The following is a 60,948-nucleotide window of genomic DNA, read 5'->3' on the forward strand; positions in this document are numbered from 1 at the left end:
CTCCTCTGCTCCCGGAAGCTAGCTAGCTTTTTGCATTGTACTGTACAAACCATGATGGGCTATGCCTGGCAACTTGGCATACTTGTTTATTTATTTCTGTTTCTCTTGTTTGGCAAGCTGCTCAATGTTCTCATTATTTGATCTGCTTACTCCACAACTTGGATGATCATAGTGCCTGGCACTGGCAGCCTGTGTTTTGCATTAGGTTTTAGGCCTCATTTGATTCAAAGAAAATTCATAGGTTTTTTAAGGATTCTATTTATATAGGAATTTTCTTATAAAATCCTTTGAATCAAAGAAATAAACCCTATGAAATCCTATAAAATTCCTGTGGAATGCCTTTTCCCCTATAAGTTTTGGAGGAAATTTAACAAGACGTAGAATCTCATAGAAAAAATCATGTGAGTCTTTATCTCTCTTCAAATTCATGTGTTTTTCCTGTGGTCCAATCAAACGGTTATTTTTTTCGTTTTTCATGTGTTTTGTAATTTTTTGTTTTACACTTACATTTCATTTCTGACCGAATACTGTGTTTTTTCTATTTGCCTGATTTTTTTATTTTCATGATTTAAAGGACCCTTACTTCGTTTAGAAAAAAAGATGAGCTCATCTGCGGAGATAAAATAAACAGAGAGGAAGAGAAAGATCATCTAGGATTGTGACTCGTGAGATACGATACGGGCCAGGTATGCCTGAACATGCTGTGCTTGTTCATGCGTGACGTCCTAAAGCGAAGTCATCAGTATTAAAAGATTGGGTCGGAAAGGGAGATGAGTTGCCGAGTTGTCATATAAAATTTGGGCTTTTGCTAATTTCTTCGAGCCTTACCACGCTTTAAGTGGGCCTGTTTTAGCGGCCCAGGAACTGCGTTAAAGAGAAAAAGGCTTCAGCTCAAGACTTTTTTGAAAGATGACAGATGATTGATTTTATTTTTTATATTTATTTAATAGTATAAATGATAAAATTAATTGCTGTAAAATTAAAAATATGCTTTAAAATAAGACAATAACCTTTTATATAAAATTTTTTTAATAAAAATATACCATTTAGCACCTTCCATTTGGCATTTGCGACTATGACGTGACGTGCGAAGAACAAATGGGCGAGTTTGTAATTTTTCTCCTCTCAAGACGAAACGCCCTCCGAGACACTGCTCTTTGTTGAGTTGTTCCCTTTGCTTTCGTGGGTTTGTGCATTCGTGCAATTTACGGCTCTAATTTGTATGGGAGCTGCACTCGATGCCTCGATTAAACAACGTTACAAACGTAAGTATAAAGAAACCATACTCTACTACTAGCATAGTACACACAACAGTATATATTAGTACTTCCCTTTTGAAATATAGCGCGTGATTGTTTCCAATAAAAATTTGATGAACAAATACTCTGTTAAAATCTAATTCTTATGATATAATATTTATATTCAAAAGTACTTTGTTTATGTGATATATTGTCAGTTGTTAGAATTGATCATTACTATTTCAATTTTAATCATTAATAAATTTCAAATGATTAGCCGAAGCTGCATGCTTAGTATTTATACATTACGTGTCACTAATATAACGTGTTTTTAGACATACATAATAATTTTTTAAGAACGAGTTGTCAAAGTTAGATAATTACCTATGCCATTTATTTGAAACTAGAGAAAGTATTAATAGAGTAATTTTGATCAAATTGTAATCATTATAAAATATAATATAATTTACATTTTAAAACTAAGTATTTTAAAATGGCGAGAGTACAGCGGGCACACGTAATCCCCGAAAATGAGATTAAATGTGTAAACAAAATGCGCTTTCAAGATCGAGAGAAGACAAGGAGCGGAGTTTGGTGGACGCGCACTTGCCACAACGTCTTTCGTTCCACCACTTGACTCTTTGCTAGCCCCACCCACTCCATGTCTCCTCATGTATTTTCTCCTTTTTTTTGAGAAAAAAATCCACCTGTAAAATATATAAGCGGCGCGCTCCCCTCCGCTCCCGAGTCCCAACGGTCGAATCTGACCTGGCTCTTAAACCCTCTTCCTCTCCCCCCTCCACGCATCATCCATCATCCCCTTCCCACAAATTTCAAAAGTTTCACTAATCGCGTGAGGGGGAGAAGGAATCCACTCGAATCGACCGATCGATTGATCGATCCAGGTGCGCGCGCGCGCGCGTCGATTTGCTCTGATCTCTGCGATTCGATTTGTTTGTTTGTTTGTTCATCGATTGTGTTTGCGATTGGTATCTGATCTCTGCGGCTGTCGCCGTCGTTGTTGTTGGTGTTGCAGGAGGAGGCGAAGGGGTTCGCCGGCGGCGACGATGGAGGAGGACCCGCTCATCCCGCTGGTCCACGTCTGGAACAACGCCGCCTTCGATGACTCCGTGTCTTCCAGATCGGCTTGGCTCCCCCAGAGCCCCGCCGTGGCGGTTGTGCGCAAGGGTGATAAGGAGAATCACCGCCCGGGGGTTGATGACGCCGCCGGCTGTGATGTAGAGGCTGAGATTGACCACATCGAGGCGGAGATCCTGCGGCTCTCGTCCCGGCTCCACCATCTCCGCTGCTCAAATCAGCCGGAGCCGAACCGCGACGCTGCTCCGATGAGGGAGATGGTCGCGAAGGTGCGGCCGCGGCCGAGGGGCCTCAGCCTCGGGCCCCTGGATGTCATCTCCATCTTCAACCGTGAGAAGCAGCCGCTGCGCTCCGGGCAGAGTTTGAAGCCCATCAGGCAGCCTTCGGCGACGACGCGCGGCAGGGGGCTCAGCGTCGGCCCCCTCGAGATCGCCGCCGCGAACCCTAGGGTGCCCGCCGCCGCGCAGCATCAGCAACAGAAACGCGCGGGCACCGCGCGGATCCTGAAGCCGATCAAGGAGCCTCCAGCGCAGCGTCGCAGGGGCGTCAGCCTCGGACCCCTGGAGATCCACCACGGCGTCGGCAGCAAGCCTGCTTCGGCGCGGGCCAAGCCGTTCCCCACAAAGCTCAATGCCATCCGAGAAGAAAGCCGACCCTCCAAGCAATTCGCGGTCCCCGCCAAGCCATGGCCGTCGAGCAATACCAAGCAGACGCTGGACTCCAAGCAAGGAGCAGCAGCAAGTAGAGCAAAGGCGAGGAGCACGAGCCCCAGGCCCAGGAGGCAATCCATTGGCAAGGCTACTGACACAAGGGGAGCCAACAAGGTGGTGGACGAGCTCAAGCCCAAAGGTGCGTCCAGTCAGAGCGGCAGTGCCACCGCCGCCGCTTCCACCGCCACTGCCAAGAGGCCGGCGGGGAGCTCCAAGATGAGGGTCGTCCCGAGCCGCTACAGCCTCACCCCTGGCGCGTCCCTGGGAGGAAGTGGAGCACAGGAGAGGCGACGCAAGCAGTCTCTGCCAGATTCATCGGGGGACGCAACCCAGAATGAGGAGATCAGAGCGAAAGTCATCGAGGCATCCAATGATCCACTCTCTCCTCAAACAATCGCCAAGGTCGCCGAGATGCTCCCAAGGATCAGGACCATGCCGCCTCCTGACGAGAGCCCTCGCGACTCCGGGTGCGCCAAGAGGGTCGCTGAATTGGTCGGGAAGCGTTCTTTCTTCACGGCCGCAGCCGAGGACGGCAACGCCATCCCGTCCTACAACGCGCGGGTGCTCGACGTCGAAGCACCCGAGGCAGCAGCAGAAGCTTGAGGAGAACCACCTCCACCTTCTTCTTGGCGAAAATTCCAAAGTGCCTGCTTAACTTGAGATAGCATTCGGTTGAGGTTCTTTTTTTGCAGGGGCGTGTTGCATAAATGGTCCGGCTACTGTTACAGTGTTACATTCATATGCCATGCTCTGTTTCCTCTTCTTCTTGTTTTATTTGTTTTTGTTTCTTTCTCAAGGCCTTGCTAGTCAATGTGTGCAAAGAGATAGTGTTGAGTCCTTCCTATGGTTTCTTGTTTTGGAATTTTAAGTGTGCTCTTTGGATTGAGATTTTGAGCAAGTACAGGATCATGGTGTGGTTAAAAATGGTATCCTTGCATTTTGAGTAAGTACAGTTGCTTTCTTTGTGCGTTGAGATTTCAAGAAAGTATCCAGTGAAAAACTGACCTCTAATTTTTCTCTCATAAATTTGTTAGGCTCTCCATAAATTAAGTTCAAGATTTACCTGCTTAAGGGATGATAAGAGCAATAAAAATTCATGAACCAGAACACAAATATGGGACCATGAGTCCAAATCACTACAGTTTCAGTTTGGGGCCCATGTAAACTGTCACAAATCAGATTGGTTCAGGCTGTGGATAAAATTACAGACCCAAAATTCAAGCCAACCTGGTGAATTTTGGCCCCTACAGAACATAAGCCTGGATCAGTCGTTGCTGGAGATTCACGTGCTTATCTTTAAGAGTATCACGGGATGAATGCCGGAATCGAAAGATAGGAGAAAGAAACAAGCTACAACCTGTTCTTTGTCTCACTAAATGCTGATCATTGCTTGGTATGAAAGATATATATCAGTGTTATAAATGTTACTCATGTTTGGCTTCAGATTGGCATTGGCTGCGTTTACTTGTCAGTTGCCTGTTCCATTTCTCTGTTTTTTTCCTACCAGTAAAGTAATAAGAATGGGTTAATCTGTTAGTTTGGCTGCTTGCTAACACATACTTGGTCAGATGCCAAAGCTGTATTTGGACTATCTACCGTGTACTTTCTCTGTCAAAAAAAAAAAATTCTCTGGTTTCCGTGTCTAACGTTTGACCATCCGTTTTATTTGAAAAATTTTTAGAAAATTAGAAAAAAATTAGTCACACATAAAGTACTATTAATAATTTATCATCTAATAAAAACAAAAATATCAATCGTAAAATTTTTCTGAATAAGACGAAAAGTCAAAAATTAAAGATAAAAAGTAGAAAATTGGTTTATTTTGGGACGGAGAGAGCAGTACAGAATATTTGCTGGACTTGTCCAGCTGACGTTCAGCATGCATGGTATGGAAAAGAAGTATATTTCTGTTCTCAAGTACGTACTTTACAAAAGGAATAAGAATGATAATTGGACTGATGAGATGAGACTAGATTGTTCTTTCATCAGAAGCCAAACAGTTTGATGAACCTTATTAGGCATGGCCGCATGGGTCATGTTCATACTTGGTGTTTTTTTTAATCTTAAGTTCCTTTTTTTCCCAAAGATTTTGCACTTTTTTACGATAGCTTTTTAGGTATAAATGACTGAATTAACAACTAATAAGTTCAAAATCTTCTTTACAAAGATCAGATAAGGAACATTTATACTGATTTTTTTTGCATGGAATGCATGAGCAGCTTGGGAAGCGTGTCTAAAAAAATCCAAAATCTACTAGAGGAACAAGGCCTTTGTGCTGCTAGTCTATATTCAGAAAGAAACATTTGGAATGCATGCCACAAGGCCCACAACTGCAAAAGATTAGCTCTATACTGTTCCAAGATTTTGATCACCACAGAGGTCACAAGGCATGGTGTTGAAACCTGAATTTCACTGAAGTGGAAATGTACAACATAAAGAAATCATAATTATGAATATATATATTACAACACAAGCAAGAAATATAAGCATCAATCAAATAAACTAATGCTAAATCAAGGGTGTATTTAGTAACGGAACATAAGAAAAAAAATAAAAGTGTCAGAAAAATAACTTAGGCACTCCATATCTTGCTGAAAATTGTTTGGAATCTGTTAGTGGCTAGCTTCTTGACAACCTTTTTCGCATCAAAGTCCCCAGTATCTGCCAGTTCTTTCAGGCTGCTGAAATGCTCTGATGATATGATCTTCTTCCTTCCAGTGTTGGTCTCTGCCAAGGACAAGATCGCAGAGAGGATCAAGTCCTTCGCCACCAGCTTGCCCTCAGCTGGATCAAGCAGCTGCAGCAACCTGTCCAAACTGTCGCCGTCTTGGATGAAAATCACGCGATTCGGGTGAAGCAACAGCAAGCTGGAGAGCACCTGAGCTGCCATCTCACGAACTCGGCATGATTTCGCTCCAAGCAAGCTCGACAGTGCACCGAGGTAGCCTGCTCTGGCCATCATCCTGCTGTACTCCTCGGAAACCTCGGACAAATGCCTCAGGATTTTGAGTGTGCACTCGAGGAGGGCGTAGTCGCCATTGTTGAGGTAGAAGAGGAGCCAGCCAAGAACATCTGAGCTGACGAGATCATCAATGGAGTTGGCGGAGGAGAAGCAGAAGAACCAGATGGCTGCGAGGGCGACTTCCCTGGCCTTGTAGGAGTATGGCAGGTCGGGGTATATGAGCTGGAGGAGTGACTGGATCACGCCCATGGTGACGGCTTCTTCCCGGACGTCGGCGTCGTCGAGCGCCATGGCGTGGAGCAGCTCGACGGCGCCGAGCTTGCGGGACTCCTCCTTCTTCTGGGACAGCTTCACCAGCTCGGTGACCACGCCCTGCTCCACCATGAACGTCTTCACCTCCTCCACCCGGCTCAGGTTGCGCAGCACGGCGAACGACGAGGCGACCAGCTTGCCGCCGCTGCCGGCGTCGGCGCAGGCGTGGAGGAGGGTGGTGAGACCGCCGTGCGCGCACACGGCCCACACGTTGTCGGAGTTCTCCGTCAGCTCGCGCAGCGCCTGCGCCGCCCTCTCCTTGGCGACCGCGGTGGCGGCGGCGGCGGCGTCATCCAGCAGCTGGACGAGCGGCGCGATGACGCCTGCCTTGACCAGCATCCCTCTGAAGGAGTCGAAGCTGGCGACCATGGCCACGGCGCCGGCGGCCTCCTCCTGGAGGCGCGCGTCTCTAGACTCGAGGAAGCCGGTGAGCAAGGCGACGCCGTCGTCGATGTCGACCGCGGCGATCTTGACGCAGACCTCGTCCTCCGACAGGAGCTCTCTAATGGTGGCCAGCGCCTGGCTTCTCTGGACAGAGCCGCCAATCCTGACCCTGGAGAAGAGATCCCTCAAGTAGAACATCTTCTCGCCGGCGCCGGCATCGACGCTGGGCCTCATCGCGACGATGGCGTGCGACGGCGACTGCATCCCGGAGGACGCCATCTCCTTGAGCTGCTTCATGTGGGCGTCAAGCTTGGAGCTCAGGTTGTCCAGGTCGCTCCTCAGCCGAAGCCTCCCACCCTTGTACGTGCCATCGCTGCACTGCGACGCCATAGCCTGGATGCTCCTCACCGTCGCCGAAGCCGACCCCAGAAGCTGAGCCAGCGCAGGGTGCTGCCCCTCATCGTCGTCGCCATCGTCGGAGCAGTCGACGCCGAAGCCGACGCTGCTGCACAGAGAATTCAGGCCGGAGCAGAGCGCCTGCAGCTTGTCCTTGATACACTGCCATTTCGCCGGGAACTGTGGGATAGTGGTGCAGGTCAGCGAGGAGGACGCCATGGACCTGAGCACCTTGAGAGCTTCAGCTTCACAATGGCAGCTTCCATCTACCGCTTCTGCTTCTGCAGCTTCTCCCATCTCTGCTGCACTCTGTCACCAACACCAGCAATGCAATGCACACACACACAACACAAAAAAAAAAACTGCCTCCTACTGATGCAGTGCAGTAGCAGCATGCATCTTCTTGGAGCTGGGAGTTCAGAGCTGCAACTGATAAAAATGCTGGGGCTTCAAGGAGAGTTGGGACTTTGGGAAGTTATTAATTAATGATGGAGTTGATGATGCAACTATGTGACAAAATGCTTGTTTTGTTTTGTACATGTACTATGTATGGCACTGTGACTCTGTGAAGGTAGATGTGCAGCAATGGTTGGTGATGATGCATGTTGATGTTGCCATCTCCTTTGATCTGTCCTCTAGTTACCCCTGCCTTGCTGCCTTCTTGTGGTTCCTTCCTCCACTGGAATCTTGCAGCCAATTTGCATGCAGATTCAGATTGTTTTCTTGTGCAATCCCAATCAACAATTTACTACTGCCACCTAGTATTGGCACAGTTGATTCAGTGAGAGATTGGAAGTTGTGGTTGAGTGAAATGATGGATTGGATCAGTGGGTTGGGTGAGTGAGTGAGCAAAAGAACAACAATGTTGGGATCGGAGAATTGAGAAATGTTGCCTGCATTGCTAATCATCTCCCTGGGATGAGACCATGAGCTACAGTTAAGAGCTTGATGATTATGCAGCGCTCATCATGAACTGTTCAGACATAATCAAGTGTACCTTCCCTTTACCTGACTAAAATAACAGCAAAAGCTTTACGTTTCTCTTTAGCTGTTGCTGTGCAACATGAATCGTCCTGGCAATTTGGAAGAGAAGAGAGAGAGAAACTGAACTGAATTTTCTGCTGTTGGGCACCAAACCAAAACCGTATCTCCGTATGATACTTCAAGGTAAAGCCACAGTACAGCAACAGCTAGCTCACTCTATGCTGCTAATGAGTTCATCTATTGCATTATCTCTCTCTCTCAACATTTTTTCTAAAGATATATTTTTTAAAGAACTTTTTTGTGTGTTGTGAGTGCAAGATCTGGGCCAGGACATGCTGCAAGAGAAAGGCACTCGATCAATGGCCTATGGAGGCAAAGAAAAATGTGTTCTCGATTGCGTGTGTGCGTATCTAGTAAGGTGTCTTAAGAACCCTTGAAGTTTAAGCTTGTGAGATGTGATGAGATATTATTATGGGGATGGATGGATTAGCCAGGAGACAGGCATTCATTTCCAACGTGTAATGGCACTTATAGTGTACGGCAACTACCATCAAACATAGAGGAATTGAAGGAAACGTTGTTAATGATGGTACATAGTCAGTACTACTGACATATTCACTGTATGTTTACGATTGTTATGGTTGGATTGGAAAACAACGGTTATAATCTGTCCGAAGTACGTAAGACAGCATAGCAGAATATTTGACATTATAAATCACCAAACAGAAAAATGACTCTGAAGCTGTGGATATATATTCACACCGTTCTCAACACAATACTCTTATACACCAGAGTTGCATAATGGTAGCGTAAAGTTATTTTAGAAAATTTAGCATTACTCTCTACAATGGAAAATATAAGCATTTCTAGCTACTAGTCAAATGCCCTTCTTTGATACGGATTTTATGATGTGTTATCTAATTTTCTTATATGAAATAGTCACCTTAATTTAAATTTATACATATATATCAATCTATATTTAACTGGTTTTTAATATCAAGAAATTTGAGGGCTAAATTATAAAACTGTAGTAAAGGTAGATGGTGATGACAGATTCACTGCCACCCCCACTACCAAATGAAACCGAAAGATATATTTTACACTCCCTTCGTCTCTAAATTATGGCCCTCTTCAAACCAGAAGATACATGTTGTAGTTTAATCTATACTTTAAATAATAAAAAAAAACTTAAACTTAAATTTTAGCTTAACAGTATAAGGGTGGCTTATGGTTTTAAAAAAGCCCAACAAAAAAACTGCTTATTTGATCTTTTGTCTTATAAGCTAACTCATATGTCTAAACAAAGAAGGTGTGAACTTGAGACTTAAAAGCTATAGGCTTTATAAAGCCAAAAAGTCGGCTTAAACGTATAAGCCAATAAACTTAAGCTTAAACAAAGAGGAATCATAGCTATTTCTAGAATTCAATGTCTTAAAAATGTAATACTTCTCGGCCTACCTCCAACCATAACCCATTTAATTTTTAGACACTTTTTTCTCTTAACCAATCGCTCTAAAATTAAGAGAGCGTATATTTTGAGACAGGGGAAGTACCCGATTAATGGATTTGCAAGGGGAATTAAGCCATGCAGAAAGAGGATGTGGTGTACATCATGTGATGGAGCCGGCAGGTGAGGGTAACAAAGATGGACCACTCGCTCAGTGCAGTACAAAGAGAGGGTACACTACCACATCTACTCGTATTCCATCTGCAAACTGCAAGAGCATGCGTACCAATGTGGTATACGGCTAGTCCAGCCCTACCATGTGATCGGTGTACGTTTTCATGGCTAGGCAGACAGACACGCTGTTATTGCGGCTGCTTTCAGCCTGTTACTACTGAGTACTGTATTTTTTTCACTGTTTTCAATTTTTCATTGGCCATCCAAGGCAATACACATGAGTGTGGTCGCGGTTGACAAGTAGAGTCTATGCTATGATGAAAATGGGACAGGTATTTCCCGTCCACCCGCTCAACCCGAGGCTTATAAGAAAAATATGGGAAAGAAAATTAATATATGATATTATCCGAGTTTGAACCTGAATAAAAAAATATAGGTTAGGATATGAGAAGAGAAATATCCATCCGCACGTCCGATATTATTAAATATGTAATACAATGTATTATGAGTCCACATGTTTATAAAAATTAAGTTAATCACTATTTTATAAGCTCACAAGTAGTATTATATATTTTTCCTTAAAATATCATTCCTAAACTCTAATCACCTTTCTAGATTTACTAGAGAGAGATTAGAGGTAAAAAATACTCGTTTTTTAATCTGATTCTGGGAAAAATATGGATATATATTAACTGGCACTCCCTGTACCAGATTTCGAATTCAAAAGAAAATATGAGCTAAGATATAAGAATGTTGTCCGACCGTACAACTCCCAGCCTTTGCTTGGGGCTGAAAGGAACGGAGAGTTGGATTACTACCTCTGTTTTTGTTTTCTCTTGGATTTGTTTACCTTTAAATATGTATTTGTTCATTCATCTTATTTAAAAAATTTACATAATTATTAATTATTGTTGTGACTTATTTTATCCCTAAAGGTATTTTATCATGATTTATAAATTTACTTATTTGTAAAAAAATATAATATTACTTGTAAAAAAATAATTTTACTTACTTGAAAAAATATATAATTACTTATTTGTAATAAACAAGATGAATGATAATAAAAAGTTAACAATGTTAAATAAAAAAATGGAGAGAGTATTTATGTCACATTTTACTAATGAAGATATGGATTATTTGTGCCATATTTTTAAAAGCACGATTTCTAAGCTATTTGTGAGCTGCATATAATATTTTATTCATGCATATGAGTAATTTTCCTCTGTTCATACTCTATCCAATGATCCCGATGGAAGTGTCTTTCATTGTTCCAGGAACTTTCGCAATCTCAACCAAAGGTTGAGAGCCATGTGGCAGCAGGAGCAAATAACACTGGAGTGCAGACTTCGATTGGCAGGGCAAGAAAGGGACAAGAAACAGCTTTGCTTGCCCAAAGTTCAGCACATCAATTATTCAACAGTTGTACGTACAGACAGAAAAATGGTTCAGCTATGTCATCTGTACAGAAGTGCTGCTGCATTTGGCAGCGCTAAATTCGGCTTGAGTCCCTCCCAAATATGAACCTGCGAGTCCAGTCAGACACCACCAGCATCCGTGTACGCCAACTCACTTGTTTGCTGTACAAAGTATGGATACAAATACAATTAGGACAGAAGTTGCAGCTAAACGAATTGTAAGCTCAGGGAGGCAGATTCATGATGCAAGAGATAATAAGGCTGTGAATGGGCTAGAGAGTAATAGCAGAATGAGATGTCATGGTTGTTGATTTGTTCGGAGTTCAGAGTTCAGAGTTCAGACAGATGGTAGATGATGGCCTTGCTTCTGAGAGCAGGTTCTTTACCTTGCATATACAGAGTACCAGAGCCACTGAGTGCTATGGCCCATGGAAACCCAGTCGCCCGGGAGCTCTGCAGCAGCTTGCTCTCCACCCAATGGCACGAATTGCCCAAGATGTTTGTATCTTGAATACCAGGTCATGGAAATATTAGCTAGTATAAGTATAGGAGCAAAGGGCTAGTGTTACCAAAAAAAAAGGAAAAAATCTTGGGTCAATTGACATACATTTCCACAACATACTTGCAAAATAAACGTTGCGAGCATATCTACTTCAAATTGGCTAGGTGCATTCCCAAAATAATACTTAGTAGGTATAACGATAAACGTAAGTACCGGAATGGGCGGAAATTATGTCGTCCTGATCCTGACATGCGCAATGGACCTTCAGGCTCTTCTTTGCACTGGTCCATCTTGTTAAAACATTCAGCAAGATAGTGCCCTTGTTGCGCGGCAACCTGGCAAATTTTCAAGAAATGCAGAATATTTTCACATGCATTTTTTTTTCAAAAATCACAACCTATCTATGAGAAACAAATATAATGGAAGATGAAATGCGTATGGAAATAGAAGCAACCTGAGCTGTTGCTGGAACACTTTTAACCTGGGAATCCACTTTACATAGAGCTTTTTTGAACTCCTCTATGTCAACCACCATTGCTTCCTTGTGGGAATCACCTATGGCATCTTTTATCAAATCCCTAGTGTCAAGCATGTGCATACTTTTCATATACAGTTCTACTTGTGGGTATCTTATACAAATATCTTCAAGAACATCATTTATTTCTTTGAGTGTTAGAGTGCCAGAGTTGTCCTTATCAGCCATTTTAAATATTGTTGAAATGTCCTCCTGAATGAAAAGGAATAATTAAGTCAGGGAACTGATGAAATATGAATCAAGCTGATGCTAAACCATATATTTATCATGCTTGTTTATTTGGCTAAATATAAACTTTTGAGTGCTGAAATGCACGCTATGGCCTACAGAAAAAAAATTCAATGCCTTCGACATTATCTTGCAATGAATCTATATATCCACAAGGTACTGTATACTTGTCAGCTTCCCAATGCAGAAATGTGACTAGCACGATCAATTCAAGGTATGGAATTGGAAGGCAAGAACAATTGGCCCTGTCAAGTAATATGTAAGAAATACTTTACACATACCATTATTTTCCTTTGAGTTATTGAAGCACAGTCACCAATTGCATAGATACCATCACACTCATGAACTCTTAACCATTCATTAGTTGCCAAGACTCGCCGATTGGTCTGTTATAGGAGGGAACATTCGAACACTTCAACTAAATGTTTGAAATAAAATATGATCGGGGCAAAATGGAGAAGTGCCAATACCACCAGCATACCAAACAGCTTTATTTAAATTTAACAACCTGACCGATCTGATGCATGAAGTCCATAACAACAGGACGAGTACCAATACCCGCAGACCAGACAGCCATTCCATATGGTACCGATACTTCACCAAGTGATTTGCTCTTCATTGTAATCAAATCATCAGAGACTTTTATCACTCTGTATCCTGTATTCACCTCAATACCGTCTCTCTGGAACTTCGTTTCAGCAAATGTGGCTATCCTTTGGTCAAACCTGAAATAACACATATTAATCACAGAGGAAGGTAATCTGCTGATGCTACACCAGATGGTACCAATGTACAAAAATACGAAACTTTTGTTTTCATAAAGTTTGGAATGCTTGCTAGAAAACAAATCATCACTGCCTAAAATCTAGTCAAAATATTTAGCAGAAAACAGAAACAACTACAATCAATTTTCTACTTCAGAGGGCTAAACTGTTTTCTTAAAATAGCAAGGGCTCAAAATTTTAATGTATCCCCAGGGAAACTTAGTGCATGTGTGTCCAAAAGGTTAACAGTGATCTTCAATGAGTGGTGTCAGAGCATGCCCAAGAAGCCCCGGTATGTTAGTTCCCCCTGTTCCCTGGAGGATTTTTGTTCGTTACAAAAAGAAAATCACTATGTCCAGTTCTTTATATGAACCATGCAACTACATATATTACTGATTATCACAACAGCAATATCTGATATGCTAGTAATGTCTTACATAGTCTTACATATTCAATATATGTTCACCGGACTGAATAATTGTTATCTTCACAAAATCTTCAATTGCAGGATATATCTTCACCAGATCCTCGACAAGAAAATCATGCAGCTCAGCAGCAAATTCAACCCCAGTGGGCCCGCCACCAATAATCACGAAGTGAAGAATCCTCCTTTTCTCCTCTTCACTAATGTTAGGAAGTGAAGCTTTCTCAAAGCAGTCTATCACATTCCTCCGGATCTTTTGAGCGTCCTCTACCTCCTGACTTTCACAATGCCAACTGTAAGTGAAGAATATAGGAAGTAGTTCCATGAATATTATCAAAACATATCGAACAATTATTGTGCATTGAGTAAACATACTCAACATGTATCCTGTGCTAAGAAGGGCTAACTTATGTGACAGAAGCAAATGGTTCAGAAGATGCAATGCAATTGGCGCCTCCTCCAGGGGATATTAACCTATGACCTATCTATATTACACTGGTACATCGCACACAAACACAGGGTATACATCTACTTCCATTGGACAACTAGAGCAATGAAACTGTTCTCAGTTCAGCAACTCAGATGTGAAACAAACATGTTTTGATGGGTGACCAAACATCATTTGCAAAGGTGTGAAAGAACATTGTTTTTTTGCTTGAAAAACGTGAGAAAGAAACCAAAAGCAACCGTGCAGTCCAAATGTATGTGCAGCACATTATGCCAAATACTTATCAGACCAAAGCATTGCATCCTGTGATAATGTGATAACAGCCAGACAGATTGTTATGCAATGAAACATGTACTATCACCATCCTCCAGACTGAACTAACCAACATCAAGCATAAAAAGGAAAAAGAGGGAGTAGGCTGCTCCAAGGTGATTAGGACCAGACAGGGAAAAAAAAAGTGGCTCCAACAAGAGTAAGGTAAATTCACATACTCCGAAACAGGTTGCAGACTTGCAGTGTGTTAGTCAGATTATATCATGAGATAAAATTTGGGCTTGGTACAATATTATGCCTTAATCTGTAGATCTCAACATGTTTATGAAATTTTAACATAGTTTTTTTAGCTGGGAGTTCCTTAGGAGGAAATAGTTTTTTTCAAGGAGGAGGACAAGCAACAAATTCAAGCCTAAGAGCATTGGACTTAGGAGCCATCGGTGTACACCCACACATGGCTCAGTTCTTAGAAGAGATGGCTTAGGATTGAAACATGAAACATCACAGAACATGAAAGGCTACTGAATGTCGTATAGGGATCTTACCTTTAAAAAGTAGCAATGCTCCATCACACCAGGAGTGCCAAATGTATTTACTGTAGCCCCAAGAGCAACTACTAGGTAATCATAATCAACCATAAAATCGCCATTCCCATCAAAATTAGTTCCAACAGCAGAACGGCAATGGACAGCTTTCTTTGACGCATCGATCTTGAAACACTCAGCTTCATAGAATGTAACATCTTTCCTTTTCTACAGAACAAGAGGGCATCAGCCGCACAACGGGGTGTGTCAGTCCACAGCTTCGCACTCCAGCAACCACATCCAAAATAAGAGAGACAACTAAATGAACAATACTGAGTGCCCAGTGTTACCAGGTGACACACTAAATCAACATGGCTCTAGAACTTATTGATGGCCAAAAGAGGTACCTTTTCAAGCATTTTTCGTATCGGCTCAACAATGCTGCGTGCTTCTACAGTCCCACATGTCACACTTGGAAGCAAAGGTGTAAATGCAAAGTAATTTCGGGGTGATATGACTTTCACTTCATACTTGGAGCAGTCAAGATCTTTGAGGAAAGAAGTCCCAGCCCAGCCAGTCCCAAGAACCACAACTTTCTTCTTCTTGGGAGCCTCCTGAGATTGCTCTGATGCATTCTCTGCAGCAGAATCAGCATACGCCACAAGGCCTCCACCACTGTTAGAGCCAATAAACAAATCACAGAATTAGCAAATGCAGACAAAGAAGTGCATACAGATAAATTTTGAAATCTTAGGACCAATCTTATGGATAACTACTTATACAGTACAGTACAGTGGATGGATGATTGGTTGTCCATGTCTCCAGGACCAAAACCTCGAAGTCTACTGTTCTATAACATCAGATAGAGTTGTAGACCAAGCAAGAAAGAAACCATAAAAACTGAAAAGAGGGGGAAAAGGTGCAAAAATAGACAAAAAGAATACCCCAGAAAAAGGCAAAATTTTTAGAAGATTCCTCAGTGGAAAGAGATTCAAGGCTGCACCTTGCTGCCGCAAGAAGAAGTGCAGCGGTGGAGACGCCCGGGTGGCTGATCCTGGCCTCGCCCAAGAACCGAGCCGCAGCACGGGAGGCGAAGAAGAACCCCATCCTCCCTCCCTCCCCCCTCTCTCTCTCTCTCTTCTCTCTCTCTCTCTCTCTCTCTCTCTCTCCAGACCTCCTCAGCTCATCCTAAATAAAATCTCGATTTCTAAAGGATCAGCAGCGACAGGTAGAAATGCAGAAAGCGATGGGGAGAAAGGGAGAAGAAACTGAAATCTGAAAGGCACCCTACTGCTACGACTCACAGCTCACTTGGCCCCTGCTGCCTGCCTGCCTTCCCTGGGCCATGGGGCAGCTCTTGGCTAATACTACTAATCAATGATTTAACCCCGGCCATCTTATTGGGAAGAAGGGTACGGCTAGCAGTTTTTCTATTGGACATCGCTGCAGGTCAGAATGGAACGTGGCACGAATTCGGGATCTGATGCAGCGTACAGCGGATGCCACGTTTCTTCTCTTGTTTCTTTGCACGACCAGATCTGTGAGGCACCAATTGGTGAATAGTAACTGAATATTGCATCTGTCCGATAATAATCTCACTTTTCGATTTCTGTGTCTAAAGTTTAACCATTTGTCTTATTTAAAAAAATTATACAAAGCTTTTAAAAAATTAGTCACGTATAAAATAATATTAATGTTTTATCATCTAGTAACCATAAAAACAATACTCGCAAAATAAATTTAAATAAAACGAAGATTCAAAGCATTGTATTAAAAAACAGAAAAATAAATTTATTTGCAGCACGTAATCAATCAAGATTATCATCCCCATTGTTTGTTATTCCTACGGCTCATTCGTCATTAAAATATAACTTAAATAAAACTTTTATAAATACGATAAAATAAAATATGATTTAAAATACAAAAAAATTAAAAAAAATTAAAATCTAAATTTTTGCTCATTAGTAAAAACGATGGAAGAGCTCAATTCTAACCAAAACTAACACATAACACCCATGTTCTTTATCAAAAATAAAAATAAACACTCCAATGACTTTAAACTTTGTCCTAAACTATGCCATTTTTATACTCGTACGGTCGTACCTATTCTCGACTTGCAAATCGAAAAAAATATATCTATTTAGTATCCTTATCTACCAACCTAACAATATCATTTAGTATTGATAAGAGATAATCATCTCAGCATTTAAATATTATCTCAAAATGTAATCATTTCTAATATGTTTATAGCCATGTGTCATATTAATCATTTTTTATTTAAAATTCTTTGTATTTTACCCCACCTAGCCTCTCATCCCCTTCTATTATTATTATTAATTCATACTAAGTAATATAGAAATATTACTATTTTGAGATGGATGCAGCCGATTTATCTTTTCTTTAATTCCACCCTGAATGTTAGTACTTGTTTTTTTTTTACCCTCTAGGACCGATGGAGTATCTTTCACGCTGACACGCTGTTGCCCCGGGAAAATCAACTCCTAATACACAACAAAGCATGGTTTATCATGTGCATATGGATTAGAATAGAAGAAAGAAAGAAGTCAGGTGGGCATTTTTATAGTTATGGCCGTCACTATCTCAAGCGTAGAGAATATTTGCAGTATTATATTACTAAATATTAAGGATCCCTCCTACTTTTTTTAGCCCATGTCACATCGAATATTTAGACAATAATTAGAAGTAGTAAATATAGACTAATAATAAAACTTACCTCTTGACTATTTTACGAGACTAATTAGTTCATGATTAGCGAATGTGATGCTACAGTAAATATTTACTAATAGTAGATTAATTAGGCTTAAAAAATTTATCTAATGAAATAGTCTTTATTTATACAATTAGTTTTGTTATCTGTTATCGGTATATATTTAATACTCATAATTAACATCAAACATCCGATGGGATAAGTGACTTAAAAAAAAGTTACTGGATACACGTTCAGCTGGCGCCATCAGAGTACAGTTTGCAGGCTTCATGAATCATGCCGGTTCAGCTGCATACCGCTTAAGACTTAAGTCATGTGATGTTGATGAAGAGACAAGCGGGGTAAAACACCAAAAAGCCCCTGTCGTAAAATCTAAATAGTGAACTATTCCTATCGTAAAATCTAAATAGTGAACTATTTGGACATGCGAGAATTTGTTTGGGTGAGTTACTCGTGGCTGGACTTTGTAGATATGATCAGCGATGTAGAACCTTGTTTTGCTCATTGACTTGTGGCTGGATTGGTCAAGGTATACTAAACTTGTTTATTTAACTGGTATAAGTCATCCTGAATTTATGTATATGTGATTGGGATCATATTATATAACTTATATTGGATGTTGGGTCTTGCTATGTTGTATATTGGCTTGTGCTATATATTGGATCTTAACTGGGCCTATATAAGCTCTGGGATATATGGTTGTTATTGGGTATAAAGTTTGGACCTATATGAGCTTTTGAAAATTGACTTCGGCCATTTGTCATTTGATAAAAATATGGATAAAATATAATTAAGACAAATATAGAGAATGAAATACTATGTCTTACATGGGTCAGGCCTAAAATCTAATTGGGCTTAGGCCATAAACATGGGCCTGCTACATGGGCTTTGATAAGCTACAAGAGATTTTATAGAAAAATTTTCTAGACAACGACCAGTGTCCCGTTTAGTTCTCAAAAATTTTCACCCAAAAATATCATATCAAATCTTTAAACACCTAAATAGAGTATTAAACATAGATAAATCGAAAAACTAATTACACAGTTATGTGAGAAATTATGAGACAAATCTTTTGAGCCTAATTAATCCATCATTAGCACATGGGCTCAAAAGATTCGTCTCGCGGTTTCTATACCAGCCGTGGAATTCGTTTTTTCATTCTCGTCAAAAACCTCTTTCGACATCCGGTCAAACGTTCGATGTGACACGCAAAAAATTTTATTTCACCAACTAAACACCCAAAAAAATAAGCGTCATAAAGTTAACGAAAGGATCATCACTGTATCAATGATAAAAAAAATATTTTTGTCACAAAGCATGATTACATACGTATGATAGGTGACAGAAAAATTTGTCACGCAAACGTCATATATTTCGGAACGTGGCATGATTCTTTGTTTTTGTTTTCATGACGTAAATGAAACATCACCATTCTTTGTTTTCATGACGTAAATGAAACATCACCCCTCTTGTAGTATCGGTCGGCCTCGTGCTTCTGAGCTGCGTCGTGCTACTCTCGGATTAAGCAATGTAAGCAGGGTGTTTTCGATGAACCAAGCGGTATTCTGCTCGTAAAACACATTGCTTATCGGATGGATATAATCTTGCATTTGCATCACGTACATAACATTGTTGCCTAAGGGGGGATTGTTTGGTATTTTTTAATAGAAAAAGCTAAACAGCGTATTTGTAAAAAAATAATTTATGAATAAAACTTTTATATATATATTTTTACTGATATAAAAGCTAAGACTAAAAAATAAACTAGGGTGAAAAAAATCTAAAATTCAATTTAAGATTAAAAATTTAAATTTTGACTTATAAACATAAACAAAAGTAAAAATATAGGTGTTAATGTTTGCAGCAGCTGTTCCTATCACCTGTCTCAGTGTCTCTACGGATCGCATAATCCTGAGGGTTTGTTCATCAGGACACATGTGGCTCAGGAGGAGAAACAGTGGTATGCAGTAAGCTGATTAATGGATCAAACTAGGGGCAGCAGTTGAACAATGATGATACTGACGACATCGTGGTCTCTTACGCGAGTTCTTTTAAACAAGCTTAATTTCCAGTAATAATAATATAAATGTTCTTAGTGACCTAAAAATATGGCTAAATATAAATACAATAAAAAACTCTAAAATCTACTACAAATTCAAAGTCAAAATTTAAATTAAGTTATAAGGCTAAGTGGAAGCGAAATAATGAGGCTGTCAGTGAACTACTTTTGACTTCTGAGTTTGACAAATTATATGAGGATGGATCAATAGGAAACAATCCTGCGGATCGTTTTATAAATAAATTCTGAAACGCAAGATAACAAACAGGAGAAGAAGATTAACATCACATAATGACTAGTTCAGAATTACACTACAAACACATGATTAGAATTCAGTATTTGGCATAGTCAAATTCTGCCTAATCTTTTCGCTTCTCCTTATACTTATAAACCAGAATTTTATTTTTCGGCCTTAAACTTTTAAATCGCTAAAAACACGTATAACAAAATTTTATTTATATAATGTTTTTTATTTACAAATATATCATTTGACTTTTTGCTGAATAAGTCAAACAATCACCTCCATTGCCTTTGAAAGATGAATTGGAGCTGTTTTCAATTTCATAGAGATACCATTTCAGATATAAGAGAATTATATGATGCGAACGGCAACACAAAAACAAAGCAATCAGGCATAATGCATTGGATACTATGCATTTCAATTTCTCTGGTGACAGTAGAACTGGAGAAAACTAAGCTAAGGGTGCGATTTCTGTACTGTTGATTGACATGTCCAGTTTCTCTGGCGTTACAAGTTACAGGGCCATTGCTCTGACTGCTGACTGATTAACTAAAAGTCGAACAAGACCTCTGAATGGCACGGCCGGGTTGAAAGATCGCCAGACTCGCTAGATTTTAGATCGAAGATGGGATCAGGGCCAAGCACACCCAACGGCCTCTTATTGTTATTGGGACAAACAAGTTGCAGTTTACTGATGTTTCTAGCTTTCCCCAACAAAAAACTCACAAACTGCGTATCAATGGAGGTCAAGTTAAAGTTCATGATTCTTACCACCCTAAGATTATCCAAGCCATCCTCCGGCATCTCTTCGTTCACCAATCCAAGGGAAGCTTGTTGATCTGAATCCCTGATTCTTGGGAGCTGCAATTCAAGCACAGACCGTAATCGTGTTCAGAAGGGATCGTGATGAAATGAGAGCACATGCAGATTCATCAGACGCAGTAAATGGGAAAACGACAGTGCAAAATCCAGATTCCAGAAAATGCTTCTGAGGTGCAATATATTAACCTGCAGAAAGAACTTGCGGAGATTTGGGCAGGGGACGTGCTGGAGGAACGCGAAAATGTTAGCAAGGTTCGAGGCCGTCATTTCTAACACGAGCAACTGCAACTCTGTCAAATGCTGAAAACTGCCAAGCCACGCTAACTTGGAAGTTTGTCCAGCTTTACACAAGCTCGACACAATCTGAAAGATATGAAATCATCATCCATGAGTCCAGTAAACGATATCAAATCAAAGTGAAAACAGAAGGAAATGATACTTATCCAACGGAACGGAGCATACCTGGAGGGAATTGTTGCAGATGGTGAGGTTGGAGAGGTTGGATAGCTTCGGAAGGGCTTTTTGAGACCATTTGTCGAACACCTGGGAAACTATCGAGCCATAGTAGCAGATGTAAAGGTCAGTGAACAAGGCGTCGATCGTGCGCGGCAGGTAGAAGGACGAGAGGAAGTGCCCGCTGTAGAAGACGGAGCGGAGGCTGCTTACACCAACGGAGTCTTTTACCCTATGTCATTAAAAAAGTTAATGCCTATTGGTGTGCCACAAAAAATTTTATAGACATCTCTATATCACGAGACAAACTTTTTTTTTTACCTACGTACATTTCATCCCTTTCCGTTAGAAACTAACCTCTTACATGCGAAACCCACCTAGGGAAATTACTAACGCTGCCCAGCCTCTCCTCCTCCTCCTCCCGTAGTACTCCCTCCCGTGCGCACCTCCCAGTAAACCCTAGCCACCCGGAACGGCCAGATCCGGCGGACCCCGCCTCGCCGGACCGTCGCCGCCCCCGGACCGCCGCGGAATCCTCCTCCTCCCTCCCGTGCGCCACCCGACGGGCCGGTGCGCTCGTGCGGCCAGCCGGCGGCCAGGGCAGCGCGCGCGTGCGGCCACCCGGCGCACCGGCCGGCGAGCTCACCGCCTTCCTCCGCCGCCTCTACGACGCCTCCACCGTCGCGTCCTCCCCGAAGCACGCGCCGTCGCTCGCCGCCCTCGTCGGCCCCGGCCCAGGCGTCGCACGACCTCCTTGTCCGCGCGCTCTGGGAGCTCCACCGTGACCCTGACGCGGTGACGCTCGCGCTCCGGTGGGGGGGAGGAGTGCGCCGGCTCCTCCGGGGAGTGCGCGGGGCCCCTGCGGCCGGCCGAGGCGTGGCACCTGGCCATATGGGCCACGGGGAAGGCCCGGCGGTTCGACCTGGCGTGGGCGGTCGTGCGCCGCGGGGTGCTCACCAGCCGCGCCATGGTCATCGTGACGGAGAGGTGGGATGGAAACTGCAAGCAGAAAAATCGGAACCGGTCTCCATTTTTCTGTTCTCTGTATAGCTTTCATTGTTGTGAGACTGGAAACTGCTTTGTGTTAGTGCCGTGCAACAATTTGTTTGCTTTACAAGTTCAGCTATGTCGAGTTGCTCGTCAGAATTATGTGTTATTAGTTGTCTGTGCTTATGTATTCCTTCGTTTTGAATGGTTTACTTTGGTCATTGAATTGGTATTGCTAGGGTATGTGCGCCTGTCGAACTTGATACATGGTATTGATTTCGTTAAAAAAAACAGTTATCTGCTTGCAGAAACGTATTAGCAATTTTCCTTTATTTTTTACAATTTTCCGGATTTATTAGCCAATTTTCCTGGTTTTTTTGAGTTTCTGTACATTTTCTAATTTAATTACGAATTTTCTTACTTATTTCTTGATTTAAAATTAATTCTGCCATTTCCTTTTTTACTGATTTTTCATATTTACTTACTGTTTTAAATTTATGTTTATCATTTATTTACAAGCAAAGGCAAAATAGTCTATTTACACCTTCATTTGACACCGTTAAGACTCCATCCATCCAAAATGATGTGCAGGTAAAAAAATGTTTATCTCATGACGTTTACAATGTTTTTTTGGTATAATGTAAACATTAACTTTTTTAATGGCATAGGAGTAAAAGACTCACACTAACGACGTCCACCCTCTCGAGTTTGTGGCACCTCAGGTTCGTCGCAACTCCTGGCAGGATGGCGATGACGTCGAGCAAACGGCAACGGCGAAGGTCCAGAGCGCGGAGGCTGGGGCAGCGCGCGATCGCTTTTCTGAAAGTATCACTCGCGATGGTGACGGAGTGGAAGGAGATTTCCGCGAGCTGGCCGAACGGCTCGGCATCCTTGAAGCGCATCCTGGAGATGACGATGTTGCAGAGCGAGAGGCGCTCGAGCACGCGGCTCAAAATCGCAAATGGAACCTGGCTTTTCCTGCAATTGTCGGGTTGTGCAGCTCGATGTGGAGGTCGTTGACGCCGAACTTGTTGGCTAGTGTCACGAGCTTCTCCAGGTGAGAACACTTCATCACGGTGCGGACGACGACGGAGAGGCGCTCGAGGCGGCGCTCCGCCGCCGCATCAGCGTCCAGGATCTCGAGGAGGTTCTGCATGTTTGGCGCGACGCGGGGACGGATATCGTAGCGCCTGGTTCTCTGCTTCCACCCCCACCCCCCATCCCAGAGCATTCGCCACTCCTTCGAGAGCACCGTCGTGCGGATGGCGTCCTTGAACGGGAGGCAGCCGATGATGCGCTGTTGAATTTCTTCGGGAAGCTCACGGAGGCGGTCCACCGCGACGTCCTCCGCCGCCGCTTTACCTTCGCCCTCCCCCGCCGCTTTACCTTCGCCCTCCCCCGCCGCTTTACCTTCGCCCTCCCCCTCCGCCTCTCCGCCTCCGCCCTCCTCCGCCGCCGCTTCGCCTTCGCCCTCCCCCTCCGCCTCTCCGCCTCCGCCCTCCTCCGCCGCCGCTTCGCCTTCGCCCTCCCCCTCCCCCTCCGCCTCTCCGCCTCCGCCCTCCTCCTCCTCAGCCGCCGCTCCGCCTCCGCCGTATTCACCGTCCTCCACCCTCCGCCTCTTCGCGCCGACGACGGTGGCGGCGGAATCGAGCGTCATCGCCGCGCGCGCGCGCTCCCCGCTTCCCCCTTCTTCCGCTCCCTCTCCCTCTCCCATTTGGCCATTTGCGCCTTCTCCTCTCCGGCAAGCTAATCGCGTTTGGACTCTGGATTCCAAATTGGAAGCCGCAGCAAGCCAGCAACCGCCGCACTTGACCGTTATATAGGCCAGCTGGAGCTGCCATCTACCGGGCCGTATCAACTGGTGGCCCGATAGGCCCATGAAAGCCAACCCGACAGGAAAACATGAAAAAACAAAACGTGTAACATTTGCAAATAGAATAGTGAAACATGAAAAAAAAATACTGAAACATTAAAAAGTAGATCGATTATAATAAAAACTTAAACTGTGAAATGGTGCAACGGAGTTGAACTTCAATAGAAACATTCAACTCTCACAAGAAACATGTATTTTCATGATGGGATAAAATATAATCATATAATTTTTTTGTAAGATTTAATTACAACATACATTTTTATCATTCATCACATAAGCCACAGAAAAAAAATGTTTTGGAAGATGTTTGATTGAGGATTAGTGCGTGCGTGCGTGCAAGAAGGCAGTGCATGCGCTCGTGCACGAGGGAAGCGACGAGCCGACGATGAGACTTGAGAGAGGCGGGTAAGTGCATATTTTTCGCTTTTTCCACGAAATATTTGTAAACAAAAAAATTATAAATAATTTTTTATATATACTTTTGTTAGTGATCTAAAAGCTAAAAATAAAAAATAAAATAGGATAAAAAAACTGTAAAAAACAAAATTTGGTTATTAAGCAGAAGCCTAAGCCGAAGAGAGAAGGTGCGTATACCCGGCTGACACGGGGGGACGCTCCCGTGCCAACGTCACCGTGTCCAAATCCGGTCATCTTTGACACGGTCCTCCGGCGAGCAACGCGAAACTAGCGACGACAGCCACCCCCCGCAAACCATCGAGGCAACGCGACACGACGCGGGCACGAGAAACATCCTCCTCGGTTTTAGCGAGCTGCCACAAACTCTGCGTGCCTAATTATACCCTTCTTCCTCCTTCCTCCTCCCGTTGGAACGCCTTTGTTGCGTTCCCACCCCTACTCGTCGCGCCATTTCCCTTCCATCGGTCGAGCAAGCAGCGCGGCTCGATCGATCGGCGCCAATTCGAGAAAAGTGAGAGGAGAACGGTGGTGCCAATGCCGCTTCGGCGGCGGTGGACAGCGCTTTGCTTGGTCGTCGTCGTCGTCGTTCTTGCCGTTGTCGCCGGGGTGGTGCGTGCGCAGGACTACAGCAATGGCGGCGGCGGCGAGGAGGAGGACGAGGAGGACAAGCCGCAGTTCAAGGCGCAGGAGGCGTGCAACGGCGCGTTCCTGACGTACACGTTCACGGAGCGCGCCAAGGAGTACCCGCGGACGAAGAACGCGACGGCGCAGGCGTACGCGTTCAAGGCGGAGGCGACGGTGCTCAACACCATGGCCGAGGACCTCAAGGCGTGGCAGATGTTCGTCGGGTTCCAGCACAAGGAAATCCTCGTGACCGTCGGCGGCGCCGTGCTCCTCGACGGCAGCGACCTCCCCGCGAACGTCTCCGGCGGCGCCACCTTCGCCGGGTACCCCATGGCCGACCTCCTCAACTCCATCGAGACCGCCGGCGACATGACGCAGATCCAGGCCAAGATCGACATCACCGGCACCCAGTTCGGCGTCAAGTCCCCCGCCGCGCCCATGCCCAAGACCATCAAGCTCGCCAACCCGGCCGGCTTCCGCTGCCCGGCGCCCACCCGCAAGGGCAGCGTCATGTACGTGTGCTGCGTCAAGGACCCAAAGTTCAAGGCCAAGAAGACGAACACCACCCGGTTCCAGGCGCGGCAGAAGGCCGACCTGACCATCGCCTACGACGTGCTCCAAGCCTTCGGCAACAACTACATGGCGCAGGTGACCATCGACAACTGGAGCCCCATCAGCCGCCTCGACAACTGGAACCTCACCTGGGAGTGGAAGCGCGGCGAGTTCATCTTCAACATGCGCGGCGCCTACACGCTCACCAAGGAGGGACCCGCCTGCGTGTACAGCCCCGCCGCCGGCTACTACAAGGACTTCGACTTCACGCCGGTGTACAGCTGCGAGAAGAAGCCCATCGTCGTCGACCTCCCGCCGGAGAGGGAGAAGGACGCGGCCGTCGGGAACGTCCCCTTCTGCTGCAAGAACGGGACGCTGCTGCCGCCCACCATGGACGAGTCCAAGTCGCGGGCCGTGTTCCAGATGCAGGTGTACAAGGTGCCGCCGGACCTCAACCGGACGGCGCTGTACCCGCCGCAGAACTGGCGGATCACCGGCAAGCTCAACCCGCAGTACGTGTGCCGGCAGCCGGTCCGGGTGAGCCCCATGGTGTTCCCCGACGAGACGGGGCTCATGTCGTCGACGCCCGCGGTGGCGTCGTGGCAGGTGGCGTGCAACATCACCCGCCCCAAGAAGCGCGCCGCCAAGTGCTGCGTCTCCTTCTCCGCCTTCTACAACGACTCCGTCGTGCCGTGCAACACCTGCGCCTGCGGCTGCGGCAACGACACGGCGACGTGCGACCCGGACGCCCACCCGGTGCTGCTGCCGCCGGAGGCGCTGCTCGTCCCGTTCGACAACCGCACGGCCAAGGCCCGCGCCTGGGCGAAGATCAAGCACCGGCGGGTCGCCAACCCGATGCCGTGCGCCGACAACTGCGGCCTCAGCATCAACTGGCACGTCGTCAACAACTACAAGTCCGGCTGGGCGGCGCGCATCACCATCTTCAACTGGCAGGACTACACCTTCAAGGACTGGTTCGCCGCCGTCACCATGGGCGACCACTACAGCGGCTACGAGAACGTCTACTCCTTCAACGGCACGAGGATGGGGGCGCCGTTCAACAACACCATCTTCATGCAGGGGTTGCCGGGGCTCGCCTACCTGGAGCCGATCACCGACGGGAGGACGCCGGACGACCCGAGGGTGCCCGGGAAGCAGCAGTCCGTCATCTCGTTCAAGAGGAAGGACGCGCCGAACATCAACATTGCCAAAGGGGAGGGCTTCCCCAAGAGGCTCTACTTCGATGGCGAGGAGTGCGCGCTCCCGGAGACGATACCGAAGGCGTCGGGCGCGCACCGGCGAGCGGTGGCGGCGAGCCTTGGGCAGATTGTCATGGCAGCAGTGCTTGTGATGGTTGTGGCGGCTGTGGACTCTTTGTGCTTATGATGACTGAAAATTTCAGGGGATTATATATAGCCATTGTTTTAGCCTTTTAGAGTGCTACATTGCTGAACATTTCATCATCCATTGTGGGGGTATTTTGACTAGAATTCAGATGTTACAGTGATCCCCTAATGCAGGAACTGCAAGTCTGCACTTTCATAGAGCATAGTCACACAAGCACAGAAGTGCTAAACAAAAACAAAGACACAAACCCTTTCCACAACTAAGTAGCATAAGTACAATTTGGGTTTTCAAACATTCAAGCCTTTAATGAAAGAGTGTATTCTTATAGGGTCACACAAACTCACAACAAACTAATCTCAAGACCATAAGTATAGAAATTAGAATTCACTTATGCACTTATTTTTGTCCATTTTGATATTTGCAACCATCAATCAATAACAATAAAGTTACATATTAAAATACTAATGATGTTCATGAAAGTACAATCAGTCTGTCTTCATGAAACTCCAATGCATTTTGAAAGACGTCATATGGAGTATATGATAATACTACCTCCGTTTGAAATTATAAGTTACTTTAGATTTATTCTAAGTCAAACATCTTTAACCAAGCTTACAGAGAAATATACTAACATCTACACCATCAAATTAGTTTATATCCATTAATGAATACTCCATCCCTTCTAAAATATAAATTTTAGGATTTAAATTTTATATCACAATATAAACATTTCTGCACTGATTCTTATGGTTTCAATCATTCCAATGATTTCGGAGCCAATCAGATGCTTAGAAAGGGAATCTAATTAAATCAAAATTCAAAAATTGATTACTGAAGTGACTAAAATATAATTTTTTGACATCTCCTTAATCTATGCTAAACAATCTAGAAATATTTATATTTTGAAATGGATGTATTTTTATAGTATATTTATTTTGAGTTGAAAATGTTGTTATATTTTTCTATAAGTTTGATCAATCTTGAAGATGTTTAACTTAAGACACCCATAGCAAATATGTGCTGAAATATATTCTGATTTCTAATACTAAATGGAAAGAGCAAACAGAAAACCTGCAATATTTAGAACACACCGAAGTATTACGATGCATGAGAATCGCATCGAACATGTTATAATTTGTAGTTATCAGTAATGTAACCTTTTTCGGCACAAGTTGATATCAACAAATTTCACCAGAAACTTACATATAGCTACGTTGGTAGAATGTTGTAATAGGCAACAACATATATACAATCTATAATGCACTTCTGTCACATTGTTCAGTTACTTCAGTTACACCGAAGTTAATTGTTTCTGCACATGTTATCTGTTAGCACGTTCTAGACCTCAATTTTGAAACCTACAGCCACAGCTCGACTGCTGACTGAACAATACTACCGGGCAGACAGAATGAAATGGCTTAAGTCTAGAATCATGATAACCACAAAGAGTTACCCGCGCACTTGCAGAAGCTTTTTCGGGATGCAGCAGACCGGCTTACTGTCCTGGGTGCACCCAATTGGGATTGGGAGCAACTAGTATCAATCTCTGAAGAAAGTTGGCTTTCCTGAACAGAAAGTGCACCAGCTCAATCTCATTGCAGTGACATGACACTTGAAGCTCGTCAACTTTACCACTGCAAGTTCTTGAAAGCTCTTCCCCGGTTGCTGCTCCAGTGCTCCTCCACCTATTTTGAGAGCGTCCTGGTATGAATCACGACCCTCTGCTGGGAGCTAAAAGCACAAGGGCAATAATTCAAAATCATCAGAAGGAACATGGTGATTACCTGCAGAAAGAGCATCTCCAGTCGAGAACACCGTCAGGCGTTGATAAATCCATAAACGTCATGTCATTGAGGTTGGTCGTTTTCATGCCAAACATGCACAGTTGCAGCTCTCTCAAACTCCTCAAGTCGCTCAATTTCACATCGTTTCCGGCATCACGCATGATAGACAAAGACTGACCTGAAGAGCAAACAGCAGAGCAATGTTTGAGTAAAGTGAAAACAATTCCAGATGAAAAATTTTTTTGGAAGGAAACATAAGGATCAACGAACCCGGAGAAAAACGCTGCATAGGGTGAGATCTGGGAGAGAGCCTTGAACCATTTGTTGTACAGCGGAGAGCAGATGCAGAGGTCGGTGAGCGAGTCATTGTCCAGAAGGCAGAGAGAGGTCAGGAAGCCACCGGTGTAAAGCAAGGACCGGAGATCGCGGGGCTTGCCGGCTCTCAGGTCGATGACTTGGGGGCACTCGCGACGGTGAGGCTCGTCAGTTGCGGCTGCGTTCTAGCGCAGTAGAAGTGGAAGTCGATGTCGATGATGGAGGAGCAGCGTCGCAGGTCGAGGACGCGGAGGTTGGGACACCCTGACCCGGCGATAATACAGAGGAGGTTGTTGCCGGTGAGTTTGATGGAGTGGATTCGGATTTCCTCGATCGTGGGGAAGTGGTCACCGGCGCAGCTTAATCTCCTCGACGCCGATCAGCGACTGCTCGAATCGGAAGGAGAGTATCGCTGCGATCTTCCGTTTCTGGATGAGGATCTCCTCGGCGCCTCGGTGGAGCATTCAGCGCGCCGTACCCGTACTCGATGGTGAAGGACAGAAGGAGAAGCTGAGGAGTCGGGTGTGAGCGCCCGCCGAACCTCCTGCGGCGGCGCCGAGATGCAATCCAACTTCGGCCGCTCCCCGCCATGGTAGCGCCTAGCCATACCTTGGGAACGGAGACGGCGCCGGAGATGCCGCCGGATTGGTATTTGGTACGGCGTCGCGTCTGCCTTCTCCGAGAAGCCACCCGGCCCGATTCGAATTTCAAATGAGGACGACGAGAAAGTTCTCTCGCAAGCCTAGGCCCAACCGTTATATCCTAGATGGGCCGGGCCCAATGGCCCACGAAGCTTCCGAAGATTTCGTACGCGACAAGTAACTGGGCTTCTTCTTCTTTGCGTCCGTAGCCCACGCCCGGTGCAACCCCATCGCCACGGCGGCGAGGCTGGGTGAGGCCGGAAGCGTGACGATTTCGCGGCGGATTTTCCCACGGCGGCGCGCGAGTCGCGACTCATATAAGCTAAGCCACCCACTCCGCTGTCTACCCGCATCCGGTTCTCCGCTACCTCCCAAATAAACAAAGCTTGGCGCGTTGCTGGCTCCCGCCTCGCTCGACGTCTCCGAGGAGCAGCGCGCAGCGCAGCGGCTCGCCGCCCATTTCTTTATCCGCGCGTGGCGCCAGCCGGCCGGTCACCAATCCACCCATCGCCGCGACGTGGTTTCCCATGCGGTTGCCGCCTCGGGCGCCGCTGCATTCGCGGGAGAGGGGATGGGGCTCGTCGGTGGCCTCCTCGGCTTCGGCGTCGGCCTCCCCATCGGCGTCGCCGTCGCCTACCTCGTCTACCTCCGCTTCTTCGCACCTCGCCGCCTCCAGGTCAGTCCATCGGATCGCCTCTCTTCCTTTTCGATCCTTCCGTGCTGCAATACACTAATTCAAACCAACTAATCAAAATCCTCCGTTCTAATCGGTCTTGCCATTCAGTTAGTCGAACGCATTCATCGGTAGCAATTCGTTTTCCGTGTACCATCGCTTGGTGATTTGATTTGTGTGCGGTCATATCAAAGTTACACATGATTGAACAGCAGCAGCAGCAGCAGTGCAAAGTGCAGACCAACAACCCAAGAAATTAAGGCACTGTTTAGTCGCCAAAATTTTTCTACCAGAAACAGAAACATCGTATCTTTGGATATTTAAATAGAGCATTAAACGTAGATAAAACGAAAAACTAATTGCACAGTTACGTGAGAAATCGCGACACGAATCTTTTGAGCATAATTAGTCCATGATTAGCCATAAAGTACTACAGTAACCTACATGTACTAATATCGGATTAATTATGCTCAAAAATTCGTCTCGCGCTTCCTAGGCGAGCCGTAAAATTTGTTTTTTCATCCGTGTCTAAAAATCCTTCCGATATCCAGTCAAACGTCTGAATGTTTAATGTGACACCTAAAAATTTTTATTTTGCCAACAACAAAATGGTCGTAGAAATCGATTGATTCTGAGATTAGGACGTGCTTCGATTTCTAGCCGCACGATTAGACTAATGGATTGTTCAGCATGCGACGTGGGGAAAACGGGGCGTGGTACGTGCTCCAAAGTCCCTGTCTTACCCGTGCTGGAGTAGTTGTGTTCTTCAGTTCTGACGAAGCACGTCTCTTTAGCTGCTTGGCTGGGGCCGGTAATAACTCAGTAAGCCCTTTCAGTTCCAGCTCTGAATAGCTCTGCTTTGCTTGCGTATCCGATTCCGTCTTGCCAATTGCCACACCTCCTGACCTGACATATGCTTCCTTAGTGAGATTGTTTCAATAAATTGATTAATTATGTGATGTGCCAGCTACACAGGGGATTTTATTAGATTGCGAAATAGTCATGTGTACTTGATGTTTAGTTGGGATTATCTGGGACAAGTGAGATGCTTTGGGTTACTGAACGAATATGCCAAATACATGAAAGCACAAGATATCTTTTAGTGCATTTATTTAGTGTGTTTTAGCAATGTGAAACGGGTTGGTGCATATGAATGCAGAATATTGTGCAGTGCACAGCTTGTTATTTAATTAGCCTAGTAGTATGTATAGCATTTGTCTAATGTGGTTAGAATCATTTCATCTGGGTACACGGTCGGTTAGCCCATAGGAATGAGAAGGGCATGGTCAGATGTGACAGAGCAAAAATCCAACTTGATTGTTTGCTTAATGTATCTTGCGTACTTTGATGAACCCTTTATGCTGAGACTAGTGAAATTTGGATTACTTACTTCATAAGAAATGAAAGAATCAAATCCACTATGTTAAGTAAAAGAAAAGTCGTAACCACCAGTGTTTGGCGACATCATCTGACCGATAGTTAAGTCGGACAGCTGCTATTTTACTTTAACCAATGGTCAATACTCAATGGAGTTCGCATATGCACTTGCATCCTGCCTCTTCAGGGTAAAGAAAATTATGGTCCAAAATAGATCGTCTTGACCTCCGTTGCTTTATTATACATCAAGCAATGTCCAAAATAAATTCATATTCAAAATCTTACACAGCGCTAAATAGTGAATTCATATTTAAAGTCTCAGCATTCATTCTTGACTTTTGCAGGACCCTGTTGTTATTAGACCACTACGCGACTTGGATTCTGAGACATTACAGACAACTATGCCAGATATTCCATTATGGGTGAAGAGTCCAGATTATGAACGGGTGGGTATTAATACATGGCATATATACTGATATTTAAACGATATGTAATTTTTTGCTCTGGGATTATGTTTGTCGTAAATCAATCTCTGTTTAGTTATCTACAGTCCAACAACAATAGGGTGTAAGCATGCATGATAATATAGAAGTATATACCAATATACCATAGGACCCAGAGGAACATGAGTGTAGGATGTCATTTATGGAGTCTTTACAAGTTTTGTGGTAATATAATTATATACGCATCTATGTTTTTCTCATGGAAAGAAATAAATTAGAATACACCATATATCAACAGTTCAACTTGAAATTTTTTGGTTATCCCTAACAGGGAGAGAAATGCAATGTGTAATACCAAAATTCAACAAATGAAATTAGAGAGGATTACACTTAACAAGCGGTGACGTCAGTTTCTATTATTATAAAGGATCCAATTTCTTTTAGCTTAGCAATCATGCCAAGAAATCATATTGATTGATATGATAAATTGCCAAATAGTCTAGCTCTTGAGGACCGAGGCACATAGCTAAGAATGTCTGTGGGTACTTTGTTTTTATTACCACATTCTTGTTTTTTGTCTACACAAGATACTTCATTTCCAAAACGCACATTTAGTTTTTTTTTTAATAAGGCACCCGGGGGGGAGGGGGGGGGGGAGAGGATCCTCACCTGAATCACAGATTAACATAAATAAACGAAGCAAAGTTACAAGGTACAGAAGGTCATAGCAAGGCCGAAGGCGCTATGAGGTTGAAGAAAAGACACATTTAGTTTATTAAATGTAAGTTTGTTTTCTTTGCAGGTTGATTGGATTAACAAATTTATTTTTGATATGTGGCCCTTCCTTGATAAGGTATTTTCAACTCTCATATGGCCTATTTGATACAAGTATAATATTCACTGCTTTATATATCATATGCGTTCTGAGAGTTTATCTCGAATCATGATCAGCCTGAGTAATTCCAATTAATTCATTGACCAGGCAATCTGCAACACAATAAGAAGTGCAACCAGACCAACATTTGATCAATATGTTGGACAATATGGAATAGAATCAATTGAATTTGGGCATTTAACACTTGGGGCTCTTCCTCCTACTCTCCAAGGTTTGTTGATTTCTATAGGAGTACTTACTGTAATGATGCAATTTGTTCAGCAACACAGACCTTGTATCCTCAAATCATGATTATCATTACAAGCACAGTGTTTCTTTATCTTTGTATATAGCTCGAGTCTATGTTCTAAATAATTTAAATTGATACTGCATTTCAAATTTTGTAGTCTGCGATACACTATCAGTCAACTCTTTTTGAGATTGATTGATTCTGAATTTCTGATGCTGCTTGATATTTTCACAAACAGGAATTAAAGTTTATGGAATGCAAGAAAAAGAGCTGGTAATTGAACCTGTGATTCGGTGGGCTAGCATAGCAAATGTAATTGTGAAAGTGAAGGTGCATTCTCTCCAAGTGTCGGCCCAGGTCAGCTTTCCCTTATGTCATTCTAAAGAATAGATTGTTAGCCCACTGACACGACCGTATTTCTGTTTCAGCTTTTAGATTTGCATATAATGCTGACACCACGTGTGACTCTGAAGCCTCTTGTGCCAAGCTTTCCTTGCTTTGCAAACTTGTGTGTTTCACTGATGGAGAAGGTATTAATCTGTTTCTTCAATGTTAAAACAACTCATTAAATAAAACTTAATTGTCTTTTATCATAAAGCCACGTGTTGACTTCGGATTCAAATTGTTGGGTGGAGATGTCATGGCAATACCTGGTTTGCATCGGTTTGTCCAGGTAACTTATTTTCTGCTTCACATTTTTCTTCCTGCAGTGGGCACTGAGTTAGAACTTCCTGAGTAGACTCTGGAAGTTTAATGATTCCCATTCATTACTACTGTATTTCCTGATTTCACTCTCTTCGGTACCATATACTACGAAGTTCCTAGCTTGTGTATTTCTTAATTATTAGCTTCCTGGTTTTTGCTTTCTGACAGGAGAAAATATCAAAGCAAATAGCAAATTTGTATCACTGGCCTAAGCTTATACAAATTCCTATTTTAGATGAAGCAAGGTGATCTTCTTTACAAATGACATCCATATTACTTGTAGCTATTTTTTTAATTTTTATGGATCATAATTGGAAGTTGTTGCATTAGTTTGTTCCAAATCTGCATACCAAATTGCATATGACTGTCCTGGTTTAATTTTGACCATCTTCTATTTCTTATATATTAGGATACTTATTACACATGAACTTTGTTGAGGCATGCAAGGATAATTTGGAATAAATATTCTCTGTGGAAAGATCTTAGCATCAAACTAAACATTGCGATCCTTGGGCAAAAATAAAACGCGCTGCTAATCAAGGAAATATATGTTGGAGATATTATTATTTATTTAGTGCAAACGGAATTATATTGCTAATGATATGGTTTCTATAGCTGAAACAAGCTTGTTTTAGTTTTGGACATGCTCCAGTTTAGTTTGGCGTTACTCACATTACTGGTATTTATGGAACATTTGCAGTGGTGCTACCAAGAAACCAGTTGGAATATTACATGTAAAGGTAATCCGAGCTATGAATCTGCTCAAGATGGACCTGCTTGGAAAATCTGATCCCTATGTCAAGCTCCGCCTTAGCGGCGAGAAACTGCCCTCAAAGAAGACATCTATTAAGATGAGCAACCTGAATCCCGAGTGGAATGAAATCTTCAGATTTGTGGTCAAGGATCCTGAAACGCAAATCCTTGAGCTCCGGATGTTTGATTGGGAAAAGGTTTAGCTTGCTGTATGCAAACTTTTCTTCTCATAAACTGTATTGTAATTTCGAAGAGCATTATTTACTCTGTCCTGGAATAATTCAATATTTAATTTGAACTACTAGAAAATAACTTATTTTGGGACAGATGGAATATTTTTTTTCTACGGTTTTCCTTCTTTGGATAGGTAGGAAATAACAATAACCTTTTTTCTGTTCCTGGCTATGCAGGTTAAAATGCATGATAAACTGGGAATGCAAGTGATTCCCCTCCGCTTGCTTACTCCATATGAGAGCAAAGTATTCACGCTGGACCTTCTGAAAAGCATGGACCCAAATGATCCTCATAACAAGAAGGACAGAGGAAAGCTTGTCGTCGAGTTGACGTTTGATCTCTTCAGAGATGCCAATAACAGTACCATTGTGATGTCAGATGGTGAAGGCAATGTCAATGTAAAAAGGGACGCCCCACCCAGTGGAGGGTTGCTGTTGGTTTCAGTAGAGAATGCAGAAGATGTCGAAGGAAAGCGTCACACTAATCCATACGCTGTGGTTCTTTTCAGGGGAGAAAGAAAGGAAACGAAGGTAGTACCATATTTTACCCATGAACAATTTGTCGTTGTAATTCCAAGTTATACCCCAACTCGAAATGTTTAACTTAATAGTGCTTAACAACTCCCTGTGAACCTAAAACGTTGAACTCGAGGGACTTGTTTTCGTTCAGATTATCAAGAAAACAAGAGATCCAAGATGGAACGAAGAGTTTCAGTTCATGGTGGAGGAGGCTCCAGTGGATGATAAGATCCACATCGAAGTAAGAAGCAAACGCCGTGGACTCTCCTTCCACAATAAGGTATGACCTGAAGATTGTAAAACCATTTCTTCGGTTGTTGATAATCACCTGGAACTCATAATGCCCTCTAAAATCAACCTCATCTCCCTCAAAATTTCAGGAGTCACTGGGACATGTTGATATAAACCTAGTGGACGTTGTGAACAACGGACGGATCAACGAAAAATACCATCTGATCAACTCGAGGAACGGGACGGTACACGTCGAGATGAAATGGAGCACTGTATGATATGATCATTCAGTTTTCTGAAGAGATTGTATGTATGATTCTGTTGCTGTACATAACAATATACAGTCACTGTGCCAATATGCTGCCATACTCCGTGTGGGCCATGTATGTTGTAACTTTAGCCCCTCCTACTACAATCTTCTCATGTCCTCTTCTCTCTGTGATCGGTCCATTTTTTTTGGGCGCTTTTAGCGTGCTGTAACGTCAATGATATGATCACTTGTTTGTAAAGTCACGCGGCAATGCATTGATCTTACTCCCTTTCAGTGCTTTATCATTCTTTTTGGCTACCTGTATGGCACAGATCAATGTGTTCGATCACATCGAAAAGTGACATATCTGTATTATATATTGCATTTCGTTATAGTGACATCTTTTGTTAGGCGAGTCGTGAGTGGAGAGGTTGGAACAAGGTTTGAAAGTCCCACAAAATTCAGTGTTACACCAAAGCAGTTGCCAATGTTTATAAAACGAGTTTTTTTAACGTTTTTGAAAAAGTTTCTCAAGGTATCATATTTTTTAGTGTAGAATTTTAGTGCCTTGAGGTATCATAATTTTAAGCATTTTTAACATCCTTGAAAAAGTATCTCAAGGTATCATATTTTTTAGTGGAAAAATATGATATCTTGAGATATAATGTATCATGAGGTACCAAAATTTTGCACTAAAATTTTTGGTATCTCAAGATACTTTATAAAAAAACCCTATAATTTTACATTAAAATTTTTTGGTATCTCAAATTACTTTCAAAGATGATAAAAAATAATCCAATAGAACGGATGGAAACCAGTTTGGCTCCCGAAATCCAGACTTTTTGGACCGGATCGATAAGATAAATCGTTTGGATTTTCATTCAAGTTCAAAAAATAATTCAAATTGAGTCTTAACTATTTGACCAAATTTGTCCGTTTCACCCTCTTTTCTCGGCCTATCAATGTTTTCCGTGAAATAACATAGCTCGCCATGAGCGTCTTTTTATCCGGTATCAGGATGGTGAACCCTGGCAGTTACAATCAAGTACATCCACAGGCCATGGCTGAAGTAGGCCTGGCGGTGGCAGGCTCAAAACACAATCAGGATGGGCCGGTGGCCGGTGCAAAGCTGGATGCAACCAACCAACGAACCAATCAAGCACCCCCCACAAGATTCCATTTCCAATAGGCTGATGTGGAGGCCCCAGGTGTTCCCAATCACACGCACCGTGTTCTTTCAAGTAACAAAAGATAAAACATAAAATATTATCTAATTTTATGATAACTAATTAATAATATAAAAATAAAGCTAACTATTATAAAATCAAACACCTTCTTAAAAGGTGAGATAATAAATTTCTACGTAGAAACTCTCGCAGAAAATATCATTTAACATTTTAAAAAACGTACACGTAAAAACCAAAAAATAATTTAAAAATAATATCAGTGAGCCGAGATGGAGGCCCAGGTGTTCCCAATCACACCCCATGTCGGAGAGATCGATCGATCGCCTCACTCTCTGCCTGCCACTGCACAGGTTGATCCATCGATCGCCGTCGCCGCCGCAGCCAAATCAATCTCCACCGGAGCGAAGCCGCAGCCTTTCCTTTCCAGTCGTGTAAAATTGCCTGCCTGCACACGAACTCTCCGCTGTAAAAGAGGGGTGAAATTAATCGCGTCAGGATTCGCCATTGCAATTTGCCAATTTGCATCAGCAATGGAGTAACGGCGGAACGCATGCGAGCGAGCGATCGATCGAAGGTGCGTCGATCTCCTGACGAATCTGTCGACAACTCGACATCGATGGCTCTAACTCAGGAGAGGCTGTCTTAATTTGTCTACAAACTACAACTCTCGTCAATGTGTCTGTCTGTCGGCTTATTAGCCCCAATAGAAAATTTAGAGATTTACTTTAGTTCAACAAAAAGTATCTCGAGATATCGTTATCTCGTTTTAGACAGATCCAATGGTGGTACTGGTAGCTCGAGTTACTTTTTATTGGACCAAAATAAATCTTAAAAATTTAATCTTATTTTGGGACAAAGATAATAAAATAAAAATGATATTATTTTAGACAGATGTAGTATATCATTAATCCAACAGTGCAACTAAACTCGATCGAAATCGCCTTGCAATTAAAGCAGCCAAGCTAGAAACATTAACCGAGCTTTTTAACTGAAAATTGCAGTAGCCCATGCAACCCCATGGTCCCATGACAGTTCTTTATGCTTGTGTTGGACTTGTAACTCGATTCAGTTTCGAGAAGTCCAAAGAAAGAGAAAATTATTACTATTATTCACTCGATCAATCAAGCTGCTTGCTTGCAGTGGGGCTAATCAGCTAGCTGATCGATCCCAGTGAGAAAAAAAAATTGTAATCCATTGCCACATGGAGTCAACGACATGAGAAAGAGAGAGTGCTGGGATCCCCATGATCCCAACTCCAAAGTACACGCAAAAAAAAAATAATCAAAATCAAGAACTCGATCCACATGATGATCGATGCAACAAGCAAGAAAGCAGGCAGGCATGGGATCACCAACCAAACCTGTTTCCCAGGATGGGTCAGGCATCTAATCCGGCACACATGGTGTACACAGCTAGTAGTAGCTCTGTTTGAAGGGCACACTGAAATGTGCAGCAGGTCACTGCATTATTGGCAACCTGTATATCCGGATCAAGTCCACGCTTCTACTAATATGAACTGCAGACGACTGCAGTACTGTAAATTTAGACTTTTTTTTTTACCGTTAGATCAAAAATTGATGGACGAGATTGGGTTATACAGCAATACAACAGAACCTAAAACAATGTGACTACGGTGCTTTTGATACTGCTCACAATATTTTTTACTGTTCCACTCGCGTGTCTGTTTGGAGTACTGCAGACGATCAAGACTACTAATATCATCAACCTCATGGTTTGCAGTCTGTTCTTACAGTACTTATTATAATCTTATCAGCTATAATTAACTTATTTGTGTGCTTGTGCTTGTCGATTTAAAAGTAAATGCTAGAAAATAAATTTTGATAAATTGTAGCATGGAATCCCACGTGATTCTAAAACACATGAATACCAGAGGTGGTGTCTTTGGATGGTTCACAGGAAATGAACACATGATTTTTTTTTTAAAAAAAACTTGCATGTTGTACAGAAAGGAATTACAGAGTGTGAGTGTGTGCATTGGACTTCTCAAAGTAAAACCATGACACGAGGCTTGAATTTATGTTCACTTTTCTATGGAATTAGGGACATGTACAGGACGTCAATCCATAGGAATTTTGTGTTGAATAGTCTCACATTGGTTGTGGAGAAAAATGGACCTAGAATATAAGTGGAGAAGCCCCTCACCTTGATGGCTAACTTTAAGGTGGGAAAGGCCTTTTACGATCCTACAATTGGTATCAGAGCCTAGTTGGTTTAACATATCTGGCCCGATAGGCACAGTGTGTGAAGACCTGATGGACCGTAAGGTGCCTGCGGAGATGCGGGACCTGTATACCTAATGGACCGTGGGCTGGTGATAACCCGGATACGGTGAAGGGGTGGTGAAGGGCTGAGGGACACCAATGTGTGAAGGGGGAGATTGTTGAATAGTCCCACATTGGTTGTGGAGGGGTAATGCACCTAGGATATAAGTGAGGGAGCCCCTCACCTTAATGGCTAGCTTTTGAGGTGGGAAAGGTCCTTTACGATCCTACATTTTGCAATCCAAATCTCTTTGTTCTAAATGATTTAATTTGAAAATTTTCCAAAAGATTTGAAACCTCTAAGATTACTATGAAAATCCTCCAATACAAAGGAGGCCTTTGCTGGAATCTCGTTAATTTGTTCCTTTCAGGTGCGAGAGCCATAACATCAAACTTAACATGATAACTAATTAATTAATAGGGACCATTCAATTAATTAATTAATTATTAATTATTTTTTTGCAAATCATTAATTAATTAATTAATTGGGGCCTATCTAGTTTGGCGCCATTGTATAATAATGAGCTCTGCATTTGGAGACAAGAAATTAACTAGGGGCCTACGTGTTTGCCACCACAGATGTACGTATGTGGCTAGGATACATTGGGCTCCATCTGGGATTTTACCGTCTGAAAAATTATATAGGATCTGTGTAAGAGTTGGTGTTTGGGACGTATTATATACTATCTCTGTCTCTAAATATTTGACGCCATTAACTTTTTAATACACGTTTGACCATTCGCTTTATTTAAAAAATTTACATAATTACTAATTATTTTTATATCATTTCATTTATTGTTAAGTATGTTTTTATGCATATATATAGTTTTACATATTTTTTTAAAAAATGAATGAAATGAATGGTCAAACGTGTATAAAAAAGTCAATAGCGTCAAACATTTATGGACGGAGGAAGTATTTACTTGTTATCGTGGATTAACAACTTGATTGTAGAAATAATTCAAATATTTTGTGAAATACTTAACAAGTGGTGCAATGCAATATATAGAAGAAAGTTTAATTTTTAAGAAATTATAGTTTAGAAGTGTGGGGCCGATAATCTATCTACTAGCTAGTTAATTTCTAAGTACTACATACTGCTTAATTAGTTTCACAATATGAAAAGAGAATGCAAGTTGTTTGTAGGAACTGGAGGTCCTTGAACTAGGTATAGTTGTATAGTTGGTATATACTTCGTTTTTCTTATTTGACACGGTTGACTTTTGAATATATGTTTAACCATTTCTTTTATTCAAAAGAAATATATAACTAGTAATTATTTTGTATGATTAGATTTATTACTAAAGAAACTTTAAGCACTACGTATAATTTTACATATTTACATAAAGTTTTTAACGAGATAAACAGTTAAACATAGATTTAAAATTCAACGACGTCAAGTAAACAAAGAAGTGACTATATATAATCTCCATTAAACATGGCCATCTTATATATATAGATCATGGTCAAAAGTAAGAACTAACATTTGCATGAAAGATGCATATGCATGGAACTGTACATGTGACTGCAGGAAGGATTAAAATGTGTACTCCCCTACGTGAGAAACAGAATATCCGTTGGCATTAAACAGTCTTGTCTGGTGCTGTATACATATCGTGGTCCTTGCTGCCTTAGAGTTAACAATTATTAATTTTGATCACGAGCTATTAATCTGTCCACGTCAGTTCGGACCCACGTATTTACTTCATTGTACGTAGTATGTATATTCGATCCAGATCACACATGCATGACAAGTTCGTATATGCCCCTGTACTGGTAATTTTAGTACTATGCTACATATGTATACACCATAGTATCAATATTCTATGATTTAAAAACTCCATATACCTGTTTTTCAAGTAAGGATTTGAGAAGTTACTTTTCTGATCCTCTCGTAAGACTTTTGTTTGGATAAAAAAAGGTCACTGAGACTTTTAGGAAAAAATCCCTCTTATCCCAAATAGAAGGGACTGTCTCTTAAAATTTTGTAGTCCCTGGGAATGGACTTCTAGGAAAAAGTCTAAGGACTACTAAAATTCCATCCATCCAAACAAGCTATAAGTCCCTCGCACATGAATGCGTGCTTAATTCATCCCTTCCTAATTTGTACTCCATCCATTTTAGCTTACAGGATGTTTTGATTTTTACTGGATTTATTTATATTCACATTTATTAGTATTCATATAAATATAGAAAAAACCGAAATACTTTAAAGCCTAAAACATAAATAATACACTCACCTGGGTACATGTACCCCTTCAATTTACAATTTGATCATATCCATTGGCCCCCTTACATTTACAGTACCTAGCTAGCTACGTACGCCTGTACGAAATATACGTATTTACCCTTAACTTTCTGAAACAAAAACATAGTACTACTATACCTTGCATGGTACGTACTCCCTCTGACCCAGAAAAAATCAATTCTTCGGTTTTTGTATTCAACGTTTGACCATCCGTCTTATTTGAAAAAACTTCAGAAAATTAGAAAAAAATTAGTCGCACGTAAAGTACTATTCATGATTTATCATATAACAAAAACAAAAATATCAATCACAAAAAATTTAAATAAGACAAAGAGTTAAAAATTGCATGTAAAAAGTGAAAAATTGGTTTATTTGGGGTACACATGTAGTTCTTAGGAGAAGCTACGAGCTAGTATACAGCGAATGTTTCCTTGCAGATTATAAATATTGTTGAAACGTGTAGACGTGCAGTACGTGCATGAGAGTTGATGAGAATAAAGCGACTCTGGTACGTGTATTTTCAGGGAGAAGACACAGTGCTCGTCCCATAATTCTTCTTATTTTAAATAATTGTATGATCAAACTTTTAAAAAATTAATTTAAAATCAATACGACAAAGTACATATTTATTTTATTATATATATATTAATAGAAACTAGTTAAAGATGGATTTAGAAGACTATACCATTGAGGCTTTTTTACTATCATTGATAAGTGTAAAATTCTGATACATTAAGATATTGTACCTCAGGTTATTAAACTTTTATATTAAAAAATAATATCTTAAGATAATTTTTTAAAGATAATAATAAAAACCCATAGCATTGTCCGGAAGAACATAGAGTTACCAAATTGGAGGGAGCTGGTACAACCTAGCTGCAGCTATATATAAGTACATTTTTACCGGCTTAATTAATTAATTACCGCACAGTTAAATTTATGAGCACTACCACTATACGAGCTAGTCTACGGCATACACATACGGATACACCGTGTATATACGTACATGTCCACCCGGGTGATGGTCCAGTGGTTTTAACCAGTGGCCAATCAAACGAAGCGTCTCCGCTGGTTGCTGCCATTGCAGCAGAGTATCGCAGGGGGCAGATCCAACATGGGCGCTATCGGAGCTCCACAAAGATTCTCTAAAATTTTATGCCAAAAATTAATATAAAGGAACTAAAACTCTATCTAAAATATTTAGACTCCTAATCTCGTTGGCTAGATCTACACCTGACAGTACATACGTTAAATATATGCAGTTGGGACCAAGTTTTGCACACGATGGAGTATATTCTCTTCTCTGGTACTACTTATTCATCTCGACAGGTACTATGGTTTTATAGATGCTTGGTTTAATTATATGTTGGCATTAGCCTGCAGGGGTAAGAGAGAGATTTGCCAATAATTGCCACATGATTTAGACCTGCAAAAATCAGGCTACATTAATGTATATGTCGTAACTCATATTGAAATAATACACAATCGATCAGCGTAGAAGAGAAAGTATTTGAATTGTTTTGAGCAAAAATAATTTTTTGTCTTATTTTTTATGCTCGGCACCGTTGACTCTTAAATCTGCATTTCAGTACTGTTCAAAAAATTATCCCTATCATATATTTCATTACAATTTACTTTATTATTAAAGGTGTTCTACGTATTACTCGTAATTTGGGCATTTGCATAAAAGTTTTGAGTGTATAATTGCCAGCGAAAATATATCAGCATGCATGCATATGCATGCATGAGGGGCAGTGGGATCTCTCTCGAGTGGATTCATGTGGTACACAGTGAACTGTAACCCTAGCAGCCTAGCTGCATACGTACGTGTATATATATATGCGCGTGTACCGTATGGTACGTGTGTCTTGATGAACTAAGCTCCGAACTTAACTTAATTATACAGATATATATCAAGCATACTGCAAATATATTGGAGTCGTACGTTGGTACGTTCGTACGCCCGTGTCCACTGGGGTAAATAATATGAAGACACATATTTTGTCCCGAATCTTAATGCCTTATGTTTTCGCAAAAATTTAAATTTTTAATCTTAAATTTGAAGAAATTTTCAATCTTAAATTTAAAGTTGATTCTTTTGTTTTTTCATCGTAGTTTATTTTTAAGTCTTTGCTTTTGAATAACTAACAATATATAAAAAATTTATTTACAAATATGTTACTCCTATTTGGTTCCATGAAAAAGGTAAGAGATCACCCCAGCATACACGCTCTGCAGCACTGATGATATTTGCAGGCAGACAGCAGCCGGAACAGTCGCATCCATGTTTGATACATGTACACTAGGGCCCTGTTCGACGAGCCAAGTTAACTTATCCCTAGCACGAAAAACATAGTAATAGATTAGTATATGATTAATTATTTATTAATTATTAAAAAATATAAAATAAATTAATATGATTTTTTAAAACAACTTTCCTATAGAAATTTTTTTAAAAAATACACTGTTTATTAGTTCAGGAAGCGTGAGCGTGAAAAACAAACATGTAAGTTATCTAGTCTGGACAAACGAACGGGGCCTAGGACACACATGCAACTTAATTAATAAATTGACTACTTAAATAATTACTTCATGTACCTTGCTTAGACTATTCCACATATATATACTCCCTGCATTTCTATATCATATCTATATAACAGCAAATTTTTAGCTGGTAAAGAAAAGCTAAATGTGAGATTAAAAAACCATAGTCATGTTCACTTTATTGCTCAAATAAACCTTAACATCTATTGACGAAGCAATGTTAAGATATTTAGGGTACGTTTAGTTTAGGCACTGTTCAGTTCCCAAAAACTTTTTCTAAAAACATCACATCAAATCTTTGGACACCTAAATAAAGCATTAAATATATATGAACATTAAAACTAATTACACAGTTATGGGAAAAATCGTGAGACGAATCTTTTGAGCCTAATTAGGACAGCTATAAGTGCTACAGTAACTAACATGTGCTAATAACAGATTAATTAGACTCAAAAGATTCGTCTCGCGGTTTCCAAGCGGAATCTAAAATTTGTTATTTCATTCGTGTCCGAAAACCCCTTCCGTTATCTAGTCAAACGTTTGACCCCTTTTGACAAAAAAAATTTGGCAACTAAACAAGTCCTTAATGCCTTATCATTTTATAGCCCACTTTTTTAAGTAGAAGTTTCTAGAATTACCAAATATTTATAAGATTTAATTTAGTTTGTTACTTATCAAAATTTTGACACCGACAATATTTGAAATGGTGATTTTGGTAACAAACTGAACATGGCCATAAGTGTGTGTCTAACCATACAGATCACTTGGCAGTTGGCACACGCACAAGACCTAATTAATTGCACGCAAACGCACTGTGGGACTTGTTTCGATCATTGTCTCGTCTTCTTTCGATCTCATTGTCATTATCTGCAGATTAAAAGTACATGTTAGATCGAAACTGTTTCAGTTAATTTTGAAATAGAGTTATATATATGTGAGATTGTTACTAATCCCTGCGACCTACCGCTTACTAGGTATTACCTCCGTCCTAAATGTTTAGTTAAACATCGTTGACTTTTTAACACATATTTGATCGTTTATTTTATTTATTTTTATAAAATATGTAAAACTATATCTATGCATAAAATATATCTAACAATAAATAGAATAATATAAAAATAATTAATAATTATTTAAATATTTTAAATAAGACAAATAGTCAAACATGTATTAAAAAGTCAACGACGTCAAACATTTATAGGCAGAGGGAGTATATTAACTTCGGTGTGTGTGTATATATATATATGAGTAGGTGGTACAAAAGAAAATGATGGATCGCGTAGCACCTAACTAAGAGCTTTTATTAGAAAAGTCTACTTTGGTCCCTAATTGTTCCTCAACTCTTAAAACCATCATCGTTTGGTCCTTGTTAAGTCCTTAGGGTGGTTTCCTTGACATGATGTTATGTGATATCCTAGTTGTGATATCCTAGTTAGCGATTTGAAATAATATTATGCTATATGACTAAAGAGAAACGAGGAAAAGAAAGCAAAGTGTAGGTTGTTTTTTTTCTTCATTTTGTTGTTTTTCTATTATTCATTGGCATGTTGTTATCACTATTTACCTATGTGGCGCCAAGTCATTGCAAAACACACCGATTTGACCAAAGATTAAATATAAATAGTTTTAAGAATTGAGAGACAAAAGAATAGCATTATCTTTTCTTTTTTTTATGTTTATAAGTCAAAATATAAATTTTTAAACATAAATTTAGACTTGACTTTGGGAGTTTTTCTATCGTAGTTTATTTTTTAACATTTATTTTTATATTGCTAATAACACTTATCAAAATTTGATCTATTTATAATTTTTTTCGTTTGTAAATATACAGTTCCGTGTTTTTCCTTATCACCCACGATACCCACCACACCATAAGCGGTTCCGGTGAAGGATCCAATAGTAAAAAGAATGAAGAGTGGAATTTTCTCCCATTAAGAAAAGATCGTGCGTACGTGTCGTATGTGTTACTGAGTTTGTCGTACGTACATGATCAGTACAACAAGTATGTATATAGGTAAAGATTTGTTTGTCTCTGCATGCATGCATATATGCCAGCAGTGAACACAGTATATACTCCTTTTATCTATAAATGTTTAAAGTCATTGACTTTAATTTTTATATATGTTTAACTATTTATCTTATTCAAAAAATTTACATAATTATTAATTATTTTTATATTATTTCATTTACCATTAAATATACTTTTATACCTATACATATACATAGCTTTACATATTTTTTAAAAAATAAATAACACGAATAGTCAAATGTGTATAAAAAAAAGTTAAGGACGCTGAACATACAGGAACAGGGAGTATATACGTGTATGTACTATGTGTACAGAAGAACGCACGTACAGACGATCACTGTGAATATATAAGCTGTGACAGTGATATTTACGTACGTACGTGTGTCGGCGTGTGCTGGACTAGCTGCTGGTAGCTAATCGAGATCTGCACTACTGCTCCCCGTCCCAAAATAAACTAATTTTTTATATTTTACCTATAATTTTTGATTATTTGTCTTATTTAAATTTTTTACGATTGATATTTTTGTTTTTATTAGATGATATATCATAAATAGTACTTTACATGTGGCTAATTTTTTTTCTAATTTCTAAAAAATTTCAAATAAGACGGATGGTTAAATGTTGGACACGGAACCGGAGAATTAATTTTTTTAGAGCAGAGGGAGTAGTTGTGTAGTCTTCTTCTACTACTAGATATGCATAATATCCATGTCTCTTGCTAGCTACACGGTTTTTAAAATAGCTAACTCCATGAAACGATATATGAAATAATTACTCACAATATAAAGTTTCATTCTACCATTTCCAAAGCTAAGTAAAAAATTTAATTACTACTAAAAGTTTGATTGCATAAAACGTCTTAAGCCCCTCAATACGAGTTTCATGAGAATTTGGTAACCATGCTCAAACGTTTCATGGCCTCAAACTAATTCTCTCTTTACTCACAATAAATATTCTCTTTATGTTATTATATCACCTAATTAATGTGCATGACATCTCTATAAAATCTTCATTAAGATTAGCCATACCCTAACTCTAACCTGGGTAAACTTAAAATTAGTAGTTCTCTCGCGGTAATTCTTAGAACTTTTTTGCGCCGTTAATTTGGTGAACTTGCAAACGACAGCTCACAGAAATATATGTGCCCCTGTTGCCCTCTCTCTAGTAGGCATGTATTCTCATCGTTCAAAATCTAGGACAAAATTTATTATGTTAAAATGAGATTTTTTTAACTAATAATTATGTTTTAAATATAATTTATGTGATGTATATTTAATGCTGTTATATTCTTATTTTAAAATTACTTTCTTATGATTATACTGTTGTATCATATAAATGATATGATATATCAGTAAAGTAAATATTGGTCAGGTTTTGTCCTAATAATATTTAGAAAAATTTATCTTATATTTTAAACGGAGAGGTAGTATTCTATATTTCTCTCCCTAGGATGGCTACGTATACTGCTTGCTTCCTCCTTTTTATATTCTAAGCCATTTTGTGTTTGTCCCAAGTTAATTTTTAAATCTGATCAAGTTTTTATAAAATTATAAAAAAATTTCTAATGCAAAATAAATATATAGTAAAAATATAATCAATGATTAATTAAATAAAACTGATTTGATATTGTATATGTTAGTATATTTAATTTTTTATAAACTTATTTAAACTTAAAGAGGTTTGACTTATGACAAAACAATATAAAATATTAGGAGCAGCAACTGAGGTAGGCCTAATGAGGAAGTCATCAAAGAAATAATCAGTAAGCAAGCTTAATAGGAAACTGCTATGGCCTCTAATTAGTTGCATCTTCTCCCGGAAAATTTGAGGGTTATTTGTTTTAAATTTTAAAAGTTCAAATAAAAAAATCGCATGCATTACTCTATGCTAGTATATGATTTTTTTTAGAACCCTAGTAGTATATATGTTGTGATGTCTCGTGTCAAAGTCACATGCACTGTTAGTTAGGTCATGCAGCCATCATGCAAGTATATTCACGACAGAGTTTTGGTGTAACCAGAACTGCTACATATATAATCATATAGTATACATGTAGTTGTGTCCCTGGACCCTGGGCTACAATTAATATGTTTGCTTCCTTTTTTTTTTTTTGTTTTTGCTTCTGCCTGCAGTTAAGAGATAACCCGACCTAATGCATCATTGCAGATAGCAACATACTCATGTTATGTATGCCTAGTTGCTTGTGCATGTGTGATTGTAGTATATATTAAGCCAAATTGATATTGGAAAGTGATACATATACAAAATAAATCCTATAAACGTCTTACAAATACTGGGGGTATTTAAGAATGTATGTATGGTCCTATCCGTCGTAGACACAGACACAGAGAGTGACAAATTGTTAAATTAGCTACTGTAGCTGGTGGCAAATAGTTAAATGCCGCCAAAATACTGATGTGCCATACTGTCCTCTTACTTATACCAACTGATTAGATCCAAAGTTTCAGGTATTTATTTGTAAGAATTTCTTTAGGTACATATAGCATTTCTAATTTGTATATATCATTTTTCCATGAAAAAGGTTGAGTCATGGATGCATAACTCTACCGCTACGTTTTAAATATGGGTATCCACAAAATCAACTATTTATCTCGGTCTGTTTTTTTAACAGTAGAATATATTTTCTTGACGGTTTCTCGCACTTCTGAAATTATACATGCTTTTGTCAAAAAGTTTCACTCTTCACGGCAGCTACCATATGCATGCAGGGATAATTGCATAAAATGCAGCATGTACGTACGTGGACGTATCTGGTCCATACATTCTGAAGTGGACGTCTCAGATCAAGCCAAAAGCATTGGTCGGGGCCCACACTGTTCGAACAAAGCTAGTGATAACTATGCATTTAGCAATTAATCTAGCAACGATCCAAGACACCCATCAACGTCGATGTGTCTGCTAGCTAGCTTGAAGAATTTTTATCGCTAGAACAGGACGTAAATCTGCATGTGCGACACTATACTCAAAGTACCCTACTTTAGGCTCTGTTTAGTTCATAAAAACTTTTACCAAAAATATCAAATCAAATCTTTGAACACCTAAATAAATCATTAAATATACATAGATATTAAAAATAATTACACAGTTATGAGAAAAATCGTAAAACGAATCTTTTGAGCCTAATTAGGATGTGATTAGCCATAAGTGCTACAGTAACCAACATTTGTTAATGATGGATTAATTCGACTGAAAAGATTCGTCTCGTGGTTTCTAGGCGGAATCTGAAATTTGTTTTGTAATTAAACTATGTTTAATACTTTAAATATATGTTTAAAAACTTAATGTGATGTTTTTGCAAAAAAAATTTTAATCTAAACAAGGCCTTATTTGTCTTAACTAAGAGATGGGAATTGACTACCTAGGCATGTTTGGTCTAGCCCAGTGACAGAGCTAGCGATGTCTCATTAAGCCTGGATGATAAATAGAGTTTTTTTCAATGAGCACCCAATATTTTTTTTACATCATCAATGATTTGTGGATATGGTGATTTTGGGAGAGCCAGCTTTCACGTTAAGTCAGGCGGCCATCCGGCTCCGCCGCTGGTATAGCTGTATAGGCAGGGGAGGATCAGAAGGGCTAATCGTCTTCTTACTTTTTTTACCCTCCACTCTTTATATTTTATATTTTTCATGAGAGCTTAGTGGGTACAGGAGCTCGAGCCTCCTAGCACCCACGCTAGATCCGTGTATAGGCCATTCGATATGAGACCAAAAGCCCAGCCATAGAAAAACACTTTTTGGGCGGATGTGGCCTAGGATAGAATTCTTCGCGCAATATCAATCCATGGTTAAACCTATCAAATTTTGGCAATCAATGTTAAACTAGAGTAAATTTATAACATTATATGAGACTGCCTCTGGCCTATAATATTAGAACAATTTAAAATAAGTTAGTAATATATATTATCGGACGGAGCGAGGCAGTAGCCTTTTTTTTAAGGAAAATATGCTTATACCATTTCTCTTATTTTTAAATAAAGTATTTGAGAAATTATCGATGACCAGAATTTTAGAGTTTGACCAAACCATGTACTAAACTTTATAAATACTTTTTTTACCTGAACATTTTCACTCTCTAGAATTATATTTAACAAGCTGTGCGAGCTTACTCCCAAGCGTACGTGAACCCAAACCCAGCCAAAAATAACCGTCACCCAAACTGCCCTTGTTGAGTCCGGTTTTCGCATATAATTTGAGCCCAATCAAGCCGAACCGGGTTTTCACCGGGCCGGCTGCGGCTTAGTAGCATGGACGACAGAGACCCAGAGAGAGATGTTGTAACGCGACACGACGAGCGGCTAACTAATCCGTTTCCTGTGTCGCCGTAGCGCTCGATCGGTGCCTTTCCGGTGGTCAAAAGCATCCAAGCAGAGGTGATTTTTTGGTTTTTTTAGATATATTTATAAATAAAAAATAATTGTAAATAAAACTTTTACGATGAAAAAACTCTAAAATTAACTTATAATTTAAAAATTCAATTTTTAGCTCACAACTAGACGCAGAAACAAAAGGACGACTAGGTAGTTTCCACGTGCTTGTGTAGCCAGAGGAAAAGAGGCCATGACATTGCACTACAACACTCTATTTGTTCATATAGCAGACATCCATGACTTGCCTCAGGATTACAATAAGAATCACAGTCGAACATACATACTTCTTTTTTTTTTTTTTTACATTGGTTAGTTCAATTTCGAACAGCCAACGTCATATATTTAGACATGGAGCGAGCACTAATTTTAGCACTCCACGCTAATTGCAGTCCCGATTGTCTCACGGCAATAAACACATGGCACAAACTAAAACATGACATGAACTCTCTACTATTTAACAAAAAGGAGAAGGAAGGGCAGGACAGCTTGGCCAATCTTGATTCCATTTGGAGGCATTACATTCATGCATATGTGCAGCCTAGCACATGGCCAATTGCCCCCCATCACTTGGCCTCTTGCTGTCCATTTGGTTGTGTGCTTCTGAACACACACACACATGCACTCACTAGTGCATGCAGGGCCATGCTTTGCTTTGCAGCTGGCTGGCTTGGTTGGGGGGAGATCTTGCAATATTCTCTCCTGCTGATCCATAATCCAAGCATCCATCATTTCTGATGTACCACATGAACTACTAGAAGATGGAGGGGAGTAAGCATAAAGTGGCCATCTGTCAGCTTGTACTGTGTGTGTGTGTGCAGATGCATGAAATCAATAATTCTCCCTGCTGACAAGCCTAGCCATGAGTTGGATCTGATGGATGGATTATTCTCATCAGCCTTGTTTAAGGCTTTTTTAAGCTTTTTTACAAGATTATATACACTGAAAAATATGTTATCTCCAAGGGTGGAATTAGAAAATATTCCAACCTAGGGCTGAGCTAACATGGTCTTGGTAATTTCTAAAATTTATATGATAATTTTATATAATTTTAATGATGCATTGGACCTAAGCCTGTGGCTCAAGCCCTAATTGCCGCAGACATGGTTCCGCCACTGGTTCTCTCTATAAATTTTCTTCAATTGTGTTTAGACCACGTGTATTAAGTTATTTGTTGAGTTTACTTGTCTAAATACTTAATTCATCTGTATACTCAAATTGATAATCTATAACAATAATCCGGCCAATAATCTAAATCAAACTAGGCAGAAATCTCTTTTTCCCCTCCTCTGCTCAATACAATCCATTCAAAATTCCTCAATTCTAAATGAGGTCTAAGAGGTATTCTGTTGATCGATCTTCTATGTTCTGTACTACTCACTCCTACAAGTTACATATTTATCTTTAATGCTTTGGTTATCCTTTGAAATGAGCTGCTTACAAGAGCAAATTAAATTAAGCATGGCACCTGCTGGTTTATTGGCTTAATTGTGGGAACATTTAAGCAACTAACATGGTTGGTGTACCAAAAGCAAGCAGGCTCTCCAGAGTCCAGACAGCAAGATTCCGAGTTGGACGAGACAACGATTTTAAGCAGGATCTGTTGCTTTGCAATCTTGGAGGCTTGTAGCCATGATGTCAGCTTAGTACTAATCAACTAATTGTGATCCCTCTTATGCTCAACCACCAAATGTGTTTGGACCCCACAAATCTTCTTGTTAATGTATATATCTCTAATAAAAACATAGTTAAGTCGTCTTCGACACTGACAAGAGATCACTAATTAATTAATTAGGTAACTAGTACTAGTGTGTATATATATATATATATATATATATATCTCTCTTCTATCTTTTCGCTTATGCTTATGTTGGTACTTATAATATTTTCAAGACTTAAATTTAGAGTTGATTTAGAGTTTTTTGTTATAGTTTATTTTTCAAATTTTGCTTTTAGATCAATTAAAAACACATATATGAAAATATTACCTATAAACTATTTTTTAAAATTATTAATAAGATGTTTTGCTTATGCTTATTTTTAGCGAAAAACGGGCATGTATGCTCGGGTATAGACTATAGAGGTATATCCCAAAGAATGTGTATATGCAGTTCATATAAAAAACAGGGATTATATTAGTCCCAGATTCATGCATCAAAGATAGTAACACCTCCATTTTAAAATACAACATTTTCTAATGTTAAAGAATTATCACAGAATATAAAAAAAATCCCGCTTACTTTTCTATCTCAACCAATCCCAATCATTTTTCAGTTAATTTCTCTAGGTACATTCTGACTTGAATCAGTCATAACCATTCCTCATTTAATTTCACATATTTTGTTTAATGTCTATGAGTAACAACAAAAATCCTTTTGAGGACGAACAGAGGGAGTAGGTGTTTTGGTTTGCCTATGGTCACAAGTGAGATATATATTAGCATTAAAAAAAACAAGTGAGATATACTAGTATTTGATTATGAAAGCATTCTGGATGACATAATTAGAGCTATATTTTGAGACGTGTGGGGGATCCATTACTTGTTTCATCAATTCCATTCCCACCTTGATCATTTAAGAAATCAAACTCCAACTACAAGGATTTATTCCAACCAAACGGCGACTTAATCGCTTAGATCATGTACAATAGCAGCCTATAGGCTAGATGTAATGAGAGAGAAGAGCAGTGCACTATAAATTTATAGCCAATTATAGCACGGACTCCAAAACACGATGTGTGTATGACAGGTAGGGCATAGTCGTATATGTTTTGTAAGTAATTATTGTATAAATTGACTATTAGATTAACTATGTTACATTGAAGGTAATATACTATTGAACTTGCTCTTAACAAAAAAACTAAGCACAAAACGAAGGCACAAGTCCACAGCAATCATGATGACCTTAGCTCTACAGTGGGTCATTCCTATGTGACCAATCAAAAGAGACAAGTGTATTAATATTGTCGACAGCGAATGATTTGACCATATCTTTACACGCCTGTCGGTCCAAATCATTCAACGACGCTTGAACTAATCAAGATTAATTTGTTTGATTTCTTCTCTCTTTGTGCGGTGTTTTTTTTTTCTTTCAGTGGTATCTGGTATGCTTTGTTCTTGGTTTATTTTTTTTCAGATATTATTATCCTTTTTTTTCTTCCTTTTTGTGACCCTTTCAGAGAAAGGTCCAATCCAAGCCCGACAAAAAACCTCTCATTTTGATAGTTAAAGGAAAGCGAAGTGATTGGTCCATGCCCAACAACACATTGTGCCTTTAGTTTTCGTTATATAATTGCTTCTTGAAGGGTCATCGCTTGTGCTTCAAGGCTCAAGCCAAGTAAATACCAGCACTAAAGAGAGTTCTGAACTCTTAATTGCATCTCAAATCGACGCCAATATACATGATAGCGTGGTTGAACAAAGGTTTGACAACATAACTCACGCCAAAATTAAGAATAGATCAATCGCACGTATTCAGTGATACTTTCTCTGGTTTGATAATTCTGGCCGTTTTGGATATTGATATGGTTTTCTAAATATATACAAAGAATGAGTAAATATTTACTTTTATTAAATTATTCTTTATGAATAATCTATATATGTTGCCCTGGTGTTTCCAAACTAAATATTTTAAATGTTATTAATAGTCAATGTATTAAAAGGTTAACTATACGTTTCTCAAAACACTAAAAAATATGGAAGCATATATTAGGTCAAACTTAGGCTTCTCGTGGTGGCTGGTTAGATCGATGTTAAAATTGGGGAGATTTAAATTTTGCCACTCTTGCGGAATCCCTCTCAGGACACTACGTACACGAAGAGTAACAAATTTGTGACTAATCACGTGTAAGAGTGGTAAAAAATTAGATATCCCATAAAATTGTGGCTTGATTGAGGATTATACATTGGTCTATCCCATAGTCGTATCAATTCCTCTCAAACCAACCTCTCTTATAAAGTGACAAATTTGTTACCGCTCAATTCTCATGAGTGACAGAATGTTAATTATTGGTGATCAAGGCTGACTAAAACAAGAACTACCCATTTGTGTGAACATTTGGCAGTATCTAACAAATACAGGAGGTTGCCTTTGGGTGCCACTACATGTTACACACAAGGTGTTCGCGTGGGACACGTTATTACACCAATATATACGGAAATGCTGCTTTTTCACCTTAAAAAATTGAATACAACTATATAAAAGCTACTTTGCCCTAAGCTTCACAACCAAAATATGAAATCAAAATTTGCATACCTTTCTAGGGTGGCAACCGTGTTCGGTTGCCCATTTACCCGTGGATAATAATCTTATTTATACGATTGGGTATGTTCTTACTATTATACCCATAGGTATGCTATTGGATAAAACCTATGCTCAATGGGTAATTGGGCATGGTTGTGGGTAATCGCTATCCATGCTCGGTTCATCTGTTTACATGACAAATCCAATCGATATATGGATTTTATTGGTCCATGATGTTTTAAGGTATGGTTGTGTTAAACTTTTATTTATATCATGCATTCTGATATGATCATTTTAAGTTAATTTATGTTTAAATTGCTTAAAAATATTGTGGTTGATAGTTAATCCAAGAGAAAACCTATTTATTATATAAGTTTTCTATGGTTTACATTATAATATATGTTGATGGGTAAAACCCATGTGTACGTGGCTCCCATGAGAATAGGTTTGGGCAAGGTTTTATACCTGTCATGGATGATGGGTTTACCAATGAGCACAAATTTATCTCGTGAATATATGTATGGTCATATGGGTATGAACTATCTATGTTTGCTATGTCCGATTGTCATCCCTACATATGCCTCCTCCCCTCGACTAGACGTCATGCCTATTTACAAGATTTTCTGAATGAGAATATGACATATTTTTATTTGATTCTTTTAGTACATAAATATGTTTTTATCATGTTTTCTACTTTAAGTCTCTTGACCATGCCACTATTATCACAACAACATTGAGCCAAAATCCTAGACATTCCAAGTATTCGTGTGGTTCGAGTGAATCATCTATGCCGCCATAGAAAATATTAGCTTTTATAGTGGTGTCACTTGTTTTATTATAGTGTAAGTACGTCACTCGAATGATGGTCTGATTTTACAATAATAACTTAAACTAATAATAAATATGTATTGTCTGTAAAATATTCCATGCTTATAATACTACTTCATCATTTCTAAAATAACTTTAACTTTATAGCTCAGATTAGAAAAAGATAGTCATTTTTGAACGGAAAGAGTACGAAACATACTGCGCACTTTTAAAAAATAATCTAAAAATATCCTCAATTTTCACACACCATGAATTAAAACCCAATGATCAGAACCGACGCAAAATTATTTAAAAAAAATCCAGCTGGGGGCAGAATTGAAGCAGCAGGAATGAGTAATGGGATGGCAAGCGAACAAGCAACTGTCACATGCGACCGAGATACACAAGCCCAGCAGCGGTGGAAGCAGCAGCCGCCGCAGCCACAGCCGCCGCCGTGGGACGGGCGCGCGGACGCCGACGCGGAAGCCTCGCCCGCGCCGGCCACGCGCATCTCGAGGCAACTCCCCGGTCTCCTCTCCCCGACCAAAACATGTCCCCGATCCCGTCGCATCCTCCTGACCCACACGTGGCGGTCGCCGCTCCCTCGACGAGGTGTCCCTCCCTCGCTCCACACACACGCTGGAGCCTGGATGGATTTCTTGCGATTTTTAAGACGGAATAATTAACTATTCGTCGATCTTGTATTTGTCATATATAATGAGTGATAAATTTATTATCGTCGATTTATAAAAGTAACAAAAAGTTAAATGCTCTTTTTAAGAGAGAGATTTCATATAAGAACGGCTTAATTCTGATCAGAATCAGAGAAAAAAATTACGAGTTCTTTCTGAATCCTGAGAAAAAGAAATCACGAGATAGCGATGAGAGTGAAGCTAACTGCTACTAACAGTCATACGTGATCATGTAAATCCAGTGCTCATGGAAAAAAAAGGTCATGCAGTTCCGGTTAACCCAGTAGGAGTAGTGTTTTATTTCAATTTTAATTTTTAATTCACAGGGCGGCTGGATTTGTTTATCTCTTCTTTGTAAAGACAAGACAAGAGCACTGAATTTGTAAGAAGAAAAAGGAGTGGTGAATAATTGTGTAATCATCGGCTAATAGCCTAATTTGCAAAAATATCAGGTTGATCCGGTAGTACTTGAGGGCCGGGTTGGAACTGAAAAGTAGTGTTAATTAATCAACGAAACCACTGAACAGGGAGGGGTTAACAGTGGACTGTACTAGTGGTAGTACTTGCTTAAGCTCCTCTTCTTCTCTTGACTCCTCTTCTTCTCTCTGCCTCTCTCCTCTCTTTCTTCCTCTCTCTCTCTCTCTCTCTCTCTCTCTATTTAGTTCTTTTGCCCCCATGTCAGCTGCAGTCTGGGGGAATCTGAGGCTGCTGCTCACCTGAGAGAGGAGGCAGAAGCATCAGCAGCAGCAGAGCAGATAGCTGAGCTGCAGAGGGAGAAGAAGGGTGCTGAACTGTGCCAAGATTGCCCTTGCAATTCATCATCTTTGCTCTTGAAGAAAGGTGAGTAGTGGGCTGGGTGGTTTCTGGGTTGCGTCTCCCTTTTGCTGCAAGATTTCTGACCCAAAATTCTCTCTTTGCTGCTCGCTTTGTTTGTTCCTTTTCTTTTTCTTCTTCCTTTCTCCTGCTGCTGCTGGTGGTTCTTTCTTTTTTTTTCCCCAGCCTTTTTCAGCTGCGAGCTCTGATTGATGATGACGACGGCGGCTGTGCAGCAGAAAAGCTTCTCCTGGTAGTGGGAAAGCAGGGAAATTTCCTCCATAAAAGTGGGTGCAGTGCTCGAATTGTGCTGAATTTTGCTGTTGATCGGGTAGCTGCGGGAGGGAAAGATTTCGGAAGATGATAACTTTCGTGGACTCGGCGGCGAAGGAGAGGGAGCGGGAGAATGACAAGTGCCTGGACCCGCAGCTGTGGCACGCCTGCGCCGGCGGCATGGTCCAGATGCCGCCGGTGAACTCCAAGGTGTACTACTTCCCGCAGGGCCACGCGGAGCACGCGCAGGGGCAAGGCCCCGTCGAGTTCCCCGCCGGGCGTGTCCCGGCGCTGGTGCTCTGCCGCGTCGCCGGCGTCAGGTTCATGGCCGATCCGGACACCGACGAGGTGTTCACCAAGATCCGCCTCGTCCCTGTGCGGGCCAACGAGCAGGGCTACCCCGCCGACGCCGACGACGGCATTGGCGCCGCCGCGGCGGCCGCCGCGCAGGAGGAGAAGCCCGCGTCCTTCGCCAAGACGCTCACGCAGTCCGACGCCAACAACGGCGGGGGGTTCTCCGTGCCGCGCTACTGCGCCGAGACCATCTTCCCGCGGCTGGACTACTCCGCCGATCCCCCCGTCCAGACCGTCCTCGCCAAGGACGTCCACGGCGTGGTCTGGAAGTTCCGCCACATCTACCGCGGCACGCCGCGGCGCCACCTCCTCACCACGGGATGGAGCACCTTCGTCAACCAGAAGAAGCTCGTCGCCGGCGACTCCATCGTGTTCATGCGCACCGAGAATGGGGATCTCTGCGTCGGCATCCGGCGCGCCAAGAAAGGGGGCGTCGGTGGACCGGAGCTGCTGCCCCCGCCGCTGCCACCGGCCGGTGGCAATTACGGCGGATTCTCCATGTTCCTGAGAGGCGACGATGACAGCAACAAGATGGCGGGGGCGGCCCGGGGGAAAGTGAAAGCCCGGGTCCGGCCGGAGGAGGTCGTCGACGCGGCCAATCTTGCCGTGAGCGGGCAACCCTTCGAGGTCGTTTACTACCCAAGGGCGAGCACGCCGGAGTTCTGCGTGAAGGCCGGGGCGGTCAGGGCGGCGATGCGGACACAGTGGTTCGCCGGCATGAGGTTCAAGATGGCATTTGAGACGGAGGACTCGTCGAGGATCAGCTGGTTCATGGGGACTGTATCGGCCGTGCAGGTAGCTGACCCCATTAGATGGCCTAATTCACCATGGAGACTACTTCAGGTACATCCAATTCTGAATTCTCTGTCTCAAAGTGCAGTGTCCTATGAAGGACTAGTGCAACGGCAACACAATGTTCCAGTTGCATTATTGGTGTTTAGGATTCTGTCCATGGTTGTTGCTCGCATTGATGTTTGGAAATGGAATTTGCAGGTGTCTTGGGATGAACCGGACTTGTTACAGAATGTGAAGAGAGTGAGCCCATGGTTGGTTGAGGTTGTGTCAAACATGCCAGCCATCCACCTTGCTCCTTTCTCGCCGCCTCGGAAGAAGCTTTGTGTCCCGTTGTATCCTGAGCTTCCCATCGATGGCCAGTTTCCGACACCGATGTTCCATGGAAATCCACTCGCCCGTGGGGTTGGTCCTATGTGCTATTTCCCGGATGGCACTCCTGCAGGCATACAGGGAGCCAGGCATGCTCAATTTGGTATATCTTTATCAGATCTCCACCTTAACAAACTGCAGTCGAGTCTGTCGCCCCACAGGCTTCACCAGCTTGATCACGGCATGCAGCCGAGAATCGCTGCTGGTCTAATTATCGGTCATCCAACAGCTCGGGATGATATCTCATGCTTGTTAACCATTGGTAGCCCCCAGAACAACAAGAAATCAGATTGCAAGAAGGCACCAGCCCAGTTGATGCTTTTCGGAAAACCCATTCTCACAGAGCAGCAGATATCCTTGGGTGACGCTGCTCCGATGTCTGTTAGGAAGAGCTCTTCTGATGGTAATGCTGAGAAGACAGTGAAGAAGAGTAACTCAGATGTTTCAAGCCCAAGAAGCAATCAGAATGGCACTACAGATAATTTGTCATGTGGAGGAGTTCCATTGTGCCAAGACAATAAGGTACTTGACGTCGGGTTGGAAACAGGGCACTGCAAGGTATTCATGCAGTCAGAGGATGTTGGGCGCACACTTGATCTCTCTGTTGTTGGTTCATATGAGGAATTATATCGGCGGCTTGCTGACATGTTTGGTATCGAGAAAGCTGAGTTGATGAGTCATGTTTTCTACCGTGATGCGGCCGGGGCACTCAAGCACACTGGAGATGAACCTTTCAGGTCAGTAGAGTTTTAGATTAAAAGACTGTTTCCGTTCAAGTAGAACATTACCCTTTTTATGAATTGGTTAGTTATTTAGTCATTTCCACTCATCAAATAGAAGGTTATTCTCCTGTTTTATATGGTTTTATACCACATACAAATCTTTAATGCACTGGTACTTTAAATTTTCCTTATAACCATCTGATAGGATGCATATGGTAACCTCTATATCGCCATTTAAATTGTCTAATGGCTATTATTGCAAGAACATCAAAATGTCCACATTGTAGTAGTTGTGATATTTATAGGCTTTTAAGTTGTTATATTTAAGTTCGCTTAACTTGAAGCACCCAAACTCTAGGTCTTCTTTCCTTGGAAGCATCCATATAGTACATTGACTTTAGAGGAGTGTTAAGCTGGGACACCAAAACACCTTCTATCCATAATGTCCAAGAAACCATCGTTCTCAATTCGCATTTGCTACAGCTCTTTCTTCATTATGTACTGAACAGAATACTGATTGTACTAAAGTACCTGTCCTGAATTTGCAGCGAGTTCACAAAGACAGCGCGGAGGCTGAATATACTAACAGATACAAGCAGCAATAACCTAGCGAGGTAGGATAAATTAAAGCTATTTTCAACTGTACAGCTGGTGGAGGAGCACGGTGGCAATTTTTGAATGCAAACAAAAATTGTCAGTTTCCTAGTGCTGGTGCAATTTCGAGGAGTCAATTCAGTTTTCGTTCATTAGAGCTCCCAGAATGGGAATGACTGTAATCCAGTACCATATTTATCGGCAGATTTACCAGGCTGGCTCTATCCTACTGTCATGTAAACCGATCACAGCGGTTGCATTTGATCACTGCTGTGTACTCGGGGATGAACAGTTACCACGCAGACGCGATTACGGAATTTTTTTGCGAATATGTTGAATTGTCTGAAAACTCTGAATCTGCATGCTCATATCAAAAGATGCGGCACAGTTTCAAGAATCCAAAAGAGCTGAAGTCAGAATGTCCAAAACTGTTTATCCGTCGCTATGTTGATTGAATTTAGAACTGAAACTTTGCAAGATTGTTCTCTCTATTCTTTTCAATGATGTTACCGTGCCACCTGGTTTGGGCGTCGAATTCACGCTTCCACCCTCACGTCGCCATCTGAAACACGGAGGAGCGAAGTTTTCTGTAGGAAAACCTGAAAAGACGGAGCGCAATGTCGATCTGTCGTGTGTTCTGTT

The 60,948-nt window shown here is 41.2% G+C and overlaps 9 protein-coding genes across 10 annotated transcripts in view; 5 read left to right on the forward strand and 4 right to left on the reverse strand.

Moving 5' to 3' along the window:
- LOC121054792 overlaps positions 1–276 on the forward strand; it is a 680-nt gene extending 404 nt beyond the window's left edge. The window contains exon 1 of the mRNA XM_040525509.1: positions 1–276. This exon is cut by the window's left edge and continues 404 nt beyond it. The gene's annotated coding sequence lies outside the window, so the exon portion shown is untranslated.
- Positions 277–1,940: 1,664 nt separating this feature from the next.
- LOC102715315 (serine/arginine repetitive matrix protein 2) lies at positions 1,941–4,193 on the forward strand. Of its 2 annotated transcripts, XR_001550493.2 has the most exons (3): positions 1,941–2,143; positions 2,275–3,989; positions 4,081–4,193. XR_001550493.2 is itself a non-coding variant. In XM_015838409.2 (2 exons), exon 2 carries the CDS (start codon positions 2,306–2,308, stop codon positions 3,647–3,649), a length of 1,344 nt encoding a protein of 447 aa, XP_015693895.2. In that variant the 5' UTR covers positions 1,941–2,143; positions 2,275–2,305; the 3' UTR covers positions 3,650–4,070. The 2 variants fall into 2 exon arrangements, 1 of the variants encoding a protein (XP_015693895.2); XM_015838409.2 differs by lacking the exon at positions 4,081–4,193 and having other exon boundaries at positions 2,275–4,070.
- Positions 4,194–5,419: 1,226 nt separating this feature from the next.
- Positions 5,420–7,736, reverse strand: LOC102716698. The gene has a single exon (XM_040524776.1). The coding sequence runs from the start codon at positions 7,395–7,397 to the stop codon at positions 5,619–5,621; it is 1,779 nt and encodes a 592-aa protein (XP_040380710.1). The 5' UTR covers positions 7,398–7,736; the 3' UTR covers positions 5,420–5,618.
- Positions 7,737–11,055: 3,319 nt separating this feature from the next.
- LOC102715592 (external alternative NAD(P)H-ubiquinone oxidoreductase B1, mitochondrial) lies at positions 11,056–15,991 on the reverse strand. The gene is made up of 10 exons (XM_015838798.2): positions 15,822–15,991; positions 15,226–15,493; positions 14,840–15,046; positions 13,597–13,847; positions 12,894–13,110; positions 12,667–12,771; positions 12,077–12,349; positions 11,836–11,957; positions 11,507–11,626; positions 11,056–11,282 (listed from the first exon to the last, which is right to left on the reverse strand). Exons 1-10 carry the CDS (start codon positions 15,923–15,925, stop codon positions 11,195–11,197), a joined length of 1,755 nt encoding a protein of 584 aa, XP_015694284.1. The 5' UTR covers positions 15,926–15,991; the 3' UTR covers positions 11,056–11,194.
- Positions 15,992–20,159: 4,168 nt separating this feature from the next.
- LOC121054731 lies at positions 20,160–23,264 on the reverse strand. The gene is made up of 7 exons (XM_040525202.1): positions 23,077–23,264; positions 22,792–23,011; positions 21,872–22,120; positions 21,499–21,785; positions 21,131–21,353; positions 20,855–21,031; positions 20,160–20,707 (listed from the first exon to the last, which is right to left on the reverse strand). Exons 1-7 carry the CDS (start codon positions 23,262–23,264, stop codon positions 20,396–20,398), a joined length of 1,656 nt encoding a protein of 551 aa, XP_040381136.1. The 3' UTR covers positions 20,160–20,395.
- Positions 23,265–24,800: 1,536 nt separating this feature from the next.
- LOC102716978 (COBRA-like protein 10) lies at positions 24,801–27,000 on the forward strand. Its single transcript, XM_040525237.1, has one exon. It carries the CDS (start codon positions 24,933–24,935, stop codon positions 26,958–26,960), a length of 2,028 nt encoding a protein of 675 aa, XP_040381171.1. The 5' UTR covers positions 24,801–24,932; the 3' UTR covers positions 26,961–27,000.
- A 1,116-nt stretch (positions 27,001–28,116) lies between these two features.
- LOC107304467 lies at positions 28,117–29,041 on the reverse strand. The gene is made up of 3 exons (XM_015838557.1): positions 28,976–29,041; positions 28,706–28,883; positions 28,117–28,606 (listed from the first exon to the last, which is right to left on the reverse strand). The coding sequence occupies exons 1-3, from the start codon at positions 28,992–28,994 to the stop codon at positions 28,417–28,419; spliced, it is 387 nt and encodes a 128-aa protein (XP_015694043.1). The 5' UTR covers positions 28,995–29,041; the 3' UTR covers positions 28,117–28,416.
- Positions 29,042–30,030: 989 nt separating this feature from the next.
- Positions 30,031–36,258, forward strand: LOC102717258 (synaptotagmin-3-like). Its single transcript, XM_006656335.3, has 12 exons — positions 30,031–30,337; positions 32,056–32,157; positions 32,957–33,007; positions 33,137–33,260; positions 33,517–33,635; positions 33,707–33,808; positions 33,877–33,951; positions 34,152–34,228; positions 34,684–34,933; positions 35,147–35,500; positions 35,640–35,768; positions 35,869–36,258. Exons 1-12 carry the CDS (start codon positions 30,233–30,235, stop codon positions 35,995–35,997), a joined length of 1,617 nt encoding a protein of 538 aa, XP_006656398.1. The 5' UTR covers positions 30,031–30,232; the 3' UTR covers positions 35,998–36,258.
- A 20,704-nt stretch (positions 36,259–56,962) lies between these two features.
- On the forward strand, positions 56,963–60,712 carry LOC102717533 (auxin response factor 18). The gene is made up of 4 exons (XM_006656336.3): positions 56,963–57,226; positions 57,386–58,669; positions 58,820–59,727; positions 60,261–60,712. The coding sequence occupies exons 2-4, from the start codon at positions 57,560–57,562 to the stop codon at positions 60,328–60,330; spliced, it is 2,088 nt and encodes a 695-aa protein (XP_006656399.1). The 5' UTR covers positions 56,963–57,226; positions 57,386–57,559; the 3' UTR covers positions 60,331–60,712.
- Positions 60,713–60,948: the final 236 nt, after the last annotated feature.

This window comes from Oryza brachyantha, chromosome 6 (genome assembly GCF_000231095.2).
Source record: "Oryza brachyantha chromosome 6, ObraRS2, whole genome shotgun sequence".
NCBI classification, from domain to species: Eukaryota; Viridiplantae; Streptophyta; class Magnoliopsida; order Poales; family Poaceae; genus Oryza; species Oryza brachyantha.

Bases quoted from the DNA above. Each gene is read 5' to 3' on its own strand.
- LOC102715315 (XM_015838409.2), top strand. From the start codon at position 2,306: ATGGAGGAGGACCCGCTCATCCCGCTGGTCCACGTCTGGAACAACGCC.
- LOC102716698 (XM_040524776.1), bottom strand. From the start codon at position 7,397: ATGGGAGAAGCTGCAGAAGCAGAAGCGGTAGATGGAAGCTGCCATTGT.
- LOC102715592 (XM_015838798.2), bottom strand. From the start codon at position 15,925: ATGGGGTTCTTCTTCGCCTCCCGTGCTGCGGCTCGGTTCTTGGGCGAG. The intron at 13,848-14,839 runs GTAAGATCCCTA...TGTGAAAGTCAG, and splicing joins AGCATTGCTACTTTTTAAAG to GAGGTAGAGGACGCTCAAAA. The intron at 12,772-12,893 runs GTTGTTAAATTT...CTCCTATAACAG, and splicing joins TCATGCATCAGATCGGTCAG to ACCAATCGGCGAGTCTTGGC.
- LOC121054731 (XM_040525202.1), bottom strand. From the start codon at position 23,264: ATGCAGAACCTCCTCGAGATCCTGGACGCTGATGCGGCGGCGGAGCGC. The intron at 21,032-21,130 runs GTATGCTCCGTT...CATATCTTTCAG, and splicing joins TCTGCAACAATTCCCTCCAG to ATTGTGTCGAGCTTGTGTAA. The intron at 20,708-20,854 runs GTTAATATATTG...CTTGAATTGCAG, and splicing joins TCCGCAAGTTCTTTCTGCAG to CTCCCAAGAATCAGGGATTC.
- LOC102716978 (XM_040525237.1), top strand. From the start codon at position 24,933: ATGCCGCTTCGGCGGCGGTGGACAGCGCTTTGCTTGGTCGTCGTCGTC.
- LOC107304467 (XM_015838557.1), bottom strand. The intron at 28,607-28,705 runs GTAATCACCATG...CTCTCAAAATAG, and splicing joins TGGAGATGCTCTTTCTGCAG to GTGGAGGAGCACTGGAGCAG.
- LOC102717258 (XM_006656335.3), top strand. From the start codon at position 30,233: ATGGGGCTCGTCGGTGGCCTCCTCGGCTTCGGCGTCGGCCTCCCCATC. The intron at 33,261-33,516 runs GTTTGTTGATTT...TTTCACAAACAG, and splicing joins TCTTCCTCCTACTCTCCAAG to GAATTAAAGTTTATGGAATG. The intron at 35,769-35,868 runs GTATGACCTGAA...TCAAAATTTCAG, and splicing joins GACTCTCCTTCCACAATAAG to GAGTCACTGGGACATGTTGA.
- LOC102717533 (XM_006656336.3), top strand. From the start codon at position 57,560: ATGATAACTTTCGTGGACTCGGCGGCGAAGGAGAGGGAGCGGGAGAAT. The intron at 58,670-58,819 runs GTACATCCAATT...TGGAATTTGCAG, and splicing joins CACCATGGAGACTACTTCAG to GTGTCTTGGGATGAACCGGA. The intron at 59,728-60,260 runs GTCAGTAGAGTT...CTGAATTTGCAG, and splicing joins ACTGGAGATGAACCTTTCAG to CGAGTTCACAAAGACAGCGC.